Here is a 69,999-nt window from a genome sequence, read left to right on the forward strand (position 1 = left end):
CCCTCCCAACGACTGGGTATAGTTTGCAGGATTCAATGACCACTGGGCCTTTACAAAAACACTCCAAGAGCTGTGTAGAAAACAGTGATTAGTAAAATGGGCAGGCTGTTCATACACCAAGAAGGCCGCTAGCAAGTGAATGCAGCTACATAGGCCTACATGTACAATCAGAGACCACGGTGCAAAATGGCAATGTTCCAGTTGTTTTCTTTTTAGCCTGTGTCACAAAAAATGGAATGTTTAATTTGTTTAAGGGTTGTTTCGAACATCCGGTTTCCAAAATCGAAGTCGAACAGAGGAATTCAAACCCAATTTTAATAACTCCGGGTTTAAATCCCACTACTAGGTACTTGTCAACTTGTCCCCCCCCCCTCCCCCCTCCACCAACTCGCACACCCTTTCACACACATTGCCAATTCCCCCTTGTCCCAGTAGTGTAGGCCAGGAATAATGCCCAGTGGAGTGGAGGGAATAACGCCCAGACACTTGCTGTATTGTTTCCTGGACACTCGTCCAAGTGTCAAAGTGTGTTAAAAATCCACTTACTTTTTCAAAAAAATTAGCTCATGGAAGTAAGCCACATTGTCATAACTTGCCCATTTTTCTTTGCAAACTGCATGTACTTTCATTTGTTTTGTGCTTGCCACTCATGTCCTACATGTACATGTAATTCTCATTTTGCAGAGTGAAGTTGAAGAATGCCTGAAGAGGATTTCCTCCCACAAAGGGGTCATCGGCCTCATGGTTGTCAATATGGAAGGTATGCAGATTTTAGTCTATTTCCTTCTCTTTATTATTGTTAAAGTGGTGACTGACGTTATCTAGGATATGGAGTTATGTTGTTTACTTTTTATTTCCCAAGCAAATCACTTCTTTACTGAGAAAAGACTAGGAAAGCCTAGTAAAGCTGTTTCCAGACCAGTCAGAACCAGAGCACACCAAATTCTATTCAATGGATTCAGAATGGCTATTCACTGGAAGTCTTTTTCACACACCTGTTTTTCACAATGGACCAGGGGTTCATTCCGATCAAGCAAACGTTGCCAGTGTTCACAATCTCTCAGTGCATAGCCACGGGGAAATCGTTGGCAGCATTTGCATTGATTTGCGTAAGTGGAGCCAAGGGCGTCAGTCGCTTCTCAAAAGTGGGAGGGGGGGGGAGACATACCTTGATCAGCACTAACACGAGCGGGAAGCGCAAAGCCGTAACAGCGTGGGGTTTCGGGCTCGTTCAAGGGCCCTGAAAAATGTTGGGTTCTAGACGCTTTGTGGTGTGATCTGAGGCAATTTCGGAGGCTTTTTTCCGCAAAATATCACCTTGTTAACATCATTTTCGAGTTTGGAGTTATTGAATCAGCTTTTCTGAGCTATAGTATCATTATAGTCATAGTAGGCTACAATTTTTATTACGGGACGAAAAAAGTGGTCCCCCCGTCCCCCACCGATTGACGCCCATGAGTGGAGCACACTCAGATTTAGCCTATTCATTGGTGTTCCGGGGTAATCCTATACGATAGCGCTGCCTATCTCTCTTCACTGGCCCACGACCAATCTAAGTAGCAAGTGAAGTAACAAGTGACAATCAGTCAATATCCGTCAGTCAGTCAAATAGGTACCAAGATGACGCTAGGCTGGACCTCTGGGACCAGCAAAAAGACTAGTCTTGCTTACTTGAGCTTTTTTTAATGGGTAAAGTCACAAAATGAGTATAATGTTACAACGTACTTCAATTTGATTGATTTCTTTATTCACTGCAGGGATTCCAATCAGAACAACGTTGGATAATTCCACCACAGTGCAATATGCGGGCCTACTTCATCAACTGACGGCCAAAGCCCGCAGCACGGTCCGTGACATCGACCCCCAGAATGACCTGACCTTCCTGCGCATCCGCAGCAAGAAGAATGAAGTCATGGTGGCCCCAGGTAAGAGAGAAAGATAACCGGACTGGCAGTTTGTAGACTCCAGGTGGCAGCAGACACACTGGGCCCATATTGGGTGTGTTTGTTTAGCTCAGCCGGGTTGATACAGGTAGAGGCAGACGGGTCAGCCATGACAGCCAGGCTAATCGAACGGTCAACCGCATGCCATCACGATCCTCACGTGATGCCCCTAGCTATAGCCTAACCACTGACAAAATGCCCGTTTCAGATTGGATCTTTGGTTAAGATTGACTGCTTTTTAGTCGATTGCAAAACTCAAAAAAGTTGGGCTGAAATTATAGCCTCAAAAGTCGCAATGGACTCAAAAAAAGATTACCTTTAGACTTCAAATAAAGTCAGGTTTTAATTCCACTTAAGATTCCAGCTGTTCGGCCGCCATATTTGTCCATTTCTAGGGAATGAACAACGCATGCGTGATGTACTTCCACCACTGACTCTGCTCCACGAGCAGGGTCTGTGGTGGCTGACCCGGGTTAAACCCCAAGAATGACGTCAGAGCCTATCGAATGGCATGGGGCTGACCCGTGTCGACCAGGGTGAGCTAAACGTTCGCACCCTTGCATGGCCCTTGAGTGTGCCTTGAGTGATTTTGGTCCTCTTTTTGATCCGGTCCCTGACAAAAAGCTGATTCAAATCCAGATGAATCAAATCCATCCAGTTTTGGGAATCTGTGCACCCAGAACCAGGCAACTCGGAGCATATCTCGCACATGCCAAAATTCCAAAGGCACCCTCTACTGCCAAGGGCATGGCCGTATTTGCCAGCTGCTGCTGGGGAACAATATTTCCAAATCCAGTCTTGGTCAAAGATAATATCCAAAGGCACTGGTGACACCTGAGCTCTTTCTCAAAATTGAGCTATTAGTAAGTTTGCAGAAATCCTTGTTTAATCAAAAGCGGGCTTGAATTGAAGACTAGTGCAGCGCTGACAGGCTTTTGGCGATAAACATGGCCACCATCACGCTTGTATTATTGTGCGAGATCCCGCAAGATCAACAACACTTTTGGACACGGCAAAAGCTACATGTAATGACAACGAAACCAAAATCACCATTTTATTTCATTTTTTTTTTAATACATTGTCCTAGAAAACTGAAAAACATTACAAAAAGTTTTGTGCACTTGGCAATTTCCTCTTCCTCCTGTTTCAGCTACAAAATTGCACGCTGGAAGCCGGGAAAAGCCATTGCAAACTCCCAAGCTGGGAGAGCATTGACCTACAGTATTTGCTTCATTTGAAGCATTACTTTGTTCTTTAGTGTATTGAATAGTCATTCAGAAATTTTGGGTGGGTGGGTCAAAACAATATTGAAAAAAGATTGAAAGTTTGAAAGATTGAAAATGACGTCATTTCCTACAGACCAGCCACGTGCTTCGGCAGTTCGAGCGTGAACCTCCATAATGCGCATCAGCTGCGTCGTATTTTGAACACATTTCGAGCAACAAGTGCGCGTGTTTGGAACATTTTCAACACTGTGCAATGCGTGCTTGATTGCGTAAAATACGCAGTTGCAGTTCTCCTACAGAGATGGCCGTCATTGAGCGAGCCCTATCCTGAATGGCCCCAAACACATTAATCCCACTACTTTTATGTCTCATTCTTATTTTCTTTTCTTTTTTGGTTACAGACAAGGAGTACCTTCTGATTGTGATCCAGAGTTCCACAGACTGAGCTGCGTTGGTCTTATCCTCATTTGTACAGCCGGATATTTATCCCCGTTTGCTTGTACATAACCAGCTCTCCCCCGTCACCTTTTCAGTACCATGTGCACACATTTCACCAAAAATATCCTGTGCACATGTGCGTTGGGTAGATGTATTTTTTTTTCTCAGTGTTTCTGAAGGTGTGGTACTGAAAGGGTCACTAATTGGTCAAGAGACAATACAGGTGAACCCTTCTCCTAGCTTAGAACTCCCCAAAATTTGTTTATTTGAAATCTGAATTTTCTTTGCACATTTTTGTTTTACATGCTGATTTTGCAAGTTGACTTTTTTCCAATTGGTTTTCTTCTTTTTCTTAAGTTATCATTACAGTTTTTATTTATTTGAGAAGTTATTAACGATTTACCAAATCCATGGAAGGGCCACACAAAAAAGGGGAAAACAATGTTTGCAATTTTGACTTGAATGTTACGGCACAGATGGTTCATCACTTGTTTCGGCTCCCCATTTATCCAGTGACATTATATTTCTAGTCCAAAATCCTGGTGGTTATACATCATGGCTATCTTGAAACGTGGCTTAAAATGAAATTGTGTGTCTACTTCATAAATTAAAGGAACCTGTTTTTCATTTTACATTGTTTACCATTGAAAATTGTTGTTAGAAAAGTAGGCCGGAATTCGTATTGTTGTTAACGTATCTGATATAAACTTCATAGCGCCTTACCTACAGATTCTGTATTTTGATTGGCAGAGAGCAGGTCACATGACATTAGTTTTACTATTTTGCCGTGCATGTCCAAAACAACTAAACAACAACTGAAAAAGTACTTTACACATAGCAACCAACATAGCAACCGGAGGTCTGTGTGCACATGAATACAGGGTGTCCCAAAAAAAATGCTCCACTCTCCTTTTTTCCCAAATTCAAGCAAACCTGAATGCATAAATTTTCTTATTATGCATGGTAAGAATGCTATGTGTCTTGGTTGTTATCTACCAAAAAAATTGGATCATACTATCAATCCACTAGGGACAGAAATGCTTAAATATGAACTCGCCTCCATTTGCCAACTGCGCTGGGGACTCAAATCACCAATTTTAAAATGTCGATTTTTGTCAAGTGTGCTTTTCAAAAATTCTACTTGGTATCTATTATGAAAGACCAGTCATCAGTTGTTGTCAAGCATACAAGAGAAAACCAACCAACCATGGCATTGTCCATTTATTGGACTTTGACTAAAAATACCCTGTACAGGCATGTGTGTGGTTCCAGTGAGTTGGGTTCAAACATTAAATGAAAGGGCAGTTTGGAAAAGTGCAAGTAAATTTTCAAGTAAAATCGTATTGAATAAAAAAGTACATTCTTTTTAATGAATTTGAGTTCAATTAATCAGTAAACTCTCAAAATCAAACAGAATCTGTGGGTCAGGCATTTTAAGATAAAATATTGACTGCTTTAGCTTGTGGTGTAGTAAAACTAGCCTCCATCGATGATCCTTGGAGCATTCCATTTCCCTTGTCTACGCCTCAGGAAAACAACACTCCAAAATCACCTCGGGAGGCTAGTTTTACCATACCACTCAATACAGTCAATGCTTGTTCATTGTGTACATGTATACTGGTAAAGCATTATCAACCAAGTTCCGGAGTTTAAAATATTTACTGTTTAATTTTAACTCTTTTTTTTACAAAACAATCCATGTAACTGTGTGAGTTTTACATTGAACTTGTGAAATGTAGCCTATGACATTCTTTTCGGGTTTATAACTTATTGTGTTTAAGAAATCTTTGATGTTTGTATTAAACATGGTTTAATTAATACATTGTAGACTTCTTTACTTTTCTTGTCATTTCAGGTGATAGAAATAAACCCCAATTTTTGTCAAAAGTTATTTTGCTTCTACATTTGTATACTGTTATACTTCCAACTGCAGACATAAATCCAATCAAAAAGTTTCACAATAAATAGTATGAGATATGCTAAGTATTAGTTTCATGCTAGCTTTTTGACGTAATGATGGACAAGAGTTACTGCGTGGTGATGGCATTTTTTTTTTTTTAAGTTAATACAGGACGCTTCAGAGTTGTCCAGTGAATTCAGATTTTTTTCCAAAAGGGGATAAAGGGATGGTGGGGGTGGTTAGTCAGAAAATTTCAAGATTGGGGGAGGGGGGTGGGGTAGCGTTGCAGTCAATGCACAAAATGACAAACGTCTGAATCCATGAATCAAGACATGTACAATGTACATGTATTTGCAAAAGCTACCCACTTTGATCTTCCCAGGGTTCAATTTTTTTTAAGGGGGAGGGGGCTGGTTGCCCATGGGTTGCAGTTGTTTTTACACTTGCCCTGCCCAAACACTGCTGACGAATTAAATGAGGAATATAATAGTGGTACATGTATTTAGTCTATTGGTAATATTTTTAGCTAGACTGGTGGTGGGCTTGACCTGAAACATTCCTTCCGACATATGCCTGGCATAATTTTCCGCAAGTCCCCGCCCCCGTTTCCATCCCCATAGGAAATTAATTTAAACACATTGATATATCTGCAGTTGATTATTTGCACAATTTTTGAAACACAAATAACGTTTTTTTTGCTGACGGTACGTTCATGGTTGTTAAAATGTACAGATTTATGATTACGATTGATCGATAGATCGATATCCAAATTCATGTGTGAAACGAACGATATTGATGACCTTGAATATATATATGTGGATAATATTGAGGGCGCTTTCTATTTTTAGTGACTACTTGCTCCGTAAAGGACGTGTCAGCTGGTCAGAGAGTGTGCCTCGTTCCTGACATTATTTAGAAGCATAAATTCACCTTTTTCGGAAGTCTTTCAAGGTAAAGCTAGTTAAGTGTTTAACAGAAACAGTTATATCCCTTGATGATGTGAATGTTCGTTCTGTTTAGTGTTTATGTTTTGTTATTAATTTCTTGTTCAGCAAAGATGTGCGCGGCCGGCAGTGCAGCTGTGTGAGTGCATGGAGGTTAAATCAATTCTACCTCCATGGTAAGTGTAGTGGCCATGGGGGGTGGCAGTGCCAGGACGCACGACGTCGGTAGCACATACTCCTAGAGCTATGAGGCTCCACGTAGTGGAGCCTCATAGATTAAGAACCCCGTAAAATTGTTTGTAGCACAAAACACTAATTAAGTACAAAAAGTCCATCAAAATGCAGACATTTCCCACAGAACCGCTGCACAGTTTGCACCCAAACTCCGCACTACACCTCATGACTAGCCCTGGTGGACTCCCTTTCCTCCCTACGTTGCAATGAAGACTTCGTCCAACCTGGGCTAACCTCATGACATACTCACATGCGCAGAACAAACATCGCTGGATTTTGTTGGTTTTTGGCTAAAATGATGAAAAATATGCCCTTTCCGCACTGAGCCAACCTGACACTTGAAACGTGCACGCATGTGATCGAGCGATGATTTTCAGTTCGCTAGGAGCGCGCCACAGGGGGTACGGTACAAGCACTTGAACGCATGGGGCATACTATCATTTCGCTTGTACCGTACCCCCCGCGGCGTGCTCCGAGCGAACCGAAAATCATCGCTCGATCACATGCGTGCACGTTTCAAGTGTCAGGTTGGCTCAGTGCGGAAAGGGCATATTTTTCATCATTTTAGCCAAAAAAACAACAAAATCCAGCGATGTTTGCTCTGCGCATATTACGTGAGTATGTCATGAGGTGTAGTGCGGGGGGGTTGTGATGAGGTGTAGTGCGGGGGAGGGGGGGGGGTTGTGATGAGGCTGGGCCAAGGCTTGGCCATGGCTTGCAAGGCCTTGTGGCGGGCAGCTATCAAGCATATATGTCAAGGGAATGGGGTGGAGGGGGGGGGGGAGAGGCAAGCGAAAAAAAAAACGCACATGAATCGCACAAGAATTGCACATAATTATATTTTAGAGTGGAAGCATATTCATACTGGAGTGCAAATTACTTGGCTGGCAATTGCATATAGGCCTATCGAAAGTGAATCCATAGATGTGTCATTGCGTGTGGCACTAGCCATAGCCAAGTAATGTGGACCTGGCCTTATATTAGTCCGAGTAACTTGGACCCAACTTATCGCCTTTTTTAACATTTGGACATGGTCTGGCGATAGTGGGGTCCAAGCTAATACCGCGACCTGGACAACATCATCCTGTCACTGTCCCAAAAACCAACATTTTCCAACAAAAAACATCAGATTTCACCTTCAAAATGGCCTCCAAATTACTAGATATGCCACCTGAGGTACAAGTAGACATCGATAATTAAGATGGTTGTACTGAAGTTTACTTACGATCCGGAAAAAAGTGAAATTTTCCGTCCATTTCGGAGAGCTCCCCTCGCGATCTTGAACACGTTAAATTTTACGCGTTACCGAGCGCGTGCGATGCATTGATTATGATAATGAGTAGACTGGATCACGTTTGTAAACACATGTGCATTTCAAACGATAATAGGGAGTCGGGAACTAGCGCAGCTTTTATGGCGGATACCAGTTCAACCTGGTTCCCGATTCTCTTTTACAGTTCGAAATGCACATGTATGTGTTTACAAACGTGACTCATTATCATAATCGATGCATCATGCGCGCTCGGTAACGGAATCGCACTCGGGATACGGGGACCATCGAATGTACGCTGGGCATGTAGAAGAAATCGCGTCGTTCAAACATTAAACACGATCGGAAATTTAACGTGTTCAAGATCGCGAGGGGAGCTCTCCGAAATGGACGGAAAATTTCACTTTTTTCCCGGATCGTAAGTAAACTTCAGTACAACCATCTTAATTATCGATGTCTACTTGTACCTCAGGTGGCATATCTAGTAATTTGGAGGCCGTTTTGAAGGTGAAATCTGATGTTTTTTGTTGGAAAATGTTGGTTTTTGGGACAGTGACAGGATGATGTTGTCCAGGTCGCGGTATTAGCTTGGACCCCACTATCGCCAGACCATGTCAAAATGTTAAAAAAGGCGATAAGTTGGGTCCAAGTTACTCGGACTAGCCTTATATACGCAGGGGTAATTGCTGACTAAGTTAGACATCCCATATTCCAACAGTAGTCTGATGTCTGGCCATCATCAGCTATGAGTGTGAGGCGGCGGCGGCCCCAGAGGAGTCCGGGCCAAGACCACAGCAGGACCAGTACCCCTTCTCCATCCCCGTCAAGGAGCAGTTCCATTTCGTCGCTGTCATCAAGCTCATCACCCTCCATTCAGGCACTCCGTTGCCCCCCTCAAGGTGTGTTATTGGCTGGGTCCAAACTGGATATAGATATTACTCCCCAAATGGTCCCTCACAAGCCCAGTAATGCTGTCGTGGTGGTAGAGGACATTATCTACAAGATGAATCAAATGCGTTCCTTGGTACATCGGCAGGGCTACCCATGAAATACATGTATCAAGATCGTACCGTACTTGCATGCGGTGCGCGACATATGCTTGGAAGTCCTGGGTAGCACTGCCAAAGTTCCCAAGACCGGATTAGATTTATCTTGTTGATAGCATCCTCTACCGCCAAGGCAGAGACGGGCTGTATTAAAGGAAAATCAAAATCCAGTTTGGGACTCTCAACAATGTGCATGAGAGTCCCAAAACGTAAGGTATTGAAAACATGCAATACAAGAAAATAGACTGGCACCTGAAACAACCAGTCCAACACCCCATGATCTCCATATCAAAAGGAGCATGAGATGTTGAACAAACCACGTTCGCGTGATGCGCACCGCAGAAGTAGCCCGAACATGGAGTAAAATTGATGAACAAGACATAGTCAGAAGTTTGTCAATGTTTCGATGTTTTTGAAGTTTTTGGCCAAAAAGGTATGGCTCGGGCCACTATCAGTGACCAGGCCCCTAACTGGTTTTAAACCAGACGTTTTAAAACTGCTTTTTCACACTATTATCCCCTTATTTATTCTACAGGCACAGAGTCGGAACGCAAACTGAAACTTGCCACCATCCACAAGGCCCTGACGGCTGACCCTGTGGACGTGGCCGCGCTACGTAAGCTTGCCATCAGTAAAGGGGGTCTACTGACTGATGATGTGCGCAGGAAGGCGTGGCCCAAACTCCTCAATGTCAACCTGTTCGATGTCCCTTACAAAAAAGGTGAGCAGAATACGTAAGCAGTTTCAAAATTAGAGCAATCTATCCACATGTATCTTAATAATAATGATAATACATGTAATAATATAGTGCTTATATAGCGCTTTATACCAAAGGTCTCAAAGCGCTTCACAATTATACAATCTTAGAATTCATCTCATCGACGATTGGGTAGTTACGGGCCCCGTTCCTGAGAGAGGTTCTTAAACTCACCCAACAAATAATTTAAAAGCAACATGAGTGTCACAGGTAGAGGGCGGGATTTTGATTTTCTTTTAGGGAAATTTTCGGGTAAAACGAAGATGAAGATGACAAACCATGAAACTAAAGATGACCGCCAGCAACGCGATGCACTTTGAATTTGCAAAACTGCATTGATTTATATGGCATCAACTGCTTTTGTATGGCATCAACTGAAAATACGTAAGAAAATATTTTTTTTTACCAAAAGATTGATTTAAAATTACCACAAAAAAAAGGAGAGTCATTAGTATTAAACGAAGACTTCTTAAGGTTGCAGGAGTAATTTTGGAATGATAAAAACACTCTTAAGGACTAAAACGTAAGAGGGGCCCGTAACTACACAATCACCATCTGATCATTAAACAGCCCAGCCACAATTACTTCACAATGTACGTGGGCTTGATGACATCACCTTGAAAGTATAAATACAAAGATCCTGCCGTGGATTCCTACATGTATAAAGTGGAACAGTTTTGTGGATATGACATGGGGAGGTTCCCAGGAAAAAATGCCCCGGGAGTACTCTTTCTACAATGTACCTCTCCTTTGAAGTACCCGCTGTCATATAAATAAAGTTGTAAATCTAATTGTTACTTCTGGTTTTAGGAGTCAAACTAGAATCCCACAGAGACTATCACCAAGTTGTGCTGGACGTGAACAGGTCACTCAAGCGATTTCCAAAAGGTAAGAGTCATCAGTGACTATAGAGCAGTTGACACAAAACTAAGTAAACCAGGTTGGCTTAGTGGCACTTTCCTTGCCTTCCAACGTTGTGACCCCGGTTCGAATCCCCTCTAGACCTTCATGTTGATTGGGTCTGTAAATTGGTCCCTAAATTACATCTAGGTGGGATTTTCCTAGAAATGTGATTCCTGTGTTTTCCTTCCACCACTGAAACTGTTTTTATTTATGTTAAATACATAAAAACTTAAAGTACTAGGCCAACAAGTTGGTGGATTATTTTGTCATTAAAGTTTTTAGTTAAAACAGCATGTTGATGTAAGGTGTTGACTAAATAGTCTTGAAAACCTTTAAAAAAAAAAAAAAACACTTGACATCCCTGTGACTTGCAAATCAAAATAGAGGCAAGATATGTGTAATTTTGTAACAGTTCTCAGTGTGATGGAAATGAGCACATTGATGCCTTCATTACTGCAGAAATGTATGTTTTGTTGATGTATCGATAAGCAGACGTTGCGTGGTGTAGTTTTGTTACCATTCCGTTTACACTGTTTAATAGGAATAATAGGTTGAGACTTTAAGAAAATTAACCATGTACCATGCAGTTACGTTGTTCCAAAATATTCTCTCTGCAGGCATGCGAGATGATCAGAGGGAAGCATTACAAGGCCAGCTGGTTGATGTTATCGTCAGGGTCCTCATGGAGAATGAGCAGCTACATTACTATCAGGTAAGGCTGCGTAAGAATATACTTGGCTTACGGCTGCAATTGCACACGTGTCAATAGGAAGTGAATTCGGCCACTATAGACGAGTGTGAAGTGCTAGCCATAGCCGTGTAATAGGGACCGGGCCTAAGTATGCCTTATCAGTGAATAATGAATAATGAAAGGTTTGCGGAAACACCATGTGCGAATAATTTCTCAACTAAGAGAATGGTTCTGAAAAGAACCAGAGGTATAAACTCGACGTTCCGGTCAGTATGCTCTGACCGCCTTCAGGAGAGTGCCTAAACTCTAAGAAAGTGAATACTAAGTAGCAAAAGGCGAAGTCATTGAAGTGAGAAGTTGCATCCTGTGAGGATGCCAAGTAGACAGGATCCTAGAACAAGCTTGGTGCCCACTGAAGTGGAACAGTAGCATAGCTGCCAACTAGTACGATTTTTTCGTAATTATTACGAATTGTTTGTTAAATTACGAAAATACGATTTGCCACTAAAACATTACGAATTTCCCATTTTCTACCTAACGAAAAAAAAAATAATGTAAAGTATCGTTTTTGACCGAAAACTTCTGGCGAAATGTCGCGATAATGGATGGACTGGTGACAAGTCTAATAAGAATGCAGTCAAGCACCTGATAGACATCAATGCAGTGTGCGCAGTGGAGTACTTGAGGACCAGACTTAAAATATTTTTCAATGGTGTGTCATTTGTGTGCATCTCGTGGATGTGGGGTTGTGTGTACTGTATGTGCGTACTTTTCAGTGACGATCGTGAGCACATTAAGTCGCTTATTGCCGGGATGAGACCAATCAGTGCGAGATTTTAATCATGGAATTTAATAAGAGTATGGTTGGAATAATTGGTAATAGAGTTTGAGTTTGTCACAACGGACAGAAAAGATAAATCAGCATGCGTTTGCAAGGTATGTTAGCGGGATATTTCTATTGCATACGGTGGCCATAGATCATTGTGTGTAAAAACATGATACGAACTCGAAACTCAACATCGATAGCATGCATCTCCAAAAAAATATGCGCACATGTTATTGATGTTATTATTTATTTGACTTCAACAAACAAATACAGACATTAAAAATTAAAACAAAATTAATTAAAAAAAAAAAAAAAAAATAATTTTTTTTTAAAATTATCTTTTGGCCTACAGTACATTATTATTCACAACAAGAAGGGTATGCACATGTATGTGTACATGTAAACCATGTACCTGTACTCGATGTTGGTAAAGCTTTTGATAAAACGAGAAGTTGAAAATGACCGCACGGGTTGATTACTAATTGGGATTTTGAAATGTTGGCAGCTATGCAGTAGGGTTGCAGTGTCAGTAGAGGGAGGACCTAGGGTATAGGAGACCCATCAGTCTAAGGTGGTAGCTGAGGACCTAGGGTATAGGAGACCCATCAGTCTGGAGAAGTGGGAGCCAGATGTCGTTGAGGTGAAACCCGATGTCTTGCGGAACTGTGTTGTGCTTGCGGATCTCGATGGCTTCCCGTATGCGTCTTGGATGCCAGAACTGGATCGGTGCGATGAGTTCGGCCGCATCCCAATCAACTTTGTGGTCGTTGATGTGGGAATGTTTGACAATGGCCGACTTATCAGTGAGTTCCTCCCTGGTAAAGTGCAGCCAAGTCGTTGCAGTGGGAGAGGGTGCTATCAACAAAATGAATCAAATCCAGTCGTGGGAATTTAATAACAAATGTTTTTTATTATTTGTAATAACACCTTGAAAGTGGTGTGGTACGGTTTCGTGTGCTTAACGTTCTTTAGCGTTGCTTTAACGTTAACTTTCGGAAAATGAACATCGGAATTATGTTCTCAAAAAGTTGAAATTTTTTTAGTGACTTGTGAGTAACGATTCAATGGCGTCAGGTCCAAGTCATGATGGTTAATAGAGGGTTAATAAGAGGGTTAATATTTTTTCCCTAGTTCTTGTGATCTGTTCGCAATGTACGTTTCCTTCAACCATTCTAACATAACCTCTGTCTCTCTTCTTTTATGTCTATGCAGGGTTATCATGATATATGCGTGACGTTCCTCTTGGTCGTCGGGAAAGAGGCTGCATTTGCACTCGTTCACAAACTGTCTACGCATCACTTAAGGTAACTCGCTGTGCCTCCTGTTCTATTAAACCAGATGGCAGAGATTTTGTTTATTGCAGTTTAGGAATTTTATGGAAGAAGATGTTTACCCTAAAAGGAAAGACCATTTTGTAAAAACTAAAAGTCCAAAACACCCCCCTAGCTAAGTCATGAAGATGTTGGACCATGTCACCAATATTGCTTCTTTGTGTGTATACCATTTGGGGTAACATATGGGACGGCGTGAACTGACCGTTGTATCGTGTAGTCTACATACACGTCGACACGAAACTGAGCATGCGCAAAAGAACCTTCGATGTTAAATCTGGTTTCCTGCTCATAATGCATGCTCTTAATACATATGGCGGGAACACAGTCTAAATAATAAGTACCAGGGACGCAGTCCGCATCACAATGTACTTTCTTTCCATTGGTTACCAGCGTCTTTATTATCCGTCGCGCGGCATGAATCATCGCGTGTCATTCTGTCTTCATCGTGCTTCTCTCGTACTCGTAGATTCGTGTCTCATCTTCTGGTTTTTTTTCAAAGTAATTTTATTCTTACATTATCAATTATTTTGATTACTCTTTCCTTACGATGCCATGTCTAAGAAGAAGAAGTTAGATGTAATTGATTTCTTGACAGACTTACGCCATAAGGACAGTATCATTTCAACATATTTAACGGCCAGAAATCCTCTGCTGAGTAACGTGGCAAACTTCGCCAAGGCGAAAACGCTGTCCGTCTCTGACAAACTTTCGCTATTGGTTGCAAAATTTTCATTTGAAGAAGTGCAAAGGGTGAAAGATTGTGTTGTAGAGAGTAGAGTGGAAGACCCAGTGCTATTGTCGGAGGGCCTATCTGCCGATCTGGACTTGTGTTCAGCACTACTGAATATTTTGCATCCTATCCCAGCTCAACAAGATAGCAGCTCTTGTTCAACCTCCAGCTCCTCTTCGACCAACGTATCGAACTCCAACATCATTTCGACACTTTTCGCTCCACCTGTATCGTACTGTATTCATTGCGACAAGCACCTCACGAGACACCATCCCATCACAAGAGTGAAGTACTTCACGTTACGTGGCTTGCAGTGGGCGAAGAAAGTAACTCTGAGGTGCCGTTCGTGCAAGACCGTTTATAACTGGAACGAGTACGGCAGCGACGCAACTTATTGGCAGCTGTACGAAGGGAAACGACGGCCATCCATTGAGGCTAATGATTCTGTTTTCTTCAGTAGGGAGCTGTTTGACTTTCAGTGCTGCCTTGCGTAAGTACCTGATTATATATGCTGCAAATCATCATGTTATTACGCATGTGCCTACACTACAGTCATGACAGTTGTTTGCCAAAAATGATTCCCAAAATGATTTGCTCTAAAAAAAAAAACCAAGTTGAATTCTTAATTCTTAACGTACAATTGAAATTAAATTCTTGAAAGTTGAAGTCATTATATAATTATGGGGCACAATTGCAGAATACCCCGCCACTCAATCTATCCACCTCGTAGCCGGCTACGAGGTCACGGCTGATTGACCTCAATAAACATTCTCAGCGCTATTTGTATGTACTATGCGTCATGCTCCATTGCACTCCCACTTCGTGACCGCGTAGCCGCCAACAGGGTAGTTGGTTTGGACTTCGTTTCGAATATCGTTGTAACCTCGTATTCACAAGATGGGATTCAGACCATTTTATAATTTCGGACTTTATTTCCCTTTAAAAAAAAACCCTCCAGAGCCACAAATCTGAAAAAGAAAATGTAATACTCTGCAAAAAAATGTTTGAGACATGTTAAAATAATAAAAGAAGAATATTCTTATTTATTTGGGGATGAGAAAAAAAAACTTAAAAATGTGCTGCGGTCGGAATCCAACCCGAGTCATCCCGCTTACTAGAGCCTTTGCTTAACCACTACACCAAACGTGCTACACAACTTTTGGTGGGAATTTAATACATCTTATAATTCAGCCCTATCCTAGAGAGTACAGCGCCCTCTGTTGATATGGATTGCCGCTGGCAAACCATTAGTAAACGTTAGTTTGCCGTCATTACCTCCGGCAAAAGATCCACTATCTATAATTATAAGCGTTCATTACAAATCAACTTATCATAACTATCATTCGGGGCAGTTGTCATGTACGATGTCCCAGAAGGTGTCAGGTCAACTTGCCCCCTGGCCGACTCGCCCCTTACCGACTCGCCCCTTACCGATTCCCCCCCTGACCGACCCGCCCCCTGACCGACTCGCCCCTTACAAGCTCGCCCCCTGGCCGACTTGCCCCTTAGCCGACTCGCCCCCTTGCCAACTCGCCTCCTAGCCGACTCGCCCCTCGACTGACTCGCCTCCTGACCAACTCGCCCCCTGGAAAATGATGCACCGTACGGGGACATCGTGAAAAAAAAAAATTAAAGACAGTGTCGGGGAACACCGTTTGCCCGGTCGCAAAGGTCAAACAATCTTTCTTAATGCGAGCGGGGCATCAGTTTTGCATTTCAAGGGAGGAGAATAATTTCACAGGGAGTTTAGTCCCCTTATTATCCTTCAACCTGTTTTTTCAACAATTATTACGTCAATTACTTTTTGGATAGCTGCAAATGATGGACTATAGCTTTAAGGCTGGCGCAAGGTAAATAACAACAATTCAAACCAAAATGCCTTGCCCTCCACATTACGCGCGAGGGAAATCCGATATCTGGATCAACTCCCTAAATTTGTTAACTCCATTCGCTTAGTCACCTCAAAGACTTTTATTTGGACGTGCATAAAAAGTTTTCTTTTCGCAAAGAAAAAGGTTTTCTAAAAGTTTGCATTTACTTATTAAATATGTTATTCTTGTTGAATGCAGCAGGACGATTTGATTTTTCAAATATACATCATTCATTCTGAACATATTTTTTAATGAAACTGAGGACCCAGAGTAGAGATTTAATGTCATTGACAAACGATGAATGCGGGTAAACTTGCCTCGCGCCGGCACCCACCGGTACCGGCCTGCCGTGCGCCGGCAGTCACCGTGAACCCACGGGCCCTATGCCACGGGCACTCGGCGAAAAATCACGCTGCGCTATATCGGTAAAGCTGTGCTAAGTGTTTCCAACCCAAATTCTTCGTAAAAGGATCAATAGTTTTTTTGCATTTGTACCGGAAATCCTTCGTTGCGACCGGGAAACGTGTTCCCGACACTGTCTTTATTTTTATTTCACAATGTCCCCGTACGGTGCATAATTTTCCAGGGGGTGAGTCGGTCAGGAGGCGAGTCGGTCAGGGGGCGAGTCGGCTAGGAGGCGAGTTGGCGAGTCGGCTAGGGGGCGAGTCAGGCAGGGGGCGAGCTTGTAAGGGGTGGGTCGGTACGTGGCGTTGTATACAACGCCACGCTGTTTCGAACATGGCATTTCGAACATGGCGAAAGCAATCCGCCATACATAATTTCGTACTTTCGTTTAGTACTAGTACTACTAGCCTAGAAATCTAATCAGGATGTGTCATTTCGACGAAATGTGCTGTCGATGAAGACCCATACGAACGTGTAGAAATAAGATTTTAACCTGACAAGTGATCCTGACAAATGACCCTGGACAAGTGAAAAGCACCACATATTGCCCATTAGTGTGCACAATCTGGGTGCTGTTCAAAACCGACGATTGTGCACACTAATGGGCAATATGTGGTGCTTTTCACGGCAATACAGGTGCAAAATTAAAAAATAGGAGCCAGGAACGGCAGATGGGACAAAATAGGGCATGATTTTTTTTTAAAATGGCACTTGTTCAGGAAAAAACGGCACTTCTTAAAAACAATGCACTCTTTACAAAATATTAGGGGGGGGGGGCGTAAACACTGGTGAAAAAAGGGGCATTGCAGCATGAATAGTGGATCTTTAAATACACTCAATTAGGACTAAAGTCTGTAAAAAAATTACTAAAATAGAAACACATATTAGAAATTAATATACTGCATATTCATGACACAATAAACAAGTTTTAAGCTACAAAGGAAGTGGGAGACACTAATCCCCTAACTGAAGGATTAACATGTAATAAAACAAGTGTAGTGGCACCATAGTAGCCTACACAGGCTATGTGAGTCAGGATAGGAACCAAAAAAACTCAATGAAAAAGTAAAGCTTATTCAAAATTAATGTACTGAATATTCATGACATAATAAACAAGTTCTAAGCTACAAAGGAAGTGGGAGACACTAATCCCCTAACTGAAGGATTAACATGTAATAAAACAAGTCTGTGGGCACCATAGTAGCCTACACAGGCTATGTGAGTCAGGATATGAACCAAAAAATCTCAATGAAAAAGTAAAACTTATTCGAAATTAATGTACTGAATATTCATGACACAATAAACAAGTTCTAAGCTACCAAGGAAGTGGGAGACACTAATCCCCTAACTGAAGGATTAACATGTAATAAAACAAGTCTGTGGGCACCATAGTAGCTTACACAGGCTATGTGAGTCAGGATATGAACCAAACAATCTCAATGAAAAAGTAAAGCTTATTTGAAATTAATGTACTGAATATTCATGACACAATAAAAAAGTTCTAGCTACCAAGGAAGTGGGAGACACTAATCCCCTAACTGAAGGATTGACATGTAATAAAACAAGTCTGTGGGCACCATAGTAGCCTACACAGGCTATGTGAGTCAGGATAGGAATAAAAAAAACTCAATGAAAAAGTAAAGCACATGTCCCAGAACTATACATGTACATATGTAATGTTAAAATTTGCAAAAGAATGAGAAATCTGGAAACCTAATAGTGCATACTTTATGGTTATTTCCTCCACTTTCCCTCCTCTACTCTCATCTCTCACCCTCTCCTCTTTTCTTTATTCCTTCATATTTATAAATCGGTAACTTACTTCATCGAGATTCGAACCTTCGGAGTGGCTCGGACGCTTGCTTGATACCCAGCACTTTGACCACTATACCGTGCACGATCCCTTGTTGCAATAATCAATCCTTGGATATATATACAGTATCCATTGAAGCAAGACTAATGAATATTAAATACAATAAATATTCCAGAGAAATTACATATACATGTATTCCTAATGGAGTGTTGCACTATCATTGGCCTGCTCATGCGTTGCTGATATCTTGTGTATGTAACGTACCACTATACATGTACTTCCAGACACTTCAATCACTATGGCCTGGTGCCTTGAACTTAGTTTTGCACGACGTGTGCATCCAAATTGTGGTTTGAAAACACATGTTTCCTAAAAATTATTAACATCGATGGAGCTTACTGTATTTTTGTCGGTTTAAATTACAAGGTGAGGTTGAAATTGATGTGTTTAGCGGCAGTTACATTGTAAGTTGTGGCATAGTACACGTATGTAATTCTTCCCAATTCGAGTCTGTTTGTTTAATGTCGGCCACCATCTTGTTAACGGGAAGCTGATATTTTGGTAATGGTAGGGCCCATCACACAAACCACATCCCTAACAAGCGGTATTGTTTAGTGAATTTGACCGAACATACAGGTAAATGCCTGATGTTCTTCTGTAATTTCACCCCTGTGTAGTCTTTATTTATTATTCATAAATACCTAAGACAGTTTACGCATTCCTATTGGTCGAGAGCCCGTCACGTGGCCGGTCTTAAACGGATGATAAAGACATGGCTAGCTGGTCTTAAACACTTTTCCAGTGTCACAATAAAAATGTGGACTCCCAAAAATCCAGTGCCTCTTATCGTTTCATTGGTTGAACGTTCACAATCCTCACGTAGGCATGCGCAACACTACCAGGGAGTCATAATTTTATAGTTCAAAATTCAAAACGCAACGCCTCAGGTGCGTTCTGCGCGACATCGCGCAGAACATGATACGCGCGCGTCAATCTCCATAAAAGGGTTGTTTACATCTTTCTCGCCAGCTGAACACTCCATTATTTTGCAAGAGGGATGTTTCAAAAAGCATAAAGTGAATTTGTTGAACAAAATCGGGATGTTTTGAACGAATTATATGATTTTTTTCTTACCGAAAAGGTATTTATGAATAGGAATAAATATGTGCTCCGTCGGTATTTATCACTCTGTTTAAGACCACTTAGAGTCTGGTCGCTGATAATTACCCTCGCCTCCGGCTCGGGTAATTATCAGCACCCAGACTCTAAGTGGTCTTAAACAGAGTGATAAAAACCTCCGAAGCACACATTTATTCCCTTATTCATTTTCTGTAAGTGCCCTTAAATACATGTTTATGTGTAATTGAATTGAAAATAATTATGGGTGTTTGTTTGTTTGTTTTTCTTTACAGGAACCATTCGTGGGTCAGTTTTTCAGGTTTTACTGAATCTTTCAACGATGCATTTGATTTGAGCAAAAAATCTGGTACTGGTAAGTTTATAGATAAATGTAGAATATTTAACAGCACCTGTCTGCAATGAAAACACCTCATACATTAAGTTTTCTCGCTGCTATTATCTAATATTTGGCTAAGCCTCAGCCAACTCGGACAATAACAAGGTTCGTGCTTATGGCACCATCAGTCCTATTGAGAGATGCACAACCTGACCTCACTGCAAGGTCAAATCTGCAATATTAATTTACTGTCTGCTTATTCTTCAAATTTGCACACTTTGAAAAATTTAATGGATAAGTTGTAACATACTGTGAGTGTTAATGATGTTATTATTCATCGTTCAATTGTCATTAGCTTGTCTCAACATCAACAGAATATTGTAAATGCATACATGTATTCCTCTTTTGGTTTAATTTCTCCAATGTTACTGTGATGTATTCCATTAACGTCCATGCAAGAAAATAACTGTTCATAGAATGTAAACTAACATGAAGTAAATTGGCTTTAAAGTTACCTTGTGAAACTAATGAAAAATGGTATAAAGGTTCTTTGGAAGAAGTAGTTTTTGAACAGGAAAATGTATTCCACTGACAAATTTTATTGTTCCACTCAATAAAATGTTATTGTTTATGTTTGTTGGAAAGTGATATGTTTGTTTAAAGTGTGGTAGAGCAGCTTCAATTTAAAGTTTCTTTAATTGTTTTGTTTTTCCTATGATTTTACACTATTCCATAGGACTCACTGCCAAGCAAGTGTCCTCGGCATTTCTCATTGGAGAGGTTGAGAATGAGCTACGCGACTTATGCCAGCTGGACATGTTCAAGTTGAAGAAACGTGATGCGGACATCGATAAAGTTCTAGAGGCCATTGAAAATCAGCGACTTCTAAACACCTATGAGCATCCCAACTGTCACAAGAATTGCCATGCTAAAGGTTATTGACATTTTGTTTTCATCCCCCTGGCTGTAAGCCGGAGGGGGAAATCCAATATTGCTATAGTGTATTCTTATATGTCTGTCTGTATGCGTGTAGGTCTGTCTGTCTGTATGCGTGTAGGTCTGTCTGTCTGTTCGTCGGTCTGTGTGTGTGTTATGTTTTGGTTAGATATTGCTATTGCTAATAGGCCAATGAGTGTGCTCTGTTGCACATTATGGTTATTAAGTGTTTTGGACTTGGATATAACACCAAAGTTGTTTCTGCCTGGCTCCCAGATGCACACTTTCAACCTGACAATACCATCTGAAAATAGTTTCCGACTTAATTTATGCAAATATATGAGGAAATTTATGACTCATTGTAAGCCAATTCCAAAAACACATTCAAAATATGCAGAAGCAGGATTCTAGTCTACCAAGCAAAATTTGCAATTTGTAGCCAACATTATCAAAATGTGTAATAAAAAACTATGTACCGGTATTTGTTCGCTGGTCTACAGCAACATGTGGGCTGACTAAAACTGAAGGGTCTTTTTTGGCCTACTGTCAGTATTTTGCCATTAAAGTGCTGGATCGACAAAATACAACAGATGTGGAAGTGTGAAGCCTGCTAAACCCAATTTGTTCACGGCTCATATCAGCAGACTTCCATTTGAAATTGCTGCTGTTGGGCTAAAAATGTTAAAGGTAACTTATTGAGTTTGTGTATTTGTTTATGTAACAGGTTGTGGACGAGTCTTTGTTGCAGATGGAATTTGGAAATTGAGTTTTCCTCACTGCATGTTCAAGCTTCAGGTATGATAATTAATTGCTAACAATGTATTGAAGCCGTCGAAATGCTAACCGCATTCATGTGTCTACAATAGCCTGATCCACTAAGCTCCGCGCCTTGACACAATGTCAGGGGGCTTATATTAATTCATGTATTAACATGCTACTGAACGAATGACATTTTTATATGTTGCCCCTAGGCCATTCTTTTTCAAACGAACATGTACAATGGCTAAGAACCTTTAAAGATTGATTCTTCAAATTCTGCCTCTGAAAGTTTTAAGAATCATGGTCCACTAATATTGTTTAACAAAGTGCAAGTTAACTACTGGTATACCCTAAGAATTTGAGAAAATCATCTTCTTTTGTTTGTAGTACAACAGTACTTATGCCTTCAATGATATAATCACGCTGTGGCTCAAGAATTATTATATTTTCATTCATTGAAAAACTGAAAAGTTGAAATTTCTCGTGTTACTGCCACACAGTAGTTGGAAAGTCACAGTTATATGCAGGGGTGTGAAATCTCAGCTTTAAAGATGATTTCAGCTTTTTTGTTATGGATTTCAGCTTTTTTCCCTCACTTGCGTACAATATACAATGTAGAAAGGAAGCTGCCTGACATATTTAATTGCTAATTGCATGTTACTTAGACATGTAAGCACACATTTGGGTCCTTTAGTGTGACTTGCAAATGATGCCGCGAAAATCGTGTTCAGTATTAAATGCATAATGAACAATATGCATGTATTACTCTATATTTCATGTCTTTACAGAATGAGGTGTGTGGGATCCCTGTACCAAGTCTACCCAATGTGTGCACAAAGTCCCCAGCCTATGGGAAAGCCTTCTGTCCTGAACACTGCGCACTTGCTGAGAAAGAATCTATACCAACAGTGCTGCGTGCATTTTTACAGTACTGTGTGGAGAAAAAAGTGGATGCAGTAACTGCAGGTAAGGCTTTGTATGTTTATTTTACTCGTATGTTAAAACACAAGGGGCATACCAATTTCGTGTGTGTATGTGCAAGGGCAAGAGTTTCAAAATAATCTGGCAACTGTCAAATTCAACTGGCTACTTGAACTGTTACGCTGGCTACATTTTTTCCAACCATTAAAAAAAACACCGAAGAATTTCTCACCACTGACCAGTACGATCGACACAGCGAGTTAGAGAGAAGCTTTGAAATAAACTGCGATTACAATCCAACCGCAAGTACCGTGTACGCAATATGGGTACCCTATACGCAATATGGGTACCCTACGCGTGATGATGCCATTCATACAAACGTACGTATTTAAATATGAACGTACAGTGCATAAGCATACCTCTTTCTCTGTGTAGTTGCAGCACGACCACACGTATGTGCATATGAAAGGGTCACACTCACACATGGCCCTCTAGACCACACCATTTGCGGTCAAGGGTGTGCCTTGTTGAGAACAATTTAGCAGTATTTCACCCAATTAAAAATTACAAATAATAATACTTTTTATGGAGTCCAAAACATTTCCTTGTACAGAAAAGGCTCTTCTAATGCTACTCTAATTCATTTTGAAACCCCTGAAAGGTATACAAGCATTACACATGTACATTGAGTGTGGACTTTCCCTCGTTCACACAAGGTTTCCCCCTCTCTGGAAAACGGTTTCAGAGGCACTTGCAACATGAAGTGATAAACTCAAGGGAATCCTAGATTTACAAAAAATGGCATGAAAGAGGTTCTCACTGTGTAAATAAAATGATTTTTATACTACACAGTAACAAAAGAATGCTCACACTAACATGTGTGAGTTTCTGGAAACATCTTGTCAGCATGATAACATTGTTAGTTGCTGTTTGGGGTGACAGATGAAAGTTCAAAGTCACAGTAGAAATCTAGTCAGTATGATAACTTGCGAAACACTCAGGATTTTCAAACCTGGTTTTGTGAAGTAAAACTACATGTACCACCATAAGGCTCAGTGGGGCATTTGTGCTTGTCAACACATCTGACTTCTTTTTTTCCCCATGTCTAATGGCGACATTTCCAAGATATTCCCAAAGCTGTTACTCTGTCTGAATGTCATGGAACCCTTATCTTTCTAACCTGTTGCAATTGTGGTTGTAATTTAGCATTTTTTAGGTTTTCCAAACAGACACAGGCAGTGTTCATAATTTGTTTCATTTAACAAATTCATGACATAGCGTAGGATTATTTGTGCGTAATCTGTCATTAAAGTTAAGAGAAGAAAGCAAAATACCATTCTATTTAACAATGATTGTGTACGTGCATGTTTGATAAATGCTGAAAATGTTCTTGCATCCTCATTGGTGATAGTATGCAATCACTCTTTATTTTTTGTCTTGCTGTATTTAATTGTTGCATTTTGGTGTGTCTGTTACTTTCTGTTCAAACATTGAGTGTGTTTCTTTCAGTTGCAGCTACCAGTCAAGTTCCAGCGGCACCATCCTTTATCCAGGAAGGCCCTGTCTCTGCCCCCAGCGATGATGTGATTGGTGTCCCTTGTGCAGCTACTGAAGGTATAGACTTCTTGTATAGACCTTGTTAAGTTTGGGCGTAAAGGTCATGATTGAACTTCCGAGAGCCACTGGCTTTCAGATTTGTACGATGTGTGGTTGATTTACTTTTCTTGTAATGCTGTGTTTTTACAAAGATCTGAACCTTGAAACGACCATAAATGCGCATGATACATTCAAAATATGTTTTAAATACAGTAAAGTCCGGCTAAGTCAGTACTCTCGGGACCCGAGAATTTGTGGCGAATTACGTGAATGCGGACATCTGCTGTAAGTCATCATTTTGCCGACTTACATGGATGGCCATTTTGGACATATGTTTCATTGCACTAGTTTGCTTCGATTTACCCTGGTTCATCTCAATGCTTGAGTTGATTCCAGTTGACTCAAATTTTATCTTCACGTTTGGGATATTGAAAGTGGAGACCGCGTGTAAAAATAGTAATACATGTACGTGTACAGTTACAAATTAAATGTGTGCATGGCTGGTATTAACTGCCATGCACGCATGGCAGCTCAACTGAGCAACCATCACTGCACTGTATGTAGGCGGTTGACTGAGCAACTCTTACTGTAGGTTGATACCATATTGTCCAGTAGGGGTAAATATCAGCGCCAGGGGATGACGACATTGCGTGCCTTTGACCTGCGATTGTGCGTTCACCCTGCAGAAGCACCATTGAATAATGTGCGTTGTTTTCATGAGCTTCAGTCATTGTCAGTTCTCAACTGCCTGTTCCGAACATGCACATTTTCGACTGGCCCTGCACTAGTTGATTTAAGTGCTACTTTTCATTACGAACAATCGCTTAGCATGATTTCTATTTAAATGACACTTAATATCTACAGGTGATGTAAATTTAATTTTTTGAATTAAATTTGTTGATTTTTTCCTAATTTCTATAGTTGGTACACCTGCACCAGACCTTGTTGTTAATGAAGATGCACCCGATGCCCCTGTTGACAGTAAGTTTCATTTCTATATGTATTTCAATTTCAATTTTTCTAGTGTAATTTGGGGGTTTTTGTTTACATGGAATCGAATTTAAAAAATTTTTGGCTTTTTCTTTTTGTTTTGATTTTTCTTTTTCAAAAATTCTTTTTGTATTATGTTTGTTATGTAATATGTATATGTACAAAATTTTGAAAAATGTGTAATGTCATGCTGACGTCATCAAAAATGCGATTTTTAAAAACACATATAAGGGAAAGTCCGATCGTCCTGACACTCGGTGGATCGCTAGATAATGGTACTAGTACATGTATGCAAAATCCAAAATGACGTCACCATGACGTCATCGCATGATTTTTTATGTTTTTTTTTTAATATTTACAATTTCATTCCACTTCCAAAATGTAACACTTTCTTTCATTGGATTGACTTGAGCTTGTTACAAACCAAGATCACAATGCAAAAATGTGCATTGAGAAGTGTTATCAAGATGACGTCATCGTAAGGCATGTGGCGTTATCATAAAGGTGGATTTTTGTGAAGTCTCATATTGAGAAAACTGTGAGTCTGAATGGGTCAAAATTGCATATGAAGGTAGTTCGATACGTCTGATTGTGTCAGAAAATGAAGTGATTTGTTATAACACTGGTGTGTGTTACATTGAAATGCAATTTTGTATGCTGCACACCAATCTGTTTCAACCTGTTGCAAATGTTCGTGTCATTGAAAATCTTGCACTGTTATTTATGGTTTATTATTTAGGCTATAGTTTAAAAACATGAGCAAGCTCTTTTTCAATAAATTAATTTTTAAAAACTCTGCAGGACTTAAACCTTGAAAAGGAACTATCCTTGAAGAAAACAATTTCGAAGAATTCCTAATTCTACTTAAAAACATTGTTCCCTATATCTGTCATAGATGAGACTCTGGGCCGTGTTGAAGATGTGCTTGTTAACTTGCCATCTAGTACTTCATCTGTAGGGTCGGTCATTGAAGCACAAGGTATGTGTATGTCTCAATTTCATTCCATTGTTAATTTAAACCAAAGTTAAATACCAAACAGTACATAACCTTGTGAGTCAAAAGAATTAAATGCTTTCTGAAAGATGGTATGTCATATGGATGGAATTCCAATGCATTGGTTTTCCTCTTACGCTGAAAACTGGAGGAAAATATATATATTTGGAATGTCAAAACATGGAGTGTCGCAGACACAGCATCTTTGAACTAAACAAAGTAGGAGGCATTATCCCGGGTCAGGTGCTGCTCTTGTAAACCCCTCTTGTTCGAGAGACAGATTATAGACCTTTTCAACACAGCTTATTCCGGTACCCCTTGTTTATGACTGTGGGGTCGTTCAGACACTGTTTTAAATTTCCTTAAAACACCGGTTGAACTCGATTTGGTGTAACTTTCTTGGTAAAACGATGTCTGAATGCTTTTTTATTTAGACCGAATCGAGTTCAACTCAAAAATAAAATGGCAACTTCACCCTCGGAGGGAGGGTTTAGCGAATAACCAGAATGAGTTTATCTCCTAGAACGATGTATGAGCGGTTTTAGCTAAAATGCTTCCCGTTTTAGCCAGCGCAGTGACCTGGAGTTACGTAACGCCTTCTCCGTGGCGCACTTTTGTATTAAACAAACAACGCACCATGGGCAAAAAGCACCCATGAATCTCCTAATGCTCCTACCGTTAAGACATTTATGAAAACAAATCCAACTTCAAGTCCAATTTCCGCAAATGTTCTGACCATATGGTCCGAGTTTCACATCGTGCACGATCGCACACAATGGCGATGCTAAGACAAAACACATAGTATGCCAACGCAACAACCGCTAATCGGTGCGTAATTATCATAATGAAATATTTTCAACTGCCAGGAAAACCTTAGCGTTGATTGATCAATGATGCAGCGTTAATGTCATGTATATTTTCACGTGACTGACATGTTGTGCGGGCCAGTTGATGCAGTAGACCGTGAGTGAAATCTATTCAGTGTGGTTTCGAACACTCAGGGATTTTAACAACTTTTCTGAAATTTTTTACGCGTTTTGCAACAGGACACTTCCAAAAAATGGGTGTCGTCATGTTTACCGTGTGCCACGCTATATGACCGGCCGAGGCTGCGATGTCAAACACAGCATTGCATCACACATCACGTTAGTGAGAGGCTTATATGATAAAACAAGGTGTAGCGAACTATAAAAATGGAAGAGTGAAGGCTCTTTTTAGCATGCGGTTTTTCCGGAGGCGGATGTTCTACGTGACCTTAGAAACTGAGATAAACTAAATCAAATTAGATTTTGCCCTTCATCGACGTATAAACACTGTATACTCAGTGTGTTACCTCCCGAGTAAAAGTTGGGGGGAAAAAGAGTTTAAAAAAATCGTTTTGCACCACGAAAGGTACCAAAAATACCCCCTAAATGAAGACACAATTGGTGTAGACCTAAGGCCGATGTACGATTCTTCCAAAAAATCTGGAAATTTGCCGTGGTGGACTAGTGACTGTCGTCATATTTATCGTGTGCCACGCTACATGACCGGCTGAGGCTGCGATGTCAAACACAGCATAGCATCACACATCAGGACGGTGAGATGCTTATATGATTAGAGCACGTGTAGCGAACAGTAAAAATGGAGGAGTGAAGGTTTACATCACTCCGATGCATAATTCCATTTTATGAATAGTTAATGCGGTACCCGCTGCGATGTATATCCGATTCGAACTAGCCAACCGATCCCGTTAGCTTGGTGGTTGAGTGGTAAGACATCTGCATTAGAAAGCAGAAGGTTGTGGGTTCGAGTCCCACCCAAGTGTTTTTTTTTTCCAACTTTCTCTCAGGAGGTAATACACTGAGTGTTTATACGTCGGTGAAGGGCAAAACCTAATTTGATTAACATCACCGCGACGCAAAATTCCATCTTATGAGATAAACTACTTCGAGTAGAACTTGCTTTACTTAAACGATGGCTGGACGCTCGGTAGTTTTTTTTTACAATGGGCCTCCCGTGGTGAGGGACCGTTTTAGCTTTTGCCGTTTTAGCTAACAAGGTGTCTGAACATGGCCTAAGAGATCAACTTATACAAGCTGATTCTGCAAATATTGGACTTCCATACCTAAACGTGTGAGTCGTTGATGATATTGTTAACATTTTGCCAATTAAAAAATCACAGTTTTTATACATTACTGTTTTAGTAATCTTTTTCTATGACAGGTGTATCAACATTTCTTCGTCAGCACAGTTCCAATATCAGTAGCATCATGGCAGCATGTATAGAAGAAAAGCCATCTTCCTGCAAGAAGGACACCGGTTGCAAAAAACGTCTTCAAAAGTGGGCTCGGGGACACTTATTCATTGTACGTGCTGGAGGACACATTGAATTCTGGCGGTCATTGTATAAGTGAGTTCATAATTGCATTCAATCTTGGATCTTCAATATTACACGACAATAGGGTGTGAAATCCATTAGGGTCCTTCCCAAACACATTTACATGTACTTACTGTATGAAAAATAAGGAGTTCAAAAAAGGAGTGTCATGATTGCAATGAATATACAATTTTGTGTGAGTTTTGGTAAAGATACTGTATCCATTTGTTAGTTTGGGTTTTTGGGGGTCATTGTAGCATGGAGAACAAGTTGTTAATTTGGCTGATTGGAAATGAAGTGCGTGAAAAATTATGGTTTGAAGCTCATGCTTATTGTTCAGTGCCACAATTTTACTCCGCTGGTTATAAGCAACTTGCAACTATGTTTAAACAAAGGTTGAACACACCCACGTGACAGTTGTGCAACTGTCCCAGTTGTTAATCAATAAAGTACAAAGAAAATGGTTAACCTCTCATTCATAAGATGAAATATGTCTGTGTTTGACAAATGTATGTGCTCATGTACATCGTCATAAGCAAACACATATTTGTAGTTGATTTAGGTTTCATCTAATGTAACTTAAAGCAGTCAGTGTATATTTTTTGGATACTTTTATCTTTCTTTATTTAGATCTGAATCACCGTCACAAGTGTTTCTAATTCTACTTTCATGGCTCGACGTTCATCTGAAATCCATCCCGGCCACTGAATGGTCGAACCTGGCAGTTGTTTACGACAACATGTGCCACTTGGACAACATGATTGTTGCGAGGTCACCCCTGCCTCTGCCTGCTCCATGGTCCCACATGTGGTACGATCTCAAGAAATGTGTGGACAGGTTACACATCAGAAATCATACGGATGCCCATTGTAAGGTTAAGTACCATCCAAAGGATCACCTGGAAGACACAGATAACACCATGATTTGTGAGCAAACATTTGTGTGGTTGTCCAGGTATAAGAAAATCGTCTGTGCCATGCCGAAGCACCGCCACTTGTTCTATATTCACCGTATGGTAAAGAGGCGTAATAAGTATACTGCCAAGTGTTACGAGCAGGGTGACGACCCCATTCTTCCAGTGGTAAAAAGTGTCAATACCACATAGATTATTCTCATCAGTGCATTGAAATTCATGCAGCTCCAAAACATGGCTTTTTTAAAGTTATGTTTTTCAGAAACTGTGCTTAGTTTGATTAAAGTGTTATATCATAACAAAAGAGTAATTTATAATTTTCATGTAATTAAAAAACACGGATATTGATGCCGAAATGCGATGTTTGGTCACTGGTGAAGCTGACCTTGCTCACAAATCATGGTGTTATCTGTGTCTTCGCTTACACGAAAATGTCCCACAATCTATTCATCTCAATATCTAGGAATCCCCACGTCAACTTGTTATTTGACAGGCAGTTGAAAACTAATATCATCGAAGTTTATTTGAATCTGTTGTTGATAACACTTGTGTTATACATTGAATTTATTTTTGTGGACCATATTCATGTGCATGGTTTTCAGGTTGGTCGAATTTGGGGCAACAATAACAAAGGGCATATTAGCATATATTCATTACCGTCACTCGGCGTGACTTCGCGTGCGTCTTGGTATTGCCCCATGGAAGCCAACAAAAAGGTCGATATTTATTAATTAATATCTGGTTGAGCATGCAAAACTGCATATTTTTACTGCACATGATAATGGCGAAAAAATAGGGTGTTAATCTTAGCACCCAATTTTTTTCAATTTCTACCCAAAAATACTTGACATATCAAAACTAAAAAGCATTAGCGGGGATCAACCTGAAAGTTGCATAAAGATGCAATCTTCCAAATGGGAGAAATCGATTTTGAAAGATTTCGCTGGCGAACATCCACTTGTCTGTGCATGTGGGCAATTGCAAGCAAACAGGGACGTGGCCCTAACAAATTGAAATTCATTCCTGAACTTCCTTATCAATATGAAGTTATTGCTAATAGATGTAAGGACCAGAATATAAACTTTTTTAGTCAAATCTTCATCGTTTTTGTTTTCTATGAAATATGTCACGGTTCTTCCTGGTGATGTTTGGCTTATAAAATGTACTACTTTTTTGTGCATTTTCATTTGTTTGCATATTTCTCTTGGAAAAAGCATTAGTCACAAACTTATTCTGCAATTTAGTAGTATGACTTTATACCTTAAAAACAATAAAATAAAAATCTGTCCATGACTTTTTTGAAAGACATGTAGGTGCACAGTTGTAGATGCTTAGCCGTATGAAATGCGAGTGACGAAAAGATCTCTTTTTTATTATTAGTTTAAAATGGTAGTGATTATATTGCTGACAATTGATAATTTGCTTCTCCAACCAGTACCAAGTATAAAAGCAACAAGTATTTAAACCCACAACCCAGCACATTATAATAGAGAGCCCTTGACATTTGAATGCGAGTGACAAATGAAATACGAGTGACAAATGAAATGCGACTGACGATATCACTTTCTATAAGAATGCAGACAGAGAAGCTATTAGATGGTAATATTGAGGGAAGTGCATAGTACATGCACTGAGTATGCATATTGTCTAAGACCTATAGAAGGCAGGCATCATTTATGGTACCCATGATGCATTGCATCTCCATAGGAAATTTCCAAGTTTTATTTCGATATGAACAGTCTGACCCTACACGAATAAAACTTGTAGGTTAACTGTTGAAAGTCACTTTGGGTGAAATAATTCATGCTCCTCCTGCTAAGGTTGTGTGTTAACTCAAATAGTACAATGTACATGAATGGTTGAAAACAATTTTTTTTTTTAACAACTTAAGCATGGGACTTCAGAAACTAGAGAGCAGTGAATTTGCGGCTGTACATTTGTTAATATTTTATTTTTTCATTGTAATTAATATTTTGAGTCTTTTACAAACTTTGAAGGTTGTTTGAAAAGACAAAAGCCCTGATTTGATTAGAATTGTGAGCACACTGAAAAGGTTAACAAAGGTTTTTTGAAAATTCTAAGCTAAGACTTGATAGGAATTGTGAAGGAAAAGTTTCATTTTGATCATAATTTCATGAAAAGACAAACTGAAATGCCAGTGACGGAAATGTGAGTGACGGAAATGCCAGTGACAGCACTTTTCCCCTCTAACTTAATACAGTTAGTTGTTGAAGGTATTTGTAACCCTCGTATAAACTTCATAATGGTAAGTTTCTAGTACATATAACTTGGTTGTGGTACATTTGGTTTGAGGAGACTTTTCAATTAAAACCAAGAACATTTGTGGCATGTCCTTTTTACAAAATGCGAGTGACGTTTTTTTTTTCCGCTCGTGCCATGCTCATATTTAGTATCATTAAAATTTCATAATTCCATACGGCTTGAGCCTTATATATTGAGTATTTCCAACCCTAAATTGAAAGAGTAATTCTCTTTTTTGTAAAAAGTACACCACTAAGATTGACAAAGGATGCAAAAAGTGAAATGCGAGTGAAGCTGGAATCGCCCATATGTTGTTTCATTCAAACAAAAGTATAACAGTACCTGGCTGTTCACACTTTGTGTAATCGAACATGGGTGACGTTAAAATGTTAAAAAACCAATTTGTTTTTTAACAATGATAATGTGCTTTAATTTGATACTCAATTAGAGGTCTTGAGATATAATTTTCTCTTTGGAAATAATTTCCAAGAGAATTCATAGTAACATATTTGTAAGTTTTCCTGAATAAAAAATTACTTTGACATTCAACAACCCAATACTTTAGTAAGATTTGAGGCTTTGCATGGTGAAGATACTAAATAATGAAAGGTTTGCGGAAACACCCAATACTTTTGAGTATTTGACACCAAAAAGCTGTCAGCTTTAATGTGATATCCCAATGTGGAAGAAGTTAAATGTGTCAGAGTTGCATTTTTTATTCACCATTTCTCTCCAAAACACAAGCTCATATGAAAGTTATTTAAACATTTATTTTGTCGTGTGATTTTTTTTCAAATAATATAAAATTTTCGAGGATTGCAAAACCGGTCCCAAAAGTGCCGGATTCCCAATGAAAAGTGTTTGAGCGCGGCGGTCATTGTGAATGGCAGTACTTATTTCCAAGATTGTCATGGTTGCGATGCATGTGTGTGTGCATGTACTTGAATCAAATGCCGGTACAGTCGACTCTCGTAAGTACAAACTCTGTTAATACAAAATTCTGGTTATAACAAACATAAAGCCTTAGTCCTGACTGTGCAGTTATGTGCACAATAAATGGGACTGATGTTCCTCTTAATACAAAATTCTAGTATAACAAACAATTTGGCTAGGTCCGAACGAGTTTGTTATAACGAGACTCGACTGTATTTAACGAATGGACGTAGAGCGTTGCAGTTTCATGTCCTTGATCATTATTAATAATGAATAATTTCATTGTGCCAGAAGTGTCTTCGTATAGGTATCATACCTTAGTCTAAATGGACACATGTTTCAGTTCTAGAAACTGAATGTTTATTAGGCCAAAAAATAAAAAGAAACGGTCATTGGTCAGACCAAAGTTCCGGAATTGCGGCCACTTTTTTTTTTTTTTCCCTCCAGCTTGGATTGTACAGACAAGGTGGGGTACTATTTTGTTTTTTGGGTGTCCTCATGTACATTGGTGTCCTCCATAATTTACCTTGGTGCTTTCGATCATTTGCCTTGGTGCAATTTCCCATTCCTTGGTGCTCTTTGTTAAAAAAAATTGAGGAGGTGCGGAAATAGAGGGCACTGTTCGAGGTACCGCGGAACATTTTGGAAAAAAAAAAGATCGACGCGCATGATTAAAATCGACGCACGCGCTGACCAGAGACCGACTTATTTTATTTTTTTGGCCTTATGTATGATATTTGTTTTCCATTTTTTCCAAAATGTTACATGATTTACTTCAATTTAGTGTTGAGTACTTATGTGTTTCTTTGTAGAAGATTCATTATGATGTATGTTTGTTTTTCAATAACTTGTAATGCACATTTCATTTTCAGTTAAATCATAATGATAGTGCAGAATGTTCTGCCCTGTATTTGTTAGTGATCATAGATTATGTATAATAACTTCACTACACCTATGGTGGTTGATTTTGGGCAACGTGATGTGTTTAAGTAGACTGATTGAATTTTGTTTGGAGAGTATAGATGATGTGCAAAATTGTTGGTGAAAAATAATGTAGAACTGCTCTGTTCGTAGTAAATCTAGCATTGATTTTTGCACATGAATATTTTACAAAATGTTAGTATTCTGTGCAACATGATCATTACGCTTGAGACTGTATTTTGTGGGTTTTTTTTTATTTTTGGCTTCATTCAAAGACTGCAGCATGGAATACACACATCCGAAAAAAAGCATATCACACAGCCATAATATGGGTGTTCTCAACTGGCAAGTAGACACAAAATACCCATACTTATGGTATGAATGCAGGCATTCATTGTATTTAGTAGTGCAGGCATCGATTGTATTTATTATTTGCTTGTACTTTGTAGTTGATAAAAGGGACGGTTGGCAAGTACCTCACATTGTTGGAGAAGTCAAATTCGTCCATACAAAAATACTCTGCCTTCAAATTAATATCAGCACCAATTGTGAACTTATCACATTTATTAGCCTTGGAGTTTTTCGTGTATTGTCTAATTGTAAATCACACGACGTCTTCATTTGCTCATTTATTTGCAAGCTGATTAGTTCAGTTTGGCAGTTTATTATTATTATTATTATTATTTTTTTTTTGGGGGGGGGGTCACAAAGAATAGAAGGCCAGGACACGACATCTTATTGGCATGATCGTTGTCACAAGAAAATTGAAAGTGTGACTGTATACATGTATGTGTATACATGTACTTGCATAAGAGATGATGCATAAGAGTATATTGCTTGTGATATGCAGATATTTCTCTTTACATTAAATGCCAATTTGTTAATGTTGTTTGTAGGTGAGTTGTGGATAACTGCCAGTGTTCAATGTACATTTGTATTAAGTTAGTTTGACCGCTGACCTTACCCGCCATTAACATGCTACAGTGTATGGTGTACAGTTTTGGTAATACATGTATTACTTAACGATTTTGTGTAAATTTACATTGCAGGTTTTTATTTATTTGGTTGTGTGATTGTGCAGTTTGATTTTTTACGTGCATTTCAATTCAACTGCACTTCGTAACATTGAAAGTCTGTCATGATTATGTTCTCATTTAATAAAAGTACGTGTTTGTTACAAATGCATACATTCGTTGTACACTGTGTTTATTGCTTGCTTCATGTCGTTTTATCAGTCAAGAGGGATTGATAAAGGGGTTTAAGTACCCGCCACACGAATATACGCTCCTTTTGTTCTTTTGTAAGTTACCTCAAATTTTTTTTTTCATTTTCTTTTGTTTTGGAGGGGGGCTGGGGGGGGGGGGGGTAGCCCGACTGCGTCTGGCCGCACAGTACTATCGCAAGCTCTGTAGTACGGCCAGACGCATAAAATAAAATGATGTAGCGATTTTGCTACAGATTTTGATCGAGATTATCTTCTCGTGCAGGACAGAAATATCCAAAGTTAAGGTTCCTAGTCGTAGAGGAACTCATACCTTTTTGAAAATACGTTATTTTGTCCCAATATTTTTATCCATCTGGCCAAAAGACGACTTTGAGTCATTATCTTCCACAAATATCGTCCTGAAAATGTCCTCCATGCGTTTTCAAAATGGCGGCCGCGTTGTAATGTATGCATTATGCAGGTGTGCTTGGGCAAGATAATGAATATGCATCATAGTTTATGACGTTTGTCGGCCGTGCGGCGCGGCTGGCCATACAAACACGAGGTCATGAACTAAATAATGCATATCTTGCCCAAGCGCTCCCGCATAATGCATACATTACAACGCGGACGCCATTTGAAATCGCATGGAGGACATTTTCGGGACGATATTTGTGGAAGATGATGACTGAAAGTCGTTTTTTGGCCAGATGGATGAAAATATTGAGACCAAAGAAGGTTTTTTTCGAAAAGGTATGAGTTGATCTACGACTAAGAACCTTAACTTTGGAAATTTGAAAAGATAATCTCGATCAAAATCTGTAGCCAAATCGCTACATCAGAGTGAAAAAAAATTCAGTCTTTGTGGAAGCATTGAGCGTCTGGCCGTACTACAGAGCTTGCGGTAGTACTGTGCGGCCAGACGCAGTCGGGCTGGGGGGGGGGGGGGGGGGGGGGCTGAAAAAGAGGGTTACTGGAGGTTGGGGGTATGCTTGCATGGATAGTTTGTCGCAGCAGATATACATAATTAGGACAGTACATGTATATGTCTCCTCACTCCAAGGTACTCGAGACACATTAAATTAAAGCTAATTTCATCATCTTTCATTTTCTTTTCAATTTTTGGAGAGTTAACTGATGACTTTTAGGGGAAATTTCCATCCGAAGATGATCACCCCTTTCAATGGTCCTGAAGCCCATCGCCATTTTGAAAAACGACGATAGCTACACTCCATTGCATGCTAAAGCGCTGTTGGGCTCCATTTCATCCAAATTGCACATAACAACAAGGTCACAGTCCTGTCCAGGGCTTCCACAATATGCTCAAATAACGAAGAATTTGAGGGCATGCAAATCATGATTTTGCCGGCGTCGGCGATTTTGAAAATTTTGGATCGATTTACAAGCCTCCAACCTTAAACGCCGTTAAAGTGAATGTACAACATTTGCTTTTGCTGCAATTTTCCGAAATAAATTGATTTGGAGGATTAGTATGTTATAGAAAATATTGTTACACCGATTTGTCTCGCGTTTTGGGTTCGTAGATGCTGGAAAAACCAAGAAAACTAATAATATTATTGTAGTCTGGTTCCCTGACCCCACTTAAGATAAGACGGACAAATTTATAGACTTTGGGGAATTGTGAGATTAGAGAATCAGTCTAGCAGGGTTTTAGAAGTTCACATGTGTGTAATCAATTGCAAAGAAAATACAGACTAACTAAATATAAAAAAGTAGGAGCACTTTTTGAAAAAGGACAAGTTTTCTCCAACGCTGGTCGGCCGAGCAGCGTTGGAAAAATACAGTTTTTTCTTGAAAACGTCAGAACACCAGGAGCCACAACTTTACCGGATGCTTTAGACTGTCATCCCCTAACAATCAAGTAAGATATTTCGTGATAATTTGATCATTTCGTTTTTTGATGTTTGCAAATGTTGTATCTTCACTCTTTCATTCCAATTTATAATTTTTTTTTTCGTTGAATAGCGTAATAACTTATAATGTAGGGAAATCTGTAGGGCCTAAAACTTATCTGTGTTGTAAAGTTGCAATTCCCTTCACTTGCTCAGGCTCCGTTTCGAATTAACGAAGGGTCAATGATTGCAATATGCGGCGCTCAAAATGTGTCCACATGGTCCACAACGAAAAAGAATTTCACTTCCGGTATGAATTGTGCACATAATGAGAAAGTTTTCGGATAGCATTTGCGCGCATCCGGGCTAACTGCGGTCTTGAACAGCTGCAGTCGGGTGCTTTATACATAGGTCATGCTAAATTACCCAGGATGCCATCACCACTTCCTTCACAAGTTTCTGTGAAGCTCACCAGCGTGTACCAGCGTCCTGCAGTTTGCAGGGCGGGGGTACGACCGAATTACACTCATTGCCTGCATTTTGGGGGGGCTATTTGAATAGAGGGCGCTTTTTTATTATGCTGTCGTGGGTTCCAATTAGTTCGGCAAACATTTCTTTCTGATTTCCATGAATTCCGTTTTTGATGTTCCACATGACTAAAATAGGTTTTCCCGGCTATTAAAAAAAAAATCATTCAAATTTACCAACTCTTACATTCAATTACGTATGAGAAAAAAAATCACACGCTTTTATCAAAGCGATTTAGTCATTCACCATTCAATTTCATAGGTCACCACATTTAAACACAGTCTGAGGAATTCCTCGTTACAGATCAAATTCGTGTAATAAAAGCTGTTGCCGAACTGAAATGGGCCTACTGACAAAACTTTCTATTTAATACAGCAGCATTCAGAGATTAAATTAGTCTCAGTATGCCAATCACTTAAAACTGTCTGGCGTGTGTAAAGGCCTGCGTCAAACGGCGTGCTTCTGCCGTATCGAACTGAAATGGGCCTGCCTACTGACAAAACTTTTTATATAACCGACATACAGATCGTTGGCATTTCCTTGGCATTTGATCACGTGGCATTCGTTATTGCTCCCTTTCATGCCGCGGCTGAAAAAGTACTATCCGCCCAGGGGGGGGGGGGGGGGGGGCCGAAGGGGTCTGGGTTCCAGACCAAAAAATCGCGGACTATTCTCTTTGGATACATTCCATTTTTAAAAGAGGTGAGCGTTGTTTAAAAAAAAAGGAAACCATTTTTAATGTTGAAATGCTCTCTCTATCAGCAATGAAAACATGACAGCATAGGTTCAACGAGTAATTCCAATTGATACGATTGCTTAATTTATATAAAAATGCGTAAAAACATTAGCGAACATTTGTGATTGATTAATGCCAGGATCAACGTGCTTAACTGCTTTGAATGTGTCTAGGTGGGACATTCATTACAAAATGTCTCCCCTGAAATGGGTACAAATATCGACATAATTTGAAAAATTGTATCGTTCATCCTCTGATTTTTTTCTCTGATCGTAATTTTTAAGGATTGATCTTTTGTTCCTGGAAGTTTCACAAAAATCGCTCCGTACATCCTCTAGATATTTGACAGTTTTTTCCAGGGTTTGTTTGAGAAAATGGTTTCTGCCATTTACTCAGCGCTGCACCGGCACGCGCACCAGATGTTGATGTATACGTACGTGACCCCTCGCGAGCACCCGGTTCCGTGTAAATACATGTGCACGGAGCTACGTGCGTTAACGACGGAGCTTCGAACTGCCCACGTCGCGAGGGGGAAATGAGATAAATTTCAACGTAGAGGGCGTTACCCCTTCCGCCCCCCCCCCTGTATCCGCCCATGGGATCGGGAAATACTATTCAACAGTAAGAATCATGACGCGGTATTTGTGTACAAATGCGCGTTCAGCGTTGCGCGTAGCGCGTATTGTTCCAAAGAGCCAGCACTACGGCGTTGGGTTCAAACATTTTCGTGAAAGGGTGGTTTGGAAGAGAGAAATACATTTTCCTCCAGTTTTGTATTGAAAAAAGTTCAAATATATCAAATGACAAGGATCTATATGTCAGTTATATAAAACAAATATTGAGTGGCTTTAAATTGTGAAATGGGAGGAATATTACCGCTCGGTAAAATCCGGGCTTTTCCAGTTCACTCGGCTTCGCCTCGTGAAATTGAAAGTCCAGATTTTACCTTGCGATAATATTCCTCCCTTTCCACGCTGAGGCACTCAATATTTGTATACTATTTAATACGACAGTTGCACGACGTTTGACATCAGCTTTTTTTTTTTTATTAAGGACTCTGCCGTGTAGCACGTTCATCTGAGTATGCGTCAAGAACTGTCTGAATTTATCCATCATTTATCATCTTCGGCGGGATCGAGGGGTATTTATAACAGTTACATCTCGACTTGATAAAAGAAGTGAGACAAGAATATACAATGTGACTGATCTCCTCCTCAATTTACTTTCCGTTTTAAAATGATGGTGCGCGTTGCATCCAGTTGTTTAAGTGCTAGTTGCTTCAGATTCAAAACAGCGTACCTGACTGTATATAGCACCTAGCCTCCATCAATTTACAGAATGATGATCATTTTTAATGTCTTTTTGTTTATTGGTAGTTGTTGACTTGTCCTTAAATTTAAATTTACGGCAGGTTTTTAAGGGACAACGCCTGGTACATTGTTTTCGCCATTATCCATCCTAAGGCCAAGGGCATGACATACGTCGTTATCGGATACAAAAAAGTTGAACAAATACATTTGAATTATTGTGCTTTCCTGCGTATCCAGCATCTGCGAGACTAGGCGCAAGAATCTTACAATATTGAATAACATAGGCAGAGCATTATTTTTAAATAAATTTGCGGAGTTAATTCCATTTAAAAAAAAATTGGTTTTCCCATCTCGTTTCCCTATGAATAGCCGTGAATTTGTTTGTCCGTTGCAAAAGATAATTTTCAACGTCCTGATTTCGCTTCTATCAGCTTTCCCGATTTGCTCTTAATAAATGCCCCCCCCCCTTCCAACCTGGTTACGAAATATGCACAACAAACACACCCATCATCCGTACCCCTCAATCCATCCTCCCCAAAAGTTCCAATCCGCCAATGCAGAAGGATCGTTATGGGAGTGTAATTTCATTCTAAAAAGGTATCTTTCAAGTTTACAGGGGCAATAATATTGTCATTAAAAATCATACATTATGAAATGTAATCCAAGTACATCAGTGTTCTAATTCAAACAGGAAAATAATATACTGTAACACAAATATCTAAAATCCTCTATTGATGCATTTCACAATGTTCATTGTAAACATTTCAACGGTAATTTAAAGCAGTTTATACATTCCACGGTTTTTGTTTCATTGTCTAAAACTGTGTTTTGATCATAGAGCTATGTTTAAAGGTTAGTCCATCATTTCTAATTTGTGCATTTTGCTCGTTTGAAGCAACCACAGTGTAAAAAATCTAAAGAACGGTGCTGAACAACTAACCTGATGAAGTTTCAGCTCAGCTTCAGCTTTATATTTTGAGATAAACAGCATTCTAGGATCTCGATTTCAAATCAAAAGTTGCTGAATCATGTTTTGAATTGGGCCTGAATTCAGCGTCCGAGACACGTTCTCTCCGAGCCATTAGCAGCTACGCCGAATAAAAAAACGAGCTACTAACAACAATTTCCAACGGTCTTAAGACGCACCATTGGAAAGGCCTTCTTTCGTTTATTTCTTCAAAATGACAGCTTGCCAGAGAAAATTCACAGGGAGTTTAGTCCCCTTACTATCTTTCACCCAAGTATGTTTGTCAACAATAATTACGTTACTTTTTGGATAGTTGCAAATGATGGACTATGGCTTAAAAGCTATAGTCCATCATTTGTAATTATTGCATTTTGTTCGTTTGAAGCAACAAAAGTGTTCAAAATCTAATGAAGGATACTGAAAAACTTACTTGATGAAGTTTCAGCTCAGCTTCAGCTTTATATTCCGAGAAAAACAGCATTCTAGGATCTCAATTTTAAATCAAAACTTGCTAAATCATGTTTCGAATTGTTTTCAATTGCAGCTTTACGCGATGTCGCGCACTGATCCGACGAATTATAGCAACCGCGCGCGCCTGTGCGTCGTTCTAATGCTTGTGCGCGCTGCGCCGAATAACAAAACGAACTACTTATTTAAATTTTCCTACGGGTGCTTCTTAAGACGCACCGTCGGAAATGCCTTCTTTCGTTGATTTCTTCAAAATAAGAGCTTGTTTAGTCCCCTTGCTATCTTTCAACCAGTATGGTTTTCAACAATAATTACTCCAGTTACTTTTTTGGATAACTGCAAATGATGGACTCGGGCTTTAATATAGCTCTATGGTTTTGAGGCTATAGCCTATACAATGATTCAGATGGTATGACATTCATTTTGATATTTTTTTAGCAACGCGCACCGCCAAGTTTTGAGGTATTTATGAATCTATATTCATAAATACCTCAGACAGTTTAGCTATTCCTATTGGTCGAGAGCCCGTCACGTGGCCGTTCTTAAACGGATCATAAAGACATGACTAGCTGGTCTTTAACACTTTTCCAGTGTCACAATAAAATGTGGACTCCTAACTATGCAGTGCCTCTTACCGTTTCATTGGTCGAACGTAAACAATCCTCACGTAGGCATGCGCAACACTACCAGCGAGTCAGAATTGTATACTTCTAAATTCGAAACGCAACGCCCAAGGTGCGTAGTGTGCGCGACATCGCGCAAAACATGCTACGCGCGCGTCAATCTCCTTAAAAGGGTTGTTTACATCTTACTCGCCAGCTGAACACTCCATTATTCTGCTAAAGGGATGTTTCAAAAAGCATGAAGTGAACTTGTTGAAGAAAATGGGGATGTTTTGAACAAATTATTTGATTTTTTTTTTTTACATAAATTGTATTTGTGAATGGGAATAAATATGTGCTCGGTCGGTATTTATCACTCTGTTTGAGACCACTTAGAGTCTGGGTGCTGATAATTACCCTCTCCTCCGGCTCGGGTAATTATCAGCACCCAGGCTGTAAGTGGTTGAACAGAGTGATAAAAACCTCCGGAGCACACATTTATTCCCTTATTTATACAACACCTGAATAAATCCCCGTCATCTGATTGTTGGATCGTTGATCACATGTCATTGAATTATTCGTACCAGCGCACGGGCCGTGCGTGGCGCGCAGCGCACGGTGCAATGGAAGTTCTATTGCACTGTGAATAGAACTTCCATTGCACGGTGTCACTGCTGCTGGTGATGGCGCTGTTTTAAATCGAGATAAATTAAATATGATTGTTCTCAACCTGTTGAACAGTTTGCATTAATATTAATATGATGAACTTGTCGAACTTTTAAACATTTTTGAAGGCTGAATAAATTTCTATTACAACTTAGTCAACCAATCCGATGACAAGGATTTATTAAGGTGTTATATAAAACAAATAATGTTTCACGTTCGTGCAATGGAAAGAATAATTTCATTAAATTGAATATGATGGTTCTCAACCTGTTGAACAGTATAATGAATGTTTATGAGTGCAATGGTGAGAATATTTTCAGGAGTTGAAAGAGGGAATGTTCCATTCAACGAGGCGAAGCAGAGTTGAATGTGAACATTCTATCTTCAACGAAAGAATGTGTCCAAATATTGCACACTATAATTAGGCTGCAGTTTATCCGTTTTACGTGCCGACGACATTTCTAAAATGTTGAAAGTTGTGTTTTGAAGAATCAATGCTTTCAGACATAAGGTTTGGACGTTGCGTTATGTATCAAACATTTGTATTAAATGTATGTACCCCTTTCGTCCCTTTACAACCGAAGACAGTACATGTTTTGTTTTTTTTAGCAAAAAACGAGGCTGCCATAATCCATATCGTACACAGCCCATAGACATAATAATAAAACTATAGAAACTACATTATCTGCTTTTACGTTATAAATTATGTGAGCAAAACGGGCTGCGTCAAGCGGCTATTACGCTATGCGCGAATGACATGCATGAAAATGCAAGGTGAATGGAACCAAAAATGCACATGAATGCCGCGTGACCATTGATCTCCATATACACAGACTGTGTATATGGAGATCAATGCGCGTGACCTACAATTCTGCAATCAAATGACAAGGTTTTACTTGGGTGTTATATAATTGCATTAATTAAATATGATGAACTTGATGACTTTTTAAACAGTTTGAACCGGCGTGAATAAATTGGCTATTAAAGGTCAACCAATCAGATGACAAGGATTTATTCAGGTATTAGGCCTATATAAAACGCAATAATATGGCGATATAACTCAAAAGTACGGCGATACTACGCCATAAGAAAGAGAGACGTGCGCAACAAATATTGGCGAATACAAGCCACCGTACTTAATGCTCATCAACGCATTCCCCCCCGCCCCCTTTGACAAGCGATTGACGCCAATTTTTGAGGGTCGCATTTCATTTCAGGAATGTTAAGGAAACAAAAATGTTCTGACGTATATGTTGGCCCCCAGGATCCGCGCCTGTCTCTTTCTCGCAGTTTTCTTGAAGACTTTTCTTGCATCGTCAACTGAGATGGACACCTTTGTTCTATTCAGAAAAAAATTGTACAGATGAATAAACATTAGGCCCTAATTAGACAACATTTCACAAGCTGCGTTGACGCGATTCAATCGCGATAATATAGCGTGGGCTATAGGAATGTGTTATGTAACACTTCCTGTGGATCACTCATCTGAGCCTGTTTCAGTAATTACATCTGATTCGTTTGTATACCCCGGCCCGGCCGCACTGCCAACAGGACGCTGGGCCGGGACATGCTGATGGATTTACGCTAAGTGGATACATTTTGCGTGACCTGTGACCTGCAAATCAATTGCCCGTCACAACCCCTGAAAAGGTTTTAAACGGAAGAGTGAGTCATCACTCTGTTATTATCATGCTTATCATTTTTTGGTCGAAAAGTGTAATAATGTGGGAAAACCTGTAACACTTGTGTACATGTGTACAATTTTCCATGATAAGGATAGCATTTGCGCGCTTTGGCTAACTGCGGTCACAAACAGCTGCAGACTGCATGGACTGCATGATGCATGCTTTACACATAGATCGTGAGAAATTACCCAGAATGCCATCTCCACTTCCTTTATCAGATTCTGTGAAGCTCATCAGCGTATACGAGCGCCCTGTTTGCAGGGCGGGGGTATGGTACGAGTGAATACATTTACATCTGAAGGAGGGTGGAAAAAAAAATCAAAGTTGACCCACGGGACTGAGTGTTACATAAGATGTTCTTCGTGCCCTTCTGAACCTACTGTCTTTGCTCTGTCATTCTGATCTGTGCTTCTAGCGTGTCTGTGTTCATGGAGACAAACTTCGAATTGTAACTTTGTTGCATTGCATTCTTTTCTCGTCCAAAGCTATCACTGCTACGTCGCGCATTTCCAATTTGTTGCTATATATTTTTTTGTGCAGCCTCACACCATAGAGCAAGGTTCTTGCTCTATGCTCACACTTTCAAGTTTTATTTTTGGGACACATAGTAGACGCAGTTTGGTCGCAAAGTCACCTTCACAGATTTCAGGGTCGACGTTGAAGAGCGTGCTGTGAAGATGGCAGAAGATGGTGAGAATTTTTTTATGTGTTGCAATTGTCGGCATGGTCGGTGAGGTGGAGCGTTTCGTTTTGATTTCCTTTCCTTTCAGCAGTGTTCAAAACCGGGCCCAGTCTGTGCTGTGTAGCATGTCCGTTATTTCACCAGTGTGTTTTATTTCTCCTTGGTTCGACTTCAATTGTTTAAGATAATGAAATGATATGTCCCGTACGATTCACAAATATCCGTCGCATTATTAACGAATCAATGCATTATCGATGTTTAATTAAATTTCTATTTGTTTTTGTTGTAGTTGGTGTTGTGTGTGTGTGTGTGTTAAATTTGACGGTTGAACCCGTGGAGGAACTCATACGGTTGAACGATGATGCGCATGAGTAGTTTTCCAGGCCAATTAATGTTCATTCACTCACAAAAATCTGTAATCCCTTTTTCGTTTGAATTTGAATGCACGTCTTTAATCCCATTTCAATTCCACGAAAGTTCAATCGTTTTCTTTGTCCGTACATTTGGTTTTGAGAAACAGACGGCCTACGTATTTCTCATTCAACTTAACATAGCGGATTTCATCACAGAGCATTCTTAAACTAAATGTGATAAAGTATGGCCGGTGTTTAAAATCTTCCTCTCAAAAGGAAAAAGAAGTCTTGTAAACGAATCTGAATGAAAAGATCCGAAAGATGTCACTTAATTGATTGCACTGAAATGGAATCGAATTCTCTAGTAGCCAAAATGAAAGACATGTTCAGAGCGATTCCTAAATAGACGAAAATGAATAACCGTTTTTCAGAAGTGAATGAACATTTTAGAAAATTGGCCGGGAAAAGCTACATTTTGTTACTAATCCAACAATACACTATATGCAAGTGTTTCACGTAATCGCTCATGCGTGAATTCAAATATGGGTTTTCTCGCAGCTGCTATACGGACCCGAGTTTTCAGTTTTTTACTCTCAAAAAATACAGTCTTCTCTTCATGAAAGATTATTATCTTTTTAAGGTTGAACTTAATAGCTCCTTGAACGCACATCACCAGCGTTGAACAATTTACCATCGCTTGACTGAATGACTAGTAGTAGTATAGTAATTCAGCGCCTCCTTTAGCGCATGGCGCATATATTATTATGCCCAGTGCCGTGGTCTGAATTACATGGATTTACACAGAATAGAACGGTCAGTGCAATGTTTGCTTTTCGGTTTGTCTATAGTAATATATATTCTGGTTTATAAAAAAAAAAAATTCTTACAGCCTTGCGTCTTAATTGCGCAAGGTTCAAAAATATAAAATCACGGTAAACAAACTCTGAAAATTGAAAATCCTGTTCGCAATTTACACAACTTAGTGATGACTCTTAAACATTATGCTGCCAGTGCTACAGAGAATTTAAAAGACTGATGTAGTACAAAGTGATTGGAATATTTTAGAAACGATGACGGAGTTTTTTTTTTTAGAATGCTGTTATTGTTGTTGTTGTTGTTGTTTCCCTTTTTTGGCATATAATCCCAGCAATTTAACAACATTCACCTTTTGGTTGCTGAAATTGGTGCTTACACGACGATAATTTAGATTTTTTTTTAAATTGCATGCAGTGCCATAGCATTGAGTGTTCTTGTACATGTATTTGCCAAAAGTACATCCAGCCGGCAGAAAACAAACCTGAAGAGATTGGTTGGACACCTGTGGTGAGGCTAACTGCTTCAAGGGATTAATCATACTAATAGGCATGATAGGGGTCAGATCACGTTTTGGGAGAAAGTAACGTAATGAAGACCATCGTCAACGTGTACTGTTACGCATTCCGTGATACTGAAGACAAGCTTTGAAATTGGTTAAAGGAATGTCGGAAAAGCAAGTTAATGGTCACAACTGATACCACGCATGATTTGTTGGTAATTGTAGTCTAGCGTATAACCGTCAGGCCTTTGAACAAGCGTCCCTTTAACCCTTGGTAATCATTGTTGCATTACCCAAATTCCGTTCGCATCTCCTGAAAGTTTGGTTACATCATAGATATAGCTTCATTGTTATACATGTACCGTGCCCCTCCTACTTGCAGGAGGATGACCTGAATTGTTATGCTATTTTTTGGGAGGGGGGTGTCAGTTGCTGCGCTCATTCATGAAAGAGGTATGCGGCCCGTCCATATACAGATAAAGGGACAGTTTTACTTTTGACCATTCACATTGGTTGAGGGCACGGTCACGCGGTACGGTGTTTAAACCTCTGTTTAAACACTTCTGAAGTAGGTAGTACTAGTACATAATTGGTTACTCCCAAAACAAAAACAAAACAAACAATAAACCAACAAATGTAACCCCCCCCCCCCCACACACACACACACCAAAAAGTGAAATGAAATAATCACCTAATTGTGACAAAGAGTTGAAATGACTCAATGGGCATGCCCAGTACCCACTAAAAGAAAATAATCAAATATAAAAAAAATAAATAGACGCGAAGTTCATGACATGCTGGAAAAGCATATGGATTTTATTCAGGGAAGGGGAAGGGGGACTTAATGACTAGCCACAGCATCGTTGAAACCCATTTGATCTGGCAAAAACAAAATGAATATCCTTCATTATTCTGCTAAGGCACGGAAAGGTTGAGTTCAGGTTTGCCCCGATTGATTTTCAAAAGTATGAATTTGTGTCGTTATCAAAGTAGTTTCAAATGCATGTATGGCAGGGCCGAGTTAACTTATAGTACTTTTGAAGTGTCATAGTGCATTAAATAGGAGTAGCTCCCCTTAGAAGAGAAACTAAATTTACTTTTACTTAATTAGATTGTCACTTCCCCCATTTCTGTTTGTTTACTTAAGCCCACGAGTCCCCCTAGAAGCTGCCACATGGTCAAGCCACATTTCAAGCTAGTTTTGCCACGGAGGAAGGAACATGGTTTTACCATGGAGGAAGGAATAGTCTATTCCTTCCTCCATGGTTTTACCCAGCACACCAGCAGTGTAGGCCTACATTTCACAGTTTTTTCATTATCAGTTGAACCATCCTCCTTAATTGGTGTGTCCTGCTTGCGTCTTGTCTGCTAGAATAATTGATTTTTATTAACTTTAAAGGTCATTAATTCACACTGTGTTGGTTTTTAATTTTTAAGTCACAGTTTCTTGATTCACAGTTTCTTGTTTTTTTTTATGCTTTAGTTTTGATTTTAGGTTTTTAGTCTTAGTTTACAGCGTTATCAATTCTAATTTACACTGATGCTTTTTAACGTTCTTTTTTTTCCAGATTACTTTGAAATGAAAGAGGACAGAATATGGAAGATTCGGCGTGCTGGTAAAAAAACCCACAAGAAGGAGTTGGCTACCTTTACCATGACTGTGGAGGGTATTATAGAAGCAGGCACGAAGAGTGGCCTCCAAATCGAAGTCAAGAGTGCCTTGGTTAATGTGACAAGGTAATTCGAATTTGATTATCCACCTTTATTAGCAACACGCATTTGCTCCATATTTGTGGCACCGTCTTCCGACTTTGTCCTCCGACTTTGTACACTAATAAACTCATTGCGGTGTAAAGGAAGATCAACTTTATACTTTTGAGTATAATCACCTTTGTTCACGTTCATTTTAGACGATCTGACCATCAACTGGCCCGGTCCTGCGCCCGACCAACCCGCGATGCCGGGCCGCGCCGGCGAACTATACGATCGAGTCCCGCATGCATTGTAAGAGCAATGGAGCATGCCCACAAACAAACAGATTTCATTTTACTACCAAACATAAGAAATGTTATTCCTTTTCCCTGTCAAAGATCTGTCAAATATCCATTATCAAGCTCATATCGTCGCTTAATACAGTCATTGCTTCCTTCCTATACAGAACATGCTTTGTCACAACAGCTGCCATTCATTCCACCATCGAGAAATTTTCCTCCGAACTGACCCACTCTTTCGGGAGCCAAGGTGACGGTGCTGGCGGCTTGTTCCATTCATTCAGTACGACTGACTTACGTCATTTCTTCATGCAGGAAATGAGAAGCTTCCATGAGTAAGTTTTCTTTATTGAGAAGTACCACGACCATGCATGAAAAATTCAGACCAGTGCAGTGGCTGATCCAAAAATTTTCGGCGGGGCGGGGGGAGGAGGTTCATCGGCACAAAAATCTGTAAAGCCCAAGTCACACATTCACGATTGGAGCTACATATATATCCATGGTTTAAGAAGAATCAATCGATCACGATGAGATTCGTGGAGAAATCGGCCCTCTCAAAATGCACTAATCATACGGTTTCAGGACGGATAGCCACGACTGTCCTGAGGTTTCTCTACGAATACATCACGGTTTGTCAAGAATATAGACGGATTGGTGAAAAGCTCAAAAACATACCGCTATCGTCACCAGCGGTTTAATAATGAGATCCTCTCCCCAAAAATACACTTTCAATTTTGTTTGCCTCTTTCGTTATGCTGTATGCAGAAGGTGCATGGCAGAGAACATCGGCATGAACAAAGTTGCGGCGAGCTGCATTGGAAAGCAGCCCGGCGCAGATGTTTGGATGCTGTCTCCTGAAATGCAGCTTGACGGAAAGGGAAAGGTGATCAGTCGACATGATCAAAAATACGTGTGGGTTAACAGCCTTTTGAGCGGCGCATCCAGTGGCAGCCAACTCCTTGAGCTTCCACCTTCGTTCGAGGCCCCCACAGAGCAGCTGCACGATGTGTTTGATGTGCTCTTCCGATCTCTGCATGAAAATGCTTTATCTGCTATATTTGCAATCGGTGAGTTCAGTAAATGCCTACATATCTGAAGTAAACCATGTAAACCATGCTATTTTTTAAGCATGTACCTTTCTAACATTTTTTCCCGGCACTCTGACATGGATACTTTTTGTCGTGGTCTTGTAAGTTGTAGGCCTATTTAAAAACATGAAAATAAACTTTAACTTGAACTGGACTTAAAAGTGACATATTTTAAGTTAGATTTGTCTTGTTGTGTCTTCGTATTTTCATCATCATCAGGATTAAGATAGGCTTCATTTTTAACTCCGAAATCCTGTTTAATTTCATTCTTATTTGAGTAATTTGGTCTGAACATGACAATGACCTATAACAAGTGCCTGGTCAATATTAAAACATTTGCAATTTTTGCATCATCTTACTACATGTAAAAGAAATGGGGGTAATATTTCTTGATTATTCCAAACCGACCTTTTAAAAATTATTGAAAAGAAAATGTGACAAAACATGAGCGCATGTTCAATACTGAAATGCAATAGAAAAGGGCAGTCTTTACAATATATATTGTGTGTGTGTGTGTGTGTGTGGGGGGGGGGGTTCAATTCCCCCTTAGACCCCCCTCCCCTACCGCCGCTGGCCATATACGCAGTGGGCAGATTCCATGATGTATGATAAATTTGACTTGGTTTTTTAAATCAATGATACCGAAGATTTATAAGTTGCAATGCTTTATTTCATGACAGTCAATTGACTAACAATAGTGCTACTTTTAAATCAACACCATTTCAAAGTTTATTAATTAGTGCCATCATCTTCCCAACAATAAATGGTATAATTTGCATCTTTTACAGCAAGTGTGTGCATGTGCATGCACTACGAGACAGTGGTTAACACGTTCAAATGCTGCCCGATCCCAATAATCGTGGGAGACGTAAACACAGGTTTGTTATGAATCATTTTAGTATAGCCTGTGTTGATCCGTGCAGGATGAGTCAAAAGCGAGTTAACCCGCATTAGGGATTTTTTAATTTTTTTTTATTTTACAACGCAATTAGATTTGAAACACCAATATCTGTAAGAGCGTCGTCTTCCAATCATCTCCAAAAATTACTGAAATTGATCCATGCTTTCCGGAGTTATGAACGTTTTATTAATTACAAGAACCGAGGTCTTATAGCTGTCTATGGAATGCCATTGGAAGCTAGCTGTGTGAGTATTACAGATAACACGTCCACGTTTCATTATACATTGTACTCAATTAATAGGCATGTTCCGTGGTGGGCACTGCTGTCGAGTTTTGTGATCTTCTTATCAAAACAGACATTATTTGGTTATAGAGTATGCAAATTACGCGCAACTGTCACTGTTAAAAATCGCTTAAAATTACTTCCTATGATTTTTTTGGTGCAATGGAGTAGGCCGAATATTTTACAAATATCCTTTTTTTCAAATTGGGTATTTTAATACTCACCCTATATGCAATTTTGTATCAAACCATATAAGAGTTTTTGGAGAGGTGTTGAAATAACAAGAGACATTTAGAGCACCCACGTCTACTACATGGTCTGGGTAATCCTGAAAGCCCTGTTGCATTTTGGCAATGGTGTAATTTGTGTCGGCACACCTGATTTGTTGAATACTGAATCTGAATATACTATCTATTTATTCATTATTAAAACCTTTTAATACTTGTAAGTGTCAATATTGTGTAGGCCAAGGCATAAGCATCAACATCAGTTACACCTTTTAAAGAACATGATAAGTGTTGGGTGATAACGAGGGGGGGGGGGGACTGCAAGTATGGGTTAAGCAAGTGGGCTATATGCCCCCCCCCCCCCCCATCCGCCACCGCCGATCCTAAAAACATTCCACTTCGTCAACAGGAAAAACAACTGCCTGTCGCATGGCATCCCGCATGATGGGGCTGCACCGTATTCTGGGCTATACACGTGAACGGTACTTGCCAAGACAAACATCAAGCTCCTCCTTTCCCGTCATGATCGACGACGTGGAGGGAAAGGACATTGAGTCGCTGCTAACCAAGTACTTCAATGGAGGAGTAGATGCAACTTGTGCGGGGGAGAACGAGCCACGCACCTGCCCTGTTTTCACTGCAAATTGGTTTGCAATCGACAAATTTGCCGGCAATGCTAGGTACGTGTACAGGATTTTATTCTCATCTATATAGGTTAACGTTTACTGCATTAATTGCTATATTGTAGTGACTGAGTTGCATTTTGGTATAGTGTTGTTTACTCAAGAACACAAAAAGTTGCCAAACATTACGTATTTTGTACATATTTAGTATTACCGTGATAAATTCATATGCCAATCCAGCCTTTTAATTTAAAACGAATAAAAAAATGCATCCAAGTTTGAAGTGCGCGACACCGTCCCCAACAAAAAACTTTCAAAATCTCAATTCAATAAATAGATACCACTTAATTATTTTAGCCGCTGGAATTTTCACTTGAAGATGACAATAATGCCCGTGCATTTTGGACTTGACACCCAGCAACACAAATGTTCAAATGTAGTTGTTAATTAAGCAATTATTATTTTGATTGTGAGTTTAATTAGATATTCCATCAAAAAAAATCGAGACATCTATAATATTTCATTAGTCGTTTTAAAGATGAAGGCGCTTTAAAATGTTATTTCCAAGTAATGGTGCCACATTATCAAGAAAAGCACAAGGCCAAGAAAATAATATGTCAAATCCAATTGGCGGCCACATTTTGCAATGTAGCATTAGACAATGATTGCTAACTAGGGCATGCCTCAGTAATGTAATAGTAATAACTGTATTTTTTTTATTAGGGCAATGTCTCGAGCAGTTATGGTCCCTTTTGTAAAGGCTAACAGGCAGGGCGGCCCTCGCCAGAGTGAAGCAGAGTTGCATCGCAACAAGATCGAAGACTGCGCGGTACATACCTTGCCTGTGTTGATAAGCTTGGGCAGAGACATTGCAGAGAACAGCTTCAATATCCTCACCGAGTACAAGTCAAAAGTTCAATCGGCAACGAAGGGTCTTGAGTGTGAGGATAGAATCTACTTGTGCTATGCTGTGCTGCTTTTCGTAACAGAAGCTGTATGTAAATTTGGAAGACCGTGTTTTCCTTCTATATTTTTGTAGAATTGTAGCTTAGACCGTTGTCGCATTAATAATGTGTTGGGAAAAATAACTTTGCTTATGCTGTATGTTCCGTTTCCCCAGCCAATGGCCGCAGTGGCGCACCTAGGATTGGGCTGGGGGGGGGGCTCCTTTTTTCCCCGAAAATGTTGCCCACAAAATTTTGACCTAGAAAAAAATTATATAATAGTCGAAAACAGGCCTCATACATATCACCAAGGTCAAATTGTGGGTCTAAAAAAACAAATTACCACAAAAAAATTCTCCGGGGGGGGGGGAGTTCAAGCTTCCCCCGGCAAACCCCCCCCCCCCCCCCCACCCCGGTTGCGCCACTGAATGGCCAGATGAAATGTTAAGACAAAGACAAAGAAAACGCAAATCACTTGAAGAAAAAGCGATATAAATGAAACGTTTATGAGGGTGTTATTACATAATAATAATAATCGGCATTTAAGAACGCTATTTTTAGTACACTAAATCACAGTGCTTACAGTGTTATTATTACCCATGATCATTGGGCCAATTTAACATTCCAAATACCATCTCAGCTCCCTGGGGAGTATACAGCTCGATGCTGCCTGTTAGGCCATGCAAGCTAAATCAATCACAATAACCATCTCTGCCCTCACCAGTACCCATTTACCCCTGGGGGGAAAGAAGCGATGAGTGACAAAGTGCCTTGCTGAAGGGCACACGTACCGTGACCACGGTTGGACTCGAACCCACAACCCGCAGCTTTACCCACAGACCATGAATCCAGTGCCCTTAACCACGAGGCCACAGCACTACACTCACATCAAATAATTTTAAGAGAAATGGTGTGACTGGGAGGCAAATAGCTCATGAACCCTTGCGTTGCCCTGCTTCAGCAAGCACTTTTTTCAAAACCTTACTGTTATTTAATAATTGTTTACTTAGGTACAGTACATTGTGGGTAACACCTCTTCCGGTGAAAATGTGATTGTGAAGAGAACATTCTATATACAGAGCACATTTTCCAAACGTCAATTTACACTCAACCAACCGGTTCTCTTCACAATCACATTTTCACAAGAAGAAACTGTGGCGTAACCAGTAATTTACTCTTTATCTTTTTCCACCCACCATGCAAAACTTCAAGGCATGTTTGTTCACTGTTAAGTTGTAGTTGTATACGTGCTGCTTAAATTTATTTTGTCTTTTGTTTCAGCTTATTGCCAGAGCTTCCCTTCCGAATGTACCAGTGGAAGCGGCTGAGGTGCATTTAAGGGAGGTCATCGCCCCGCATGGTATACAGAGATACCAGACTGTTCATCCAGTGAGCCATTCACCTTCAGCCCTTTCATCGCCAAGTCACCCAGAGTTTGACATTCCAACGGTCATTTTGAAGGCCACGGATGCTGAGTGCGTGGGGAAGGTAAGCTTATTCTTATTTTTTTGATTTGTTTTTTTGGACCGCAAGTCGGAAAAGACATTATTGTTTGTTATTAATTGGTCTTGATTTGCATATATACATATTTGTTGTTTTATATAGTTTTCCATGTTACAAATTGTATTTCTTTTTCTGGCCAAATTGGTTTTGTATCAATTTGTGCTTCACTTCTTTTTTTCATCAATAAAATACAAATTGTACCGATCAAGAATGCAGATGTACGTATTGATATTATGTTTATTTATTTCAGCTCCTCCTCGCCATCAACCCACGCCTGGAAATCAAATCGGAGCACTCAGTTGTATCAGGACTAGCCTTCCATTTGAACGGGTTGATGTCAATCTTGCAAGACCACAAAATTCCACATTCAGCCAAGTTGGTGTGGAGGAACACGATAAAGACTGACCTGATGATTGTTGACAAGGTTCAGGCCTTCTTCAATACAGATTCAAATCACACCACAATTAGCAGGTCACGTGCAAATTCCACCCATCCGAAAAATAGACTTGCAACCTTCATTCCCTTCAAGCGCTTCACCAATGAGCAATTGAAACAGTTGGAAAAGGGTAAGTCTGTCAGTTACATTTTGATTATATTTCGTATAAGCCAGAGTCCATCATTTGCAGCTATCCAAAAAAAGAAACTTGGGTAATTATTGTTGAAAAACATACTTGGTTCAAAGATAGTAAGGGGACTAAACTCCCTGTAAAATTATTCTTTCTGGCAAGCTGTCATTTTAAAGAAATCAACAAAAGAAGGCCTTTCCCACGGTGCTTCTTAAGAAGCACCATAGGAAATTATCAACTCAGTGCTAGTGAGAACGTGTATCGGATGCTGAATTCAGGCCCAATTGAAAACATGATTCAGCAACTTTTGATTTGAAATCGAGATCCTAGTAGTTGATTTGCTTGAAATATACAGCTAAAGCTGAGCTGAAACTTCATCAGGTTAGTTTTTCAGAACTCTTCTTTCGATTTTGAGCACTTTGTTGCTTCAAAGTAAAAAAATGCACAAATTACAAATGGTGGACTACACCTTTAGAAAACAATTCACTAATTATAGTTGTGAAATAAATGTGTAATTGTGTTTCCGAATCATACACAACTTAAATAGTATTTGTCATTCCTTTTTTTCATAATTGAGGGAGTTACGTACCAAATTATAATATTTTAGCGAAGACATGTTAATGAAGTGCATGTTTTCAATTGAAAACAAACATATAAATTACCTTTTGCGGGATCAATTGGCATTGTTGAGAAATTATTTGTGCAAGACAAATTGTCTCTATCAAAAAAGAAGTTACACAAACAGAGACATTTTGAGAATGCTTTGTAATGACGTCTCGCGATTTTCTATGTGGTAGATGGTCCCTACTTCGTATGGCGTCCCGACTTTGCTCCCTATAGGAAAGCGCATATGTAAAGAAAGCCATTACGTCGATAGGCCTTAGGCGCATTACCTATATATCGTTCCATGTGTTCCCTGTCGAAACTAATACTCTTTTTTGTACCATCTGATGACAGTGTTCCAAGTACAGACTGGATGTGAGGCAACCGCAGGTAATTATGCTTGCTTAATTTAGAAATGTTCCTGGAAACATCGGTGCTGAGTTATATGACGCGTGAACAGACACTATAAACATTATACATGACATCACACTCAATTCTGTATTTTTGTGCCGTGTAGATGTTCTATGCATGTTGCAAGTTATAGGGCAAAAACATTATAATTGTGTTTCCGGCCGGTTTCCCTACTTATACTATTTTGACAGCCCCTCTCCTTATTAACTTATTGGGAGAATGAAAAACCACCCACAACCATACATTTCGACCTTGTAACATCGACCACACGCAGACGCCTCCATGTTATGATTGTACACAAAATATATTGCGAAAACAAAAAACAAATCCCTACCCACCTACCCTATTTTCGAATGCCATGTAATCGGATGCACAACTATTTTTATGGCATTGGGTGGTGAATACAATGTGATCGGGAGCCATGGGAAATGATTGTTATCGTTTCGTTTCTTGGTAAACTTGGTGTTGGTTTATTAATTTTAATTTGTTTATTTTTTCAGATCAGGTGCAGGACGATATTGACTCTGTTGATGGTGTAATGGGTAAGTCAGTAATTCATGTATGTCACCTCATCACATTTTCTAATTATCAATCACGACCATCTGAAATGTTACGAATCCCTCTTCCTAATTTGTCCGAATTTAATAGTCAAAAATCTTGGCAGAGTCCAAACGATTGGGGACGAATTGCCTGCCATGACACTTTACATGCTTTTGTGTGAAGAACCTGTTTCAATACTTACGTTCTCATTGAACATGTATTTCAAGGAAAAAAGTATAGGTGGAAGTATCACATTAGTACATGTACATGAAACATGTTGGCTAGCTGCTATAGTTTTACACAATATTTCTGTAAACAGTACATTTAAAATGTGCTACAATAATAGTATTTTTGTGAGTATTTGTATGTTAACTGTAAACGAAACAAGTTTATCCTAAAAGCTTTTTGCCAAGCTCGATTAGAAATAGGCCTATAGTTAATTTAAATCAGAGTGTTTGATGTGACGACAGTGAAGTAATGTGCGTTGCACATGGTACGGTTGTTAACGCTGATGCACTTGATAAATATCCATTTTGGCCATTTTATTATAGCTTGTTCCTCTATGTTTAACAGATGAGGACAAACACATTGAAAATCATATGCATGCAACAAGGATTAGAAGTGGTTGGAGATTTTGGACTTCGAGGATTTTGGTTCCAATTAAACCTGAGACATTTTGCTCCGCTTTCTTAAGTAAGAATTCTGATGCAATTTCATTGAAATTGTGCCCGCTTATTTCTTTCCTTAGACAAGGAGACTGACAGTTCAAGTCGCAATGCGGGGAATTGGAAAGACATGAATACAACAGGTTGGTGATTGTGGACTTTTGGAAAGATTTAGTTGAAAGCAAGATTATTGAATTGGATTTGTCATGCAATTTCACGGAAATTGTGCTTTTTTATTTCTTTCCCTAGACAAGGAGACTGACAGATCAACTCTGAGTGAGGGAAAAGACGTGGGGACAACAGGTTGGCGATTATGGACTTTTAGAAATATTTAGTTGAAAGCAGACTTATTGAATTGGATTGCTGATGCAATTTTACGGAAATTGTGCCCTATTATTTCTTTCCCTAGACATGCAGACTGACAGATCAACTCGGAGTGAGGGAAATGACGTGAGGACAACAGGTTGGCGATTATGGACTTTTAGAAATATTTAGTTGAAAGCAGACTTATTGAATTAGATTGCTGATACAATTTCACGGAAATTGTGCCCTTTTATTTCTTTCCCTAGACATGCAGACTGACAGATCAACTTGGAGTGAGGGAAATGACGTGAGGACAACAGGTTGGCGATTATGGTCTTTTAGAAATATTTAGTTGAAAGCAGACTTATTGAATTAGATTGCTGATGCAATTTCACGGAAATTGTGACCTTTTATTTCTTTCCCTAGACATGCAGACTGACAGATCAACTCGGAGTGAGGGAAATGACGTGAGGACAACAGGTTGGCGATTATGGACTTTTGGAAATATTTAGTTGAAAGCAGACTTATTGAATTGGATTTCTGATGCAATTTCATGGAAATTGTGCCCTTTTGTTTTCTTTCCCTAGACATGCAGGCTGACAGATCAACTTGGAGTGAGGGAAATGACGTGAGGACAACAGGTTGGTGATTGTGGACTTTTGGAAATATTTAGTTGAAAGCAAACTTATAAAATTGGATTTCTAATGCATGCAATTTCACTGAAATTGCGCCCTTTTCTTTCCCTAGACAAGGAGACTGACAGATCAACTCGGAATGAAGGAAAAGACGTGAGGACAACAGGTTGGTGATTGTGGACTTTTTCTGAAATATTAAGTTGAAAGCAGACTAATATTGAATTGTATTGCTGACGCAATTTCACGGAAATTGTGACCTTTTATTTCTTTCCATAGACAAGGAGACTGACAGATCAACTCGGAAGGAGGAAAAAGACATGAGGACAACAGGTTGGCGATTATGGACTTTTGGAAATATTTAGTTGAAAGCAGACTTATTGAATTGGATTTCTGATGCAATTTCATGGAAATTGTGCCCTTTTTTTCTTTCCCTAGACATGCAGGCTGACAGATCAACTTGGAGTGAGGGAAATGACGTGAGGACAACAGGTTGGTGATTGTGGACTTTTGGAAATATTTAGTTGAAAGCAGACTTATTGAATTGGATTTCTGATGCAATTTCATGGAAATTGTGCCCTTTTTTTTTCTTTCCCTAGACATGCAGGCTGACAGATCAACTTGGAGTGAGGGAAATGACGTGAGGACAACAGGTTGGTGATTGTGGACTTTTGGAAATATTTAGTTGAAAGTAGACTTATTGAATTGGATTTCTGATGCAATTTCACGGAAATTGTGCCCTTTTATTTCTGTCCATAGACAAGGAGACCGACATATCAACTCGGAGTGAGGGAAAAAACATGAGGACAACAGGTTGGTGGTTATGGACTTTTGGAAATATTTAGTTGAAAGCAGACTTATTAATTGGATTGCTGACGCAATTTCACGGAAATTGTGACCTTTTATTTATTTCCCTATAGACAAGGAGACTGACAGATCAACTCGGAAGGAGGGAAAAGACGTGAGGACAACAGGTTGGTGATTGTGGACTTTTGGAAATATTTTGTTGAAAGCAGACTTATTGAATTGGATTTCTGATGCAATTGCACGGAAATTGTGACCTTTTATTTCTTTCCCTAGACAAGGAGACCGACAGATCAACTCGGAAGGAGGGAAAAGACGTGAGGACAACAGGTTGGTGATTGTGGAGTTTTGGAAATATTAAGTTGAAAGCAGAATAATATTGAATTGGATTTCTGATGCAATTTCACGGAAATTGTGCACTTTTATTTCTTTCCCTAGACAAGGTGACTGACAGATCAACTCGGAAGGAGGAAAAAGACGTGAGGACAACAGGTTGGTGATTGTGGACTTTTGGAAATATTTAGTTGAAAGCAGACTTATTGAATTGGATTTCTGATGCAATTTCACGGAAATTTTGCCCTTTTATTTCTTTCCCCAGACAAGGACACTGACAGATCAAGTCTGAATGAGGGGAATTGGAAAGACACGAGGACAACAGGTTGGTGATTGTGGACTTTTTGAAATATAGGTTTTCCCGGACAATTTTGAAAAAAGTTCATTTGAATTTGTAAAACATAAATTCAATTTGGCGCTGAATTTGAGAACGACGTGTATCCTGGTTTCATTTTTGCAAAAACTAGCATTACATGTCTTTTGGCTTCATTCAAATGAATGAATGTGCATAATGTTTCATTTAAATGATTACAAAAACGTGATTAGGCTTTCGGTTTGACGGATGCGTTGCCCATTATAACGAATGTGCAATCCAATTCGCAGAAAATCGGTGTTATATTGTGACACGGGCTAAATTGAACATTCGTTTTCATATGTTACAATTTAAATTCGCATATTCTGCTTTCAATTTCATTAAAAATATAGAGACCTATAGAAATCATGATACAGCTTTAATTGAATCATTAATATATCAATGTACTGCAAGCCTAACTGATCATTATTGTTTTTGATCTTATATACACAAAGGCCTATTTGAAATAGGCAAATGAAATGTTAAAAGATATAAATCTTACCAAAACAAAATCCATCAAAATATTCAGGTAGGCATATTATTGGGACGGTAAAGGGAAATATCACGTGTCATATTACAGGGGATATCTGCGAACTTTTTATTGATGGTTCTTTGTCTTATTTGTATTTTAAAGTCTTTCTGTATTTCTTAAAGTTCTCTCTCGTTCTATCAGTTCGATTGCTTGGTTATATGATGCGATTGTGGCAAATGCTGAGCAAAAAAGAACGAGTGTCTTCAGCCTTATTTTTATATAGGATTTATTACAATAATTGGTATGTTTCAAAAGGCTACACCACTTGGTTTAGTTCAATCATCATGAATTATCAAACATTCAATCAAACATTCCTCATATACTTTTGTTAACACATAAATGATTTCAAATGCCTAACCAGGCATACGTTAAGTAACACTGCGCAGCAAATCGGCTGCACTTTTAGCGAAATAGATAGATGATAAATTAAAAGGTAAAGAGGTTTGCGGATGTGCCCTTGATTTGCCGCTAAAATGAAATGTAAATATACTAAATTCAGTGCACATTCGGGAAATCGTACGCTGATTTGTTATGACTGAATGCACCTTCATGGAAATAGAATGATCAAATGTTAAATAGAAACCGGGATACGGAACGTTCATTCTATTTCGCACGAAAACGAATGCTTCTTTTACAAATTCATGTACACATTTTCCAAAATTGTCCGGGAAAATCTATATTTACTTGAGAGCAGACTTATTGAATTGGATTTCTGATGCAAATTAACGGAAAGTGTGCACTTTTATTTCTTTCCCTAGACATGCAGGCTGACAGATCAACTTGGAGTGAGGGAAAAGACGTGAGGACAACAGGTTGGTGATTATGGACTTTTGGAAATATTTAGTTGAAAGCAGACTTATTGAATTGGATTTCTGATGCAATTTCACGGATATGGTGCACTTTTATTTCTTTCCCTAGACAAGGAGACTGACAGATCAACTCGGAAGGAGGGAAAAGACGTGAGGACAACAGGTTGGTGATTGTGGACTTTTGGAAATATTTAGTTGAAAGCAGACTTATTGAATTGGATTTCTGATGCAATTTCACGGATATGGTGCACTTTTATTTCTTTCCCCAGACAAGGAGAATGTCATATCAACTCGGAAGGAGGAAAAAGACATGAGGACAACAGGTTGGTGATTATGGACTTGTGGAAAAATTTAGTTGAAAGTAAACTTATTGAATTGGATTTCTGATGCAATTTCACGGAAATTGTGCACTTTTATTTCTTTCCCTAGACAAGGAGACTGACAGATCAACTCGGAAGGAGGAAAAAGACGTGAGGACAACAGGTTGGTGATTGTGGACTTTTGGAAAAATATAGTTGAAAGTAAACTTATTGAATTGGATTTCTGATGCAATTTCACGGAAATTGTGCACTTTTATTTCTTTCCCTAGACAAGGAGACTGACAGATCAACTCGGAAGGAGGAAAAAGACGTGAGGACAACAGGTTGGTGATTGTGGACTTTTGGAAAAATTTAGTTGAAAGTAAACTTATTGAATTGGATTTCTAAAGCAATTTCACGGATATTGTGCACTTTGATTTCTTTCTATAGACAAGGAGACTGACAGATCAACTCTGAAGGAGGGAAAAGACATGAGGAAAACAGGTTGGTGATTGTGGACTTTTGGAAATATTTAGCCTAGTTGAAAGCAGACTTATTGAATTGGATTTCTGATGCAATTTCACGGATATTGTGCACTTTTATTTCTTTCCATAGACAAGGAGACTGACAGATCAAATCGCAATGAGGGGAATTTGAAAGACATGAATACAACAGGTTGGTGATTGTGGACTTTTTGAAAGATCTAGTTGAAAGCAAACTTATTGAATTTGATTTCTGACGCAATGTCACTGAAATTGTTCCTGATTGTTTTTCCACTAGATAAGGCACCAAATCAACATTCAGGGAAAGGGAAAGAGGTGATCAGGGCAGGTATACATGTACATGTAGGCCTACTTGAGTTTAATCTTTGAATATTTTTGTTTCAAATATTCAATCTCCGTAAAATGCATTACAATATACACACTTGATTCGATAATCTCGTTTCAACATTATCAAAGTACAATTGCAATGAATGGAATTAGTGCAATGAATGTAATTAAACAAAATGTGATGTTTATTTTTACATATATACAGGAACTAGAAAAAGGAAAACGGCGTGCAAACCAAAAGCACAGAGGAATCTGTTTCAGGAGCCAGTACCGCAGGGCAGGAGGAGGTAAGAAATGATTGTAACTTAGGAAGCTAGTAGTCAGAAGCTCAGGTCCAAAGGGTGCATGTTCCATTTGGAAAGAAAATGGCAGCAAAACTCAAAACTGCACCATCTTCTGGCAATTTTTAAAAGAAAACATAAAGAATACAAGGTCACGATACAAACTAAATGTATGCAATTACAATCACAATAACTATCACAATAACAGTAGCAAAATAAATGTTAAAGCTAATCTGTATGCAATCGAATGGTAAATAAGATTTGAGGCTTTCAATGGTGGAGATACTAATGAAAGAATGGCTTGCGGAAACACCGTGTGGGAATAATTTCTCAACTAAGAGAATAGTTCTGAAAAGAACCAGAGGTATAAACTCGACGTACCGGTCAGTGTGCTCTGACCGTCTTCAGGAGAGTGCCTAAACTCGAAATAGAAGTGTGAATTTGCATCCAGTAGAGATGTCAAGTAGAGTTTCAGCACTCCTGAAGACGGTCAGAGCATACTGACAGGAACGTCGAATTTATACCTTTGGTTCTTTCAAAACCATTCTCTTGGTTGGAGAGATCATTCCCAAATCATTGGCAAATGTTGTGTACGTTAATGACACTCATGGTGTGTTTGTTTAAGATGTTTTAAATGATTGTACAAGTATAATACATATCGAAAAACTCACATGTTGTACTCCCAACAAGAGGAAAAAGAAGGAACAATCATAGGTGGTCTTTTTCTTCGTTAATGCAGCAGCAAATGAAGGGAAAGTGTTAAGAAATGCTATCATCGGTATGGTGATTAAACATACTAAAGATATCATTACAGGAGGGGCAGCAAAGATAATGTCGCTGCAGAGGCACTAGAAATCATGGCGACACCATTTGAAAACGTCAGCGGTGACGAGGTTGTAATCAAGGTGTGTATGTTAGTATATTACAATTAAGACAGTTGATGTACAGCTTATCTAATTGAATGTGATGCAAAGATGATTTCAATGGCCATTCATCAGTGCGCCGTATCCATGACAACATACATTATTGTATTGTCAGTTAATTGATCCCTGTACATTGTCCTATTGTTAACAATTTAATAAAGTAATTAAGTTGGTGATGTACAGGCAACACAAACACACTGTACGCATACATTATATGACACAATGTCTTTTTCATACAACTTTTCCGGTTGCCTGTTTTATAAATAGTAAATATGATTGGAGATGTTGTAAACTGGAGGTTCGCGTTTGTTGAGTTACAAACGCAGTGTTCAGGCATTTTTTCAATAAACACTGACAAGTTCAGTTATGAATATGTATATGTAAGAAGGAAAATTCACGAAATTACATCCTTTCCAGTTTAGTCAATTATTTTGTTTAAAAATGTATCTTAAAATAACAGTGAGGTAAATTTCAGTAAACATTCTACGTACACAAGTTTGATGACGTCATTATTAAGAAACGAGGGAAGTAAATACTGATTTAGTTCGGAGTAGTTAAATTTTAATTGTGGAGTTAAATAACGTAATATGGAAATATAAGTGTATGTTTTAATAAAACCTAACTTCCGGGTTGATGACGTCACAGTATTTGGAAGCAAATGTCAAAATTGTAATGGATGAATTTGAAACCTTGACACGTTAAAGAATATCAAGGTAAAATTTGGTCAATTTTAAACTCATTGTTTTCAAATTAAAGAAAACAAACACTATTTTGTGTTCCGTTAAGGGTGCCCTTTAGAATGATGACATAATCACCAGTTTTTTAGGTCGGGATTTCCTCACTAAACACGTGCATAATTTATATGTGTGCAGTAAAATGCTTCCACTTTGGAGTTATATCAATAAAAAGGAACTATCTGCTGTGAAACGTACCCATTAAAGGCATTGGTAATAACAGTGTATTCAAGATTTACAGTAAGATTAAAGACATATTTAGACAATACATATAGGTGGATACATTTGTAACTTTTATGCGAGAACTGTATCTGAAGCTAAATTACAGGGGGAAAACGGAATGTTCTGGAAAAAGTTCGTTTGGGAAATATCGTATTTTTATCAGTACAGTAGAATTTTATTAAGTAGCAAAGAATCTAAGTCAATAAAACAAATATCATTGGTTAAACACAAGAAATTGCAGTACAAAGTACAAACAAACTGAAAATTGTCTTATCAACATTGAACGAGTTCAGGAGCATTTTTTCCTGTGCAACACAGAAACATACACACGTATATAGAAAGTAATTGAGTGTCATTTGTTTTTTACAGAATATATGTTACCGTTGCATGCGATATCACAAGAGGTCATCCAGAAAGGATCAATCGAAAGTGAGTACAAAAATATAACGATGTACATGTATGTTCATGTAAATGTACTGTGCATGCACAATAATGTGCGCTATAGTATATCTTGCATCAGCACACACAGACGGCAACTGTTCTTGTCACTAAATCGAGATGTATTTAAATCTGGTAGAGGGATATCTATAGTCTTTCAAACTTTCTCCAAGGAGCACTGTCCGGTAAACGTCTGATATCAGTGGCGTATCCGGGAATTTTTCAGTTGGGGGGGGGGGGGGCGCTGGGGGGACTGGAACATTTCATGGGAGGGCGTCATGTAGATCAATGAGCTGCTGCACAATTTTAACGTGTTTTTAGATGGGGTTATGATCGAGAACAAGCTTTATGTGGCCTCTCTGGACTCCCATATATTTGCACTAAGTTTAGTCGGGCACCATTTGTAGTCATCAGCCGACATTTGAAGCAAAAAAGTCAGGTAAAAACTTTTTGGGCAAGCTCCATACCACAAACCGGAGACTTTTTTATTTTGGCCTAATGATGAAGTATGTAATGAGTAGACGCGAGTTGAGCTGAAATTGCTACGTGACAATCTGACACTGCCCGAAGGAACGGCATGGAAAATCGGTCGAACAGTGCTTGCATGCATGGTAGCACGTGAAATGGAATAACCGGTGATTTTTATCGGGCACTGTGAAGTTGATAGTGGACAGGAACATGACGGGCATATGTGTTTGGTTGCAATGAACAATTTTTCTTAGCATAGCCCACATGCATAAACCGTTGTCAATTTTTGACTTTTTACAGTGTTTGGTATCAAACGGGAGTTATTATATACACGTATATGGCTATGTGTTTGGTAGCAATGTATTCCGTAGGTGTTAGAATGAATTCCTCATGAGCAAGGGCGGATCCAGAACACAATTTTTTTTGGGGGGGGGGCCAAAACAAATTTGGTCCCCCAAGAAAGTGGGTCAAAAAAATTACGGCGTGGGGTTCGGGGCCCGCTTAAGGGCCCCGAAAAAAATTTGGATTCTAGATGCTCTGTGGTGCGATCTGAGGCAATTTCTGACAACTTTAACCTATGTTTTTTTTGGAGGAAAAGATGGTGGTGTACTCATTGTCTGCCTTTATTGCGATGTCACATAAAAAAAAAAAATTGGTTTCGTTTTTTTTTTTTTGGGGGGGGGGGTCATGGCCCCCTTTGGCCCCCCCCCCCCCCGGATCCGCCCTTGCTCATGAGACGATCACATTCAAATTATGACGCCTCCAATAAGCGTGGACGTTCTTTTTTTGGTGGGTGTTAACAACAACGGCAGGGTCTGCATATTATATCAACAACTACTATTTTCATGATCTGCAGACGGCAAGGATGGCTATGTGGTCTCCACAAACCAGCACCTCCCCCTTTCGAAATCATGTTCCGTGTCAAAAAAAATCGTTTGCTACATTAAAAAAAGACACATTAAAAAAATACCACTCACTACCAAGCCTCAATTTTTCATAAGGCAATAAATGTTTTCATGCTTTCTTTAAACAGCATATTAGGTGGGTTGCCTGCAGTACGTGCTCAAGATGGTTTCACCAGAGCTGTGTCGGAGTCAACATTACCGATATTGAAGCTCCCGACGTGGATTTCACATGTTCATTGTGTAATGCCTGAAACAGAAGGGTAATATATCGAGGTGCATAGAGAGTACTCGAGCTATGAAAGCAGCTTGGCGGTCCGCAAAGCTTGGCACAACTCCTTCTATAATGTTGAAAATGTTGCCGCCCGTGCAAAGATCCAAAACATGATCACCAACTCAGTACGTCTACATCAGCATAGCTGAAACTTGAGCCGGCCACAGTAAACATTGAAGTATGTAACTTTGAAAAACAGACATATGGTTCAGAAACAGGCAAATTTTGGGAGTGTTTCAGACCTCAACTTACAGTTTTAGAACTTGCAGCACATGCACAGTGCATGTGGATTAAAAAATAGCATATCTGTGGTTGTGAATTCCAAGAAATTGTGTGCTCCCTTCTGCCAATTTTTTTTAGTAAGTGTGGCAATATAACTGCAATGTCATTGTGACTTGAACAATAGTCATATTTTTTTTATAAACTTCTGAATGAAAATCCTCTTGATAAAGCTTGCAATGACTTTATGAAATATATACAAAACTAAAAAATGTCTACCTAAAATGGCCCAATTGAAATTCGCTTTGTGACACGGGATGGCTTTGTTAACGCATGTACATTGATGACGCTAGCTTATTGATTAGCTTCTATCTATGCTGTTCCACAGTGGGCTGACATGAGTTCCATATAATATACGGGTCTGCTGGTAGCCGCGCCATGAAGTGGCACTGCCAATAGTAAGAAGGCATTTATACTTATTGGAAATTATTGGCCCAGAGAGAAATCGTTGAATTAAATTAACAACAAAGCTAATTAATTTTAATTTAAAGATTTGAAAACATGCAATATCTTTACTGTATGTAAACTTTTCAGAAACTAAGCCTTACTGTTAATGAAGGATTTACATGGGACAAGTGGTTGTCCAAGCATGTCTTTTTTTTCACCATATCCATTAGGTATGCAAAAACAACATGGAATTTGACATTTGAGATGCAGCCTAAATTCATGTTTCATGCTCTTATCATAAGGCCTATACAGTTCATGGCGATATCATCATTGTGGGATTGATTCAAAGTACATTGTATATACAAATTGCATTATGCGGTGTCGGGCGAAATTCGTCACCGACACCACGAAGTGACCGTAACCCCCGCGAAGTGGAAAATGTGTGTTTTGAGATACAAGCGATTTAAGTTGGCGATGTTTTGAAACGGTGATCTGAACATCGTTTTAGCCTCAAAATTCCTATTTTTTTGCATTGTCTGAAAGCTAGGATCTTGAATGTCACGTTAATATATCATTTTCATTGAAATAAATTACTATTAATGAGTTATCAAACTAATTAACCATAACGTAACTTCGTGAAAACTCAAAATTTGATAGAGCTAGACTTGTGACCTGTTTGGAAAAAAAAACCCGATGACCCTCTCTCCAAAAACAGAGCTTTAGGAGTAAATTTTAACTGTATTATCCAATACATGTATCTATTTCTCTTTTTACATGCCAAAAGGTATGCTTATCCATTTTTTGGTGTTATTTCTGCCTATAATTCAGGCTTAATTTCCCATGGAGGGCATTGTGAGTTTATACAATGCTCGATAAAATGTTGTTTAATAGGTCTGATGGTTGGGTGCTTATAAATGTTGTTTAAATTTGATTTGTTCGTGCACAAAAGATGTGATTGGCATTTGTAAGCAGTGTGCACCACCAGGGTATATTAAAGTGGTACTAGGTCCTGAAATCCCAGAAAATTTTATCTTTTGGATTGTTTACTTAGCCTATTTCAACATCTGGTTAAAAGGAAACCAACCTAATGTCTTACCGTTCCCGAGAAAAGACGAAAAAACCGCTTGTTTACATCGGATGACGAGTACGAATACGTTTTTCGTGTCGTTTTCAGTGTACGCTATACACGTTGTGTGTCTCGGGAACAGCGCGCGGTGACCAATCACCAATGCAAAAAAATGTGGTTTCTTCACATCCGCAAAGGGGGAACACTTTACGAGTACGAATGAAATCACAACTAGCGTCCGAACAGCTCGAATTTATGGGGACGCAACAGTGGACCCGAAATTCGTCCTCGCATGCATAATACAGGAATAACACAAAAACGCCAAGTTTTGAAAGGATAGTTGTGTGGATGTTTATATCCTACTTTTAAATGTTATTTCCGATTATCATCATGATCTCATTCAAAGCGCGTTTTGTAGCCCAATTGGGCTGTTCCAGGACCTAGTGTCCCTTTAATGTCAGAACAAAAAATCCATATTTCAGGAACTGCAGCACTGAAGCTTTTCACAAGTTGTTGATGATTGATACATTGAGATTTTCTCTTAAGTCGTGGGTCTTACAAACGCACTGCGTTTGTTGTAACTATGTTATATATTATTAAAAAACACTCTGCAGAAAGTCCGCAGGGAAAAATATTCACTTATATTCCATTATGAACAGTATTTAATCTTGTATATATTTTTTGTAAAAGTAGGCGTTTGTTGTTCGATATAATTTGTTAGTGACGTCTGTTTAACCATATCCCGTGTTATTTTGTTGAGTCTCATTAACTGGCTCAGAAATGCATGAACAAACTTAAATCCGTCAAGTAACCATGTAACCGTAGCGCTATAGTTTTATTTTAACTTCCTATAATATCTTGTTGTATTTGTATTCCTTCAGAAATTTACCCCTTTTTTACAAAAGAAATGTGTTCCAAAATAAAAATCGGATACGGAGTCACTGGCGAATATTCAATGTTAGGAATTTCCCAGTTGCAATTTCCCATTGCAAATTCGTCGCCCGGCCGCAAATCTGTTTTTCCCAAACGGCATTTTCCCCTTTTATGATTGGTACAATATATGCACATAGTTATAATGCCTTGTTCTCCATTACGCAAATACAAGATAGACTGTACTACATAACCAATTTGACTTTCTTTTGACATATTCCTTTATGGTATTCTGGTTTTTTTCCTTGTATTTTCTTGATTCTTGGGTTTCAGGCAAATTGCATAACAAAGGTTCATGCTTTTGACGCTCTGTGCTAGTTTGAAAGATATAGTCCATCATTTGTAATTTGTGCATTTTGTTCGTTTGAAGCAACAAAAGTGCTCACAATCTAAAGAAGGGTACAAGTAACCTGATGAAGTTTCAGCTCAGCTTCAGCTGTATATTCAAAGAAAGTCAGCATTCTACGATCTCAAATCAAAAGTTGCTGAATCATGTTTTGAATTGGGCATGAATTCAGCGTCCGAGACACGTTCTCACTGAGCTGAATGCAGCTACGCGATGTCGCGCACCAATCCGGCGAATTATAGCAACCTCGCGCGCGTGTGCGTATGCCAACGCTTGCACGCGCTTCGCCGAATAAAAAAAACTGAGCTACTAAAAGGAAATTTCTTCCAAATGACAGCTTGCCAGAAAAATAAATTCACAGGGAATTCAGTTCCCTTACTATCTTTCAACGAAGCACATTTTTCCACAATATTACGTCAGTTACTTTTTAACTTGGTTTTATCATTGCCTTTAGGTTTGGTTTGGCATTGTTTTTGTTTTTTTAATGTTTCTATTTAGGCTTTGGTTTCCAGTTTGTTTCGTTTCAAGATACTTTCCTTAATAAAATAGTACGTGACTTGTTCTTAGTATTTTCTGGTCTGGTATTTTAAATTATTTGTGTCGAGTTCAATCCCCAAGTGTGTCAGTTATCTGTGTTTCATTTATTTTGGTAGACATTTTTGGAACAGGGTAGATGCGTGTAGACTTTTTTTGTACAGGGTACATGCCTGTAGACTTTTTTTTGTACAGGGTAGATGCGTATAGACTTTTTATGTGCATGGTAGATGCGCGTAGACTTTTTTTGTACAGGGTAGATGCCTGTAGACTTTTTTGTACAGGGTAGATGCGTGTAGACTTTGTCTGTGCAGGGTAGATGCGTGTAGACTTTTTTTGTACAGGGTAGCCTGTAGACTTTTTTTGTACAGGGTAGATACGTAGAGACTTTTTTGTACGGTGTAGATACGTGTAGATTTTTTCTGTGCAGGGTAGATGCGTGTAGACTTTTTAGGTACGGTGTAGATGCGTGTAGACTTTTTGTGTACAGGGTAGATGCCTGTAGACTTTTTTTGTACAGGGTAGATGCCTGTAGACTTTTTTTGTACAGGGTAGATGCCTGTAGACTGTTTTTGTACAGGGTAGATGCCTGTAGACTTTTTCTGTACAGGGTAGATGCGTGTAGACTTTTTAAGTACAGGGTAGATGCGTGTAGACTTTTTCTGTACAGGGTAGATGCGTGTAGACTTTTTAAGTACAGGGTAGATGCCTGTAGACTTTTTGTGTACAGGGTAGATACGTGTAGACTTTTTAAGTACAGGGTAGATGCCTGTAGACTTTTTGTGTACAGGGTAGATACGTGTAGACTTTTTCTGTACAGGGTAGATACGTGTAGACTTTTTTTGTACAGGGTAGATACGTGTAGACTTTTTAAGTACGGGGTAGATGCCTGTAGACTTTTTCTGTACAGGGTAGATGCGTGTAGACTTTTTTTTGTACAGGGTAGATGCGTGTAGACTTTTTAGGTACGGTGTAGATGCGTGTAGACTTTTTGTGTACAGGGTAGATACGTGTAGACTTTTTCTGTGCAGGGTAGATGCGTGTAGACTTTTTTTGTACAGGGTAGATGCCTGTAGACTTTTTTTGTACAGGGTAGATGCCTGTAGACTTTTTTTGTACAGGGTAGATGCGTAGACACTTTTTTTGTACGGTGTAGATACGTGTAGACTTTTTCTGTGCAGGGTAGATGCGTGTAGACTTTTTCGGTACGGTGTAGATGCGTGTAGACTTTTTGTG

The 69,999-nt window shown here is 39.3% G+C and overlaps 4 protein-coding genes and 1 non-coding gene across 5 annotated transcripts in view; all 5 read left to right on the top strand.

The window, feature by feature from the left end:
• Positions 1–4,283, top strand: part of LOC119738205 (dynein light chain roadblock-type 2) — a 7,304-nt gene extending 3,021 nt beyond the window's left edge. Inside the window, exons 2-4 of the mRNA XM_038212971.1 lie at positions 685–760; positions 1,758–1,925; positions 3,571–4,283. Of these exons, the coding sequence (XP_038068899.1) occupies positions 685–760; positions 1,758–1,925; positions 3,571–3,614 (288 nt within the window). The 3' untranslated portion in view covers positions 3,615–4,283. The remainder of the gene's footprint in view (positions 1–684; positions 761–1,757; positions 1,926–3,570) is intronic.
• A 2,094-nt stretch (positions 4,284–6,377) lies between these two features.
• On the top strand, positions 6,378–13,486 carry LOC119736570 (TBC1 domain family member 20-like). Its single transcript, XM_038210585.1, has 6 exons — positions 6,378–6,458; positions 8,674–8,854; positions 9,537–9,722; positions 10,569–10,646; positions 11,279–11,373; positions 13,391–13,486. The coding sequence occupies exons 2-6, from the start codon at positions 8,701–8,703 to the stop codon at positions 13,484–13,486; spliced, it is 609 nt and encodes a 202-aa protein (XP_038066513.1). The 5' UTR covers positions 6,378–6,458; positions 8,674–8,700.
• A 465-nt stretch (positions 13,487–13,951) lies between these two features.
• LOC119738534 lies at positions 13,952–32,874 on the top strand. The gene is made up of 10 exons (XM_038213438.1): positions 13,952–14,732; positions 19,744–19,823; positions 20,524–20,721; positions 21,448–21,518; positions 22,271–22,448; positions 23,913–24,017; positions 24,921–24,980; positions 25,885–25,968; positions 28,189–28,375; positions 28,973–32,874. The coding sequence occupies exons 1-10, from the start codon at positions 14,065–14,067 to the stop codon at positions 29,445–29,447; spliced, it is 2,106 nt and encodes a 701-aa protein (XP_038069366.1). The 5' UTR covers positions 13,952–14,064; the 3' UTR covers positions 29,448–32,874.
• Positions 27,718–27,790, top strand: Trnal-uag. The gene has a single exon. It is a non-coding gene; the product is annotated as a tRNA-Leu (tRNA).
• A 10,967-nt stretch (positions 32,875–43,841) lies between the features above and the next one.
• Positions 43,842–60,832, top strand: LOC119736571 (uncharacterized protein DDB_G0284459-like). Its single transcript, XM_038210586.1, has 32 exons — positions 43,842–44,080; positions 47,309–47,477; positions 47,899–48,066; positions 48,497–48,798; positions 49,608–49,697; positions 50,640–50,910; positions 51,577–51,847; positions 53,079–53,285; positions 53,551–53,866; positions 54,824–54,859; positions 55,381–55,422; positions 56,169–56,228; positions 56,335–56,388; positions 56,495–56,548; positions 56,655–56,708; positions 56,815–56,868; positions 56,976–57,029; positions 57,136–57,189; positions 57,300–57,353; positions 57,459–57,512; positions 57,620–57,673; positions 57,780–57,833; positions 57,941–57,994; positions 58,101–58,154; positions 58,263–58,316; positions 58,423–58,482; positions 59,960–60,013; positions 60,120–60,173; positions 60,280–60,333; positions 60,440–60,493; positions 60,600–60,653; positions 60,765–60,832. Exons 1-32 carry the CDS (start codon positions 44,068–44,070, stop codon positions 60,830–60,832), a joined length of 3,045 nt encoding a protein of 1,014 aa, XP_038066514.1. The 5' UTR covers positions 43,842–44,067.
• Positions 60,833–69,999: the final 9,167 nt, after the last annotated feature.

This window comes from Patiria miniata, unplaced genomic scaffold (genome assembly GCF_015706575.1).
Source record: "Patiria miniata isolate m_02_andy unplaced genomic scaffold, ASM1570657v1 HiC_scaffold_3, whole genome shotgun sequence".
In the NCBI taxonomy this organism is placed as follows: Eukaryota; Metazoa; Echinodermata; class Asteroidea; order Valvatida; family Asterinidae; genus Patiria; species Patiria miniata.

Excerpts from the sequence above, each read along its gene's own strand:
- LOC119738534 (XM_038213438.1), top strand. The coding sequence starts at position 14,065 with ATGTCTAAGAAGAAGAAGTTAGATGTAATTGATTTCTTGACAGACTTA. Across the intron at positions 19,824-20,523 it reads GAGCAAAAAATCTGGTACTG|GACTCACTGCCAAGCAAGTG; the intron begins GTAAGTTTATAG and ends ACTATTCCATAG. Across the intron at positions 24,981-25,884 it reads ACCCGATGCCCCTGTTGACA|ATGAGACTCTGGGCCGTGTT; the intron begins GTAAGTTTCATT and ends TATCTGTCATAG.
- LOC119736570 (XM_038210585.1), top strand. The coding sequence starts at position 8,701 with ATGAGTGTGAGGCGGCGGCGGCCCCAGAGGAGTCCGGGCCAAGACCAC. Across the intron at positions 8,855-9,536 it reads ACTCCGTTGCCCCCCTCAAG|GCACAGAGTCGGAACGCAAA; the intron begins GTGTGTTATTGG and ends TTTATTCTACAG. Across the intron at positions 9,723-10,568 it reads CGATGTCCCTTACAAAAAAG|GAGTCAAACTAGAATCCCAC; the intron begins GTGAGCAGAATA and ends TTCTGGTTTTAG.
- LOC119736571 (XM_038210586.1), top strand. Across the intron at positions 57,674-57,779 it reads AAATGACGTGAGGACAACAG|ACAAGGAGACCGACATATCA; the intron begins GTTGGTGATTGT and ends TTCTGTCCATAG. Across the intron at positions 58,155-58,262 it reads AAAAGACGTGAGGACAACAG|ACAAGGTGACTGACAGATCA; the intron begins GTTGGTGATTGT and ends TTCTTTCCCTAG.